The 72089-nt window shown below is 39.4% G+C and overlaps 1 protein-coding gene and 1 non-coding gene across 8 annotated transcripts; both read right to left on the bottom strand.

The window, feature by feature from the left end:
* Positions 1-12271: 12271 nt before the first annotated feature.
* TRNAW-CCA (transfer RNA tryptophan (anticodon CCA)) lies at positions 12272-12343 on the bottom strand. Its single transcript has one exon. It is a non-coding gene; the product is annotated as a tRNA-Trp (tRNA).
* Positions 12344-22205: 9862 nt separating this feature from the next.
* Positions 22206-70866, bottom strand: ZNF624 (zinc finger protein 624). 7 transcript variants are annotated; one of them, XM_036094613.2, is made up of 6 exons: positions 70627-70866; positions 60719-60807; positions 57345-57410; positions 41521-41647; positions 40696-40791; positions 22206-30150 (listed from the first exon to the last, which is right to left on the bottom strand). In XM_036094613.2, exons 2-6 carry the CDS (start codon positions 60803-60805, stop codon positions 27935-27937), a joined length of 2592 nt encoding a protein of 863 aa, XP_035950506.2. In that variant the 5' UTR covers positions 60806-60807; positions 70627-70866; the 3' UTR covers positions 22206-27934. The 7 variants fall into 7 exon arrangements, with proteins under 7 accessions (XP_035950506.2, XP_035950507.1, XP_035950508.1 ...); XM_036094614.2 differs by lacking the exon at positions 70627-70866 and adding an exon at positions 64155-64310; XM_036094615.2 differs by lacking the exons at positions 60719-60807; positions 70627-70866 and having other exon boundaries at positions 57331-57410.
* Positions 70867-72089: the final 1223 nt, after the last annotated feature.

Genomic DNA, 72089 nt, shown 5'->3' with positions numbered 1-72089 from the left:
ATACACAAAGGGGGATTGCTGAGTTTTATGGGAGTTTTATTTTTAATTTTTAAAGGAAACTCCATACTGTTTTCCGCAGGGACTGCACCATTTTACATTCTCACCAAGAGTGTATGAGAGTTCCTGTTTCTCCACATCCTTGCCAACACATGTTATCTCTTGTGTTTTGGCCTTTTTTGGGTCAATATCCAACCTGGCAGGTGTGAGGTGATATTGAGGTTTGATTTGCATTTTCCTGATGATTTGTGATGTTGAGCACCTTTTTGTATACCTGGTGGCCATTTGTATGTCTTTTTTTTTTTTTTTTTAAGGATTTTTAAAATCTATTTATTTGACAGAGAGAGAGACAGTGAGAGAGGGAACACAAGCAGGAGGAGTGGGAGAGGGAGAAGCAGGCTTCCTGCTGAGCAGGGAGCCCGACTCGGGACTTGATCCCAGGACCCTGAGATCATGACCTGAGCATAAGGAAGATGCTTAACCATCTGAGCCACCCAGGTGCCCCTCTTCTTTTTTTATTTTTAAGTAAGCTCTATGTGGGGCTCGAACTCATGACCCCAAGATCAAGAGTCACGTGCTCTACCAAATGAGCCAGCCAGGTGCCCTGTATGTCTTTTTTTTTTTTTGAGAAATGTCTATTCAAATCATTTTCCCTTTTTAAATTGGGTCATTTGGTTTCCTTATGCTTTTTTTTTTTTTTTTTTTTTTTTAAGATTTTATTTATTTATTTGAGAGAGAGAGAATGAGAGAGAGCACATGAGAGGGGGGAGGGTCAGAGGGAGAAGCAGACTCCCCGCCGAGCAGGGAGCCCGACGCGGGACTCGATCCAGGGACTCCAGGATCATGACCTGAGCTGAAGGCAGCCGCCCAACCAACTGAGCCACCCAGGCGCCCGTGGTTTCCTTATGCTTTTGAGTTGTAGGAGTTTATTAAATATTTTGGATATTAATCTCTTATCAGATAAATGGTTTGCAAATATTTTCTCCATTCTGTAGGTTGCCTTGTCACTCTTGTGATGGTTTCCTTTGCTGTGCAGATGTTTTGTAGTTCGATATAGTCCCACTTGCTTATTCACAATATCCCAGATATGGAAACAACTCAAATGTCCATTAATGGATTAATGTATAAAGAGCATGCGGTATATACACACAAGGGAATATTATTCAGTCTTGAAAAAGAAGGAAATCCTATCATTTGTGACAACATGGATGAAACTTGAAAACATTATACTAAGTGAAATGAGCCAGTTTCAAAAAAACAAATACTGTATGAGTCCCCTCATATGGAGTATCTAAAATTTTTTAGAGTATATCTAACTCTGTGAATATGCATGGAAGGCAGATGCCAGGTCAGGAGAAAAGGATTTGACTAGAAGCCCAAACACAGATGGAAACTCCCCTTGCAAAGTAAGGAAACTGGACCCTTATCTTACACCATATACAACAATCAACACAACATGGATCGAAGACTTGAACATAAGACTGGAAACCATGAAACTCCTAGAAGAAAATATAGGGGGTAATCTCCTTGACATTGGTCTTGGCGATGATTTTTTGGATTTGACCCCAAAGGCAAAAGCAACAGAAACAAAAATACATAAGCTGGACTACATTAAACTAAAAAGCTTCTGCACGGCAAAGGAAACCACCAACAAAATGAAGAGGCAATCTATAGAATGGGAGAAAATGTTTGCAAACCATATATCCAAGAAGGGGCTAATACCCCAACTATATAAGGAACTCATACAACTCAACTCAGCAGAAAAACAAATAACTCAAAAAAATGGGAAAGACATCTTTTCATGTGTCTGTTGACCATCTGTATGTCTTCTTTGGAAAAATGTCTATTCAGATCCTCTGCCCTTTTTTTATTTTTATTTTTTTAAAGATTTTATTTATTTATTCAACAGAGAGAGCGAGAGAGCACAAGCAGGGGGAACAGTAGAGGGAGAGGGAGAAGCAGACTCCCCACCAAGCAGGGAGCCCGATGTGGGGCTCGATCCCAGGACTCTGGGATCATGACCCGAGCTGAAGGCAGACACTTAACCAACTGAGCCACCCAGTTGCCCCTCCTCTGCCCATTTTTAATCAGATTATTATTTTGGGGGGTGGTGGTGGGTGCTGAGTTATGTAAGTACTTTACATGTTTTGGATATTAACCCCTTATTGGATGTATCATTTGCAAACATCTTCTCCTGTTCAGCAGGTTGGCTTTTGGTTTTCTTGATGGTTTCCTTTGCTGTGCAAAAGCTTTTTATTTTGATGTAGTCCCAATAGTTGATTTTTGTTTTCATGTCCTTTGCCTTAGGAGACATAGCTAGGGAAATGTTGCTACGGCTGCTGTCAGAGAAATTATTGCCCGTCGAATCACTATGTCTTACACCTGAAACTAATGCAACATTGTGCGCCAACTATAACAAAAATAAAATGGCAAAAGGATCTGAACAGACATTTTTCCAAAGAAGACATACAAATGGCCAACAGGGTCATGAAAAGGTGCTCAGAGTCATCAGGGAAACACAAATCAAAACCACAATGAGATATCGCTTTACATCCATTAGGATGTCCATTACCAAAAAAGACAAAGGATAGCAAATCCTGGTGGCAGTGTTGCAAAGAGAGAAAGTAAATCGGTTCAGCCACTCTGGAAAACAGTATGGAGGTTCCTTAAAAAGTTAAAAATACAACTATCATAAGATCCAGCAATCCCACTTCTGGGTATATATCCAAAGGAAACAAAATCACTATATCGATGATGTATCTGCATTTGCATGTTCATTACAACATTATCTGCAGTAGCCAGGGTACAGAGACAGCCATGTGTCCACACATGGATGAATGGAGAAAAAAAAATGTGGTATATATACATAAATGGAATATTATTCAGCCTTAAAAAAGAAGGGAATCCAGGGGCGCCTGGGTGGCTCAGTCGTTAAGCGTCTGCCTTCAGCTCAGGTCATGATCCCAGGGTCCTGGGATCGAGCCCCGCATCGGGCTCCCTGCTCAGCTGGGAGTCTGCTTCTCCCTCTCCCTCTCTCCCTGCTTGTGTTCCCTCTTTCGCTGTGTCTCTCTCTGTCAAATAAATAAATAAAAATTAAAAAAAAAAAAAAAAAAAAAAGAAGGGAATCCTGCCATTTGCAAAAGACACTAAGTGTCTTTTGTTTTCTTTAGTCTGGAGTATTTCGGTAGCTTTTTGGTGTCAGTTATGACATGGACATATTTTAATAATACACACCTCTCTCCCCATTTTTTAAAAGAAGATTGCATGATTTAGATTTATCTTATGTCACTCATAATTTGATTCAGTTTATTCACTCTTAGTTGAAAGGCTACGTGGGTGATCCTGAGCCTTTGTCAGGGTTTGACAATTGGAAGTGAAGGGTAGCATCCAAAATATGCTGCTTTGGCATATTTTGAGCTAAAGACACCTAAAGAAACAGCAGGTAAAAGATTGACACCTCCCCCCTCCTTTTCTCCCTGGAATTAAGCGTTAAAACCCCTGTGAAAGATATCCTCCTTGTGCCAGGAGGAAAGAAACATTTTTATCACCAGAGACTGGGAGTCAAGGCTGAGAGAATTCTGTGCAAAGAGACCTTGTTACAATAATTCTTATCTTTCCTTAGCTGCCCAGTGTATTTTAGCTACTTTTCCACAATTGCTTTTCTTTGTCCAACCTAGTTAAACAGGCCTTAGGTTTTGCCACTTCTTTGGGTCTTCATTTCCTTATGAGAACTCCGAGACCATGCAAAACCTACATTGCATGAATCTATGGGGTTTTTTCCTTGTTAATCTGTCTCATGTAAATTTAATTCTCAGGCCCATCCAAAGACCCTAAGAGGGTAAAATTTTGCCTCCCCTACAGAGGCTCACAATATCCATCTGTCCTTCACAGTAGTTGGTAAAAAGAAAAAAAATCTTTGGTAATAATTTTGATTGCCCAGTGAAGTGTTTTATCCCCTATCTATAAGATATAACGTCTTTTCACCCACAACTAATAAGAAGTGTGTGGCGGAGATACTTCAAGACAAGAGAAACATCCTGCTCCTCAGTATAATTTCCCCCTAGTTCCCGATGTTTAAGATTCATGGATGATTCTTGCATGATCCGTGTTTACCATGATGATGGCAGAATGATAATTTTCCAACACTAGCAATCTTTTCAATTTTACAAGTTGGCCCTTGGTATTGTCCTTTATGTGGGAGTCACTCCACATCTCCTGTCTATCTATCAAACTATTATCTATCTATCTACCTATCTGTCATCTATCATTTTATAATCATCAGTATTATTTTTATGTTCAAATTGTTCCAGCTGTAATTACTACATGTCCCTTTAAGCTGGATGGCTTCCTTGTGACATACCAAATAGTGTTTTTTTTCCTTATAGTTTTTCACTTTTTCCCTGAAGAAAACGTTCCAGGGCTGTCTAGTACCTACTGTGATCTAGTCCCGAAATGAGCCCCACTCTGCGTTACTGAGCTGTGTCCCCCCCAATTCACGGTTGAAGCCCTAACCCCAGTGAGACTATATTTAAGGAGGTAATGAAGGTTAAGTGAGGTCATAAGGGTGACCTTGCAGTGTCCTTGTAAGAAGAGGAAGAGACAGCCGATCTTTCTCTCTCTCTTTGTGCATGCACAGAGGAAAGGCCACGTGAGGACACAACAAGAAGGCAGTTGTCAGAAAGCCAGGAAGACAGTCTGCACCAGAAGACTCGATCCTGCTGGCCTCTTGAGCGAAGAGTCTTGACTTATTTGTGGGGAGTATTAGAGACCACAATCTGGTCATTAGGTGCGCTCATTGCCACTGGGGTGTGTTTGCGTGTCTTCCTTTAGAGTGGGCAGAACTAGGAAGTACATATGCATGTTCACACACATGTACACAAATATTCATGCATCTAAGCATGCATGTATTTGTGTAGATGGTTTGTACAGCGGTACATGCATATACACGTATGTATACCTTTTTAACATAAGAGTCATACAAATTTTTTTTTTTTTGAAGATTTTATCTATGTACTTGAGAGAGAGTGAGAGAGCAAGAGTGGGAGGGGGCAGAGGGAGAGGGAGAAGCAGGCTTCCCGCTGAGCCGGAAGCCGGACGGTTGCAGGGCTCAATCCCAGGATCCTGAGATCATGACCTGAGCCGAATGCAGCCACTTAACCGACTGAACCAGCCAGGCGCCCCTGGCCTGGTGTTTCTGATCTACAGACCCAGGCACTGATCTACAGACCCAGAGTTGGTAGTTAACATACCAGGATCTAGAATCATCGGGACCACAGTGAACTTACTGCATGCAAGGTACAAACTCAGTTACATGGTACTGCCCATCTCAAGCACCCTATTGCTATAGCAGATGCCTCCAGATACCCCAAGAGAAATCTGGGGTGCAGAGGGGTTGATTACACCTTGCAAAGCCAAATTGAAAGGAATACAGATACTTTAAAAAAGTAAAGAGGGGCGCCTGGGTGGCTCAGTCGTTAAGCATCTGCCTTCGACTCAGGTCATGATCCCAGGGTCCTGGGATCGAGCCCCGCATCGGGCTCCTTGCTCTGCGGGAAGCCTGCTTCTCCCTCTCCCACTCCCCCTGCTTGTGTTCCCTCTCTCACCGTCTTTCTCCCTGTCAAAAAAATAAATACAATCTTTAAAAAAAAAAGTAAAGAAACCAAGCCTTAGTAAAGTGTTGATTTATTAAATGCCATTGCAAATTTTATTATTTTATTTTATTTTTTTAAAAGATTTTATTTATTTGACAGAGAGGGAGACAACACAAGCAGGGGGAGTGGGAAAGGGAGAAGCAGGCTTCCTGCCGAGCCGGGAGCCCGATGTGGGACTCGATCCCGGGACTCCAGGATCATGACCTGAGCCAAAGGCAGTCGCTTAACCAACTGAGCCACCCAGGGGCCCCTGCCATTGCAAATTTTAAAACCCTTATAAACCAAGGAAAATGAAACCAAACAGTGATGGAAACACCGCTACAGGCATATTTCATTGCATTGCACTTTGTGGATATTGTGTTTTTTTTTTAAATATATTTTTTTTATTTATTTGACAGAGAGATAGAGAGCACAGGTAGGCAGAGAGGCAGGCAGAGGGAGAGGGAGAAGCAGGCTCCCTGCCGAGCAGGGAGCCTGATGCGGGGCTCGATCCCAGGACCCTGGGATCATGACCTGAGCTGAAGGCAGCCGCTTAACCAGCTGAGCCACCCAGGTGCCCCGGATATTGTGTTTTTTACACATTAAAGGTTTGTGGCAACTTTGCATCAAAGCAAATCTAAGGACACCGTTTTTCCAACAGCATTTGCTCACTTCGGGGCTCAGCGTCACATTTTGCTAATTCTTGCAATATTTCAAACCTTTTCATTATTCTATGTGTTATGGTGATCTGAAATCTGTGGTTATGACTTGGTTGGAAGCTCAGATGATGGTTAGTATTCTCTGGCAATAAAGTATTTTTAAATTAAGGTATGTACCTTGTTTTTTATGACATAATGCTATTGCACACTTAATAGGCTATTTTTTAAAAAGATTTTATTTATTTATTTGACAGAGAGAGACAGCTAGAGAGGGAACACAAGCAGGGGGAGTGGGAGAGGGAGAAGCAGGCTTCCCGCCGAGCAGGGAGCCCGATGCGGGGCTCGATCCCAGGACCCTGGGATCATGACCTGAGCCGAAGGCAGATGCTTAACGACTGAGCCACCCAGGCGCCCCTTAATAAGCCATTGTATAACATGAACATAACTTTTATATGCACTGGGAAACCAAAAAAATTCATTTGACTCACTTACTGCTGTGGTCTGGAACGGAACTTACAATATCTCCAAGGTATGCCTGTGTATGTTCATTTTATTTCAATGCTATGATTATTCACAACCGTGAAATTGCTGAATCACATTGCCAAGCATTTAACTAAAATTGCTGTTAAAACCCTGGCTAAATGATTTGTCAGTGATACCTCAACGAAGCAGGGGGAAAACACAATTTTAAATTAAGAACTTTAAGTGTACCGCTAACGTCTATATTAAGGTGTGACAAAATCATACATTTCAAAATAATCATCTGGCGATGGATGAATATCAAGGTGTTTCTCTTCTATGCACTTGCCCGCTTGAGCAAATAAGCCCGTGTCCTGAATATGATCCACATAGATGAGGGTGAAGACTTGAATCTCCTCTTCGCCTGTGTTGGCTGGTATCAGCCTCCCCGAGTTAGGGTTCCTGAAGCGCCTCTTTCCGCCCTAGCTGGCCTCCTGGATAAAGAAGGGTGCAGGCTGCCAGGGTCCAGCAACATGCTTCGCAAAACTCCCTCTTACAGAATCTCCCCCTGGGGCCCCGCACAGCGCCGCGGCTTGCACCTCTCGGAGTCTCCCGCTGGAGCGCCACCTGGCGGTGGTTGGAGCTGCCGGCGCCTCCCGGGCACGACCTTGGCCGGGCCACCTGAGAGCCCGACGCACGCTCCTCTAGGACACCGTCTCCAAACCCTTTTTTCTCGACCACGACCCCGTCTCCCTCTTGGTCCCGCACCGATCGCTGGCTGATGCTAACTAAGGAGGTGCGAGGTGCCTGGGCTACTGCAACGCGGGGGAGGGGGGTTTGCAGGGGCAGCCAGGGAGAGGGGAGCTGGTGAGTACCGGGGGGCTCGGTAGTGGCCACCAGCGCCCCCGCTGGCTTCCCACAGGCCCTTCCTTTCTGAATTGGCCGCTGCCTCTAGGAGCTGTCCCGGTCTTCTTCGTGCTCCCCAACATCACTGCCGTCCAGATTCTGCAAAACTTCCCAGGACAGCTTGTCATCGACACCTCAAGGACCAGAGTCTGGATCCAGAGCTGCTCTGCCCTTCATTGAGGACGCCTGAATGCAGCTCCCTACCTGGATTTGGGGGTAAGGGGTGGGAACGTCCATGCAGCTGGGAGTTCCTCGGACTAGAGGGGGAGGGGTCTTTACTGCTTGGAAGGTGCTTGCGAGGAAGTTAGGAATTTTCTTGAGGCCTTTGGGAAGGGTTGAGTCCCTAGAAAGTGGGAGGTGCTCCCTTAGGCCCAGGCCTCTCTCACAGCTAGTAGAAAGGTCTGAGGTTGGCGAAGATGCCCTTCCTGCCTGATCTGTTCTAGGAAGTGGACTGGGGATTGCCTCCATTTCTCACCTGAGAGTCTCTCACTGAGCCATTGGCTCTCTCTGGGCCTCCTCGGGGAAGATCGACCTCCGGAGGAAATTCTGGTTCAAAGGCCCTGTGGTCAGAAGTGCTGGGGCAGCAGAGGATCACTGTGGGTAATTGGGCCCGTGTGGTTCAGGTCTGGATTGAAGACTGGGCCAGCAGAGGCTACACTTCCTTCAAGGGTGGAGAGAACCCAGATGTCTCAGCACTGAGCACCCGAAAAGGAGGTGTCCTCACCCCGTCTACCAGAGTTTGGGTCTGGGAGGCGAGGTCCAGGGTCGCGGAGGGCCTCCTGCTGTGCTGGATGGTGGACAAGGTCTGACCCTCTTAGAGCCATCCTGGAGTCGCTCGCCAGGCCTGGACCCTTTGGGGGAACCCCACTGCTGTGCAGAGAAAAGAGCTGTCCCCGCCTCCACCTCAATCCTTCCCTTTCACTGCTTCTGGAATGGAAGTTTGTGCTAAGGATCCAACAAGAGATAACAGATAGCTAAAGGGAAGCAAGCCACCACAGAAGTGACAATAATAATAATAATAAATAAAAAATAATGGGGCGCCTGGGTGGCTCAGTTGGTTAAGCGACTGCCTTCGGCTCAGGTCATGATCCCGGAGTCCTGGGATCGAGTCCCACATCGGGCTCCCTGCTCAGCAGGGAGTCTGCTTCTCCCTCTGACCCTCCCCCCTCTCATGTGCTCTTGGTCTCTCTCTCTCTCAAATAAATAAATAAAATCTTTTTAAAAAATTAAAAAAATAAAAAATAAAGTAGTGGCTGAGAAACTGTTAGCTGATTAAGGTCCTCACCCATTCTGAGAATATCAGAGGGTTCTGAGAAAACATGGCTTCTGCACTTTTGGGGAGAGCTTCACAAAGGAAAGGGGTGGAGGCTGCTTGCCCCGTAGTCCAGACCTAGTGAGAGAGGATTTAGCAGGCCACCCGGACAGCTTAATACTTGTCCATAGGAGTTGGGAGGCTCAGTGGCTTGATGCATATTTTTCTTTAAGGAACCTAAGGGGCAAGAGATGGTCAAGTGGAAAGAAGGCACCTGCATACAATTGGGGGGGGGTTTGGGGGGCAAGGGATGCATGAGTTCTTCCCTTGGTCTAGACATGATCTGTGTGTGGGGGTTCTTTAAGAAGCTATCCACAGGGCTACCTGGAGGGCTGACCAGATCTCCTAGAGGACAATCCTAGATGTTGATTCAACAAAGAGCAACCAGCTGAAATAAGAATACAATAAGCTGGGCTAAGTGAAATGCAGGAGAGGGATCCTCAGCACTGAGGGGGTCTCTCAAAATTCCAGGAGTCCGCAAGAGTAGGATCCCTGCTGATGACACTACCTAGCACGTAGACTTTCCCTACCCTTGTTTCTTCTACTCCCTTGCCCTGACTCTGAAGGGATCGGAGACACAGCTAGCAAGCTGTGGGCAGAGAGATAGAAATACAGGAGCAGGAGGAAAGAAAAGCCCTCGCGGGAAACCATGTTCAGAGACTTGACTACTGCACAGGATGGACGCTGTAATCACAGTGACCCAAATAGTCACGGGAACTGTCCCTCCCTCTCTCCCCTCCCCTCCCCTGTCCCCTTTTGCTCCGACCTCCCTGAGAAGGAGAACTAGCGAACGGTAGGTATTTTAAGGAATGATAAGAAACAGAGTCACTTTACGATTTCATCTCACACTTGTACTGGCTTAGAATGCCCTCCAAAGCAAACACTGGGGTCCGTTTGTTTCCAATCCAAATTCCTTGGAGATAAACAGCAGTTGGCTCAGGTTCTGTCTGGAGAACATCTCTTGGGCTAGAGAAGCAGCTCCCGAGGCTCAGGCTGGCTGGAGCTAAGGAAGCACCCTCACTGGGAGGGACAATGGGGTGACAAAATGTATCAAATGCTGTGTGTGCAAGGCTCTGCCATCTTTAATGTTTACTTTCCTTTTACTTATTTTTTATTTTTTTTTAAGGTTTTATTTATTCGACAGGGAGAGAGCAAGCACAAGGGGGGTGTGCGGCAGAGGGAGAGGGAGAAGCAGGCTCTTCACTGAGCAGGGACCCCAAGGTAGGACTCGATCCCAGGACCCTGAGATCATGACCTGAGCCAAAGGCAGATGCTTAACCAACTGAGCCACCCAGGCATCCCACAAGTAGACCTTTTAAAATCTGGTTTATAAATATACGAAAAGAGAATTTTATTAATTCACATAAGAAACTCGAGGGACATTATTAAAATTTTAAAACTAATAAAGTTTGCACGGAACTAATTCTTAGGCTGTAATACCTATTGTGTAGGTATTTTTTTACATTCTTTGAATGTAAAATTCTTTTTAAAATTTATTTTTAATTTTTAATTTATTTAATTAATTTTTTTGAGAGTTTTAAAATTTTTTTTTATTTTTTAGGATTTTTTTTATTATGTTATGTTAATCACCATACTGAATGTAAAGTTCTTGAAAGGTGGAAGAATCTAAGGGATTTCCAAGTGTTTGTTTGACATCACATTAAAATGTTAATTATAGGAGATTTAAGTGAATAGAAAGGTGTTTTCTGTCCTAGCCATGCAGGTAAGATCCATTTCAGACGTTCAAGTTGAAACTCACACTGAAATGTGGGATCTCTAGTGTTTAGTACTTGGTTTCATGGTTGTTCACTGGTTCAAAACAACAAGGGAACCACACAGGAAAGGGGGAGAAAGATGTCACTGCTTCTAAACTCTGGAAATGGGGTTGAGAGCTATGCCCCCAACCTGTCCTCCAGGTAATCAATCTGAAAAAGGATTTGCCCACCAGTGACTCGTGAGAGCAGGACGAAGCTGACTCACTGAGTCTAATTTCAGAGGATAAAGAGGTAAAAGCAGGTTTCCTTTCCTTTTGCTTTTGTTTTGTTTTAAATTCTGCAGAGCCAGGAAAAGAGAATCATTCCCGCAGAAGAAAAACATACCACTGAAAATGTTGAAAGCATTCAGAATTTTTTTTTTTTTTCAGAAAAATAATATGAGGCGTCCTCTAGGATCTGGCCTCTTGGAAAGGAGGCGTGAAAAGCTTTATGGAGCAAGCAGCTGACTTTAAAAGAGAGGAGAATACAACAGGAACTCAAAATGACAAGTGGCAGGATTATGATGCCCTCTATTTAAAGAGTTTTATTTATTTATTTGAGAGAGAGCGTGAGCAAGAGAACACAAGCAGGGGGAGCAGCAGAGGGAAAGGGAGAAGCTGACGGGAGCCTGATGAGGGGCTCCATCCCAGGACTCTGAGATCATGACCTGAGCCAAAGGCGGACGCTTAACTGAACCACCCAGGCGCCGTACAATGCCCTCTATTCAAAGAGCAGGACTGAAATTGTAGAAAATGGAATCCCAGATGATGGACAAAGATACCCCCAAATTCAGGGAAAATGGGAGAGCACAGGAAACAATTTGAAAGATTATAGATGCAAGCACAGAGAAGCCTAATTATCCGTCCATTTGGTGGTAATTATCCACCATATGGGAGGGTAAATGACATTCCCAGAAAAAGTCTAGAACAAAAAGAACAGAAGCAAGATTTTTCTTGCTTTTCTAAAATGGCCGAGTGAAAAATATTCTTTTAGAACTCTTTCAGCTTCCTCCATTCCTGGGCTTATGTCCTGTTTTTCATGGCTTTAAGGCTGTGAGCAATGCAATTTCCTATCGGGTTTTGGATCATAGGCTAACCAATCTCATAGGTGAAAAACAGCTCATTGACGTTGTAATTTGCATTGCTTTAATTATGAGAGTTGTTTCTTTTCATATGTTTCAAAACAATGTACGTTTCTTTCCTGTACCTGTTTTCTATTGTGTGGTTGGTCTTTTTAAAAAATTGCCCTTCTGGTGGCAAGTTTTGTGACTGGGGTGGGGTGGGCGGGCGGTACGGGGCAGGTGGCAGGGTCCCCTGTCGGGAGGGGAGTCCCCACCGAGGTGCCCAAGCTCCAGGCAGCGCCTTCTGGTGTTGCCCAAATCAGCGCCCCCGGCCAGGAAAACAACACCGCCCGTCCCCTGATGGGCTTTTTTTCTCTAGCTTCTTTGCTGCAAGGGAGTTAGGAGCAGGAGGGCCCTTGGCGTCCTTGCAGGAACGAAATTACAAATGACCCAAACCTCCTATTTCCTTGCGTGGGAGGGAAAACGGGTGGCCGTGACCCCGACGTGACTTGAACACGCAACCTTCTGATCTGGAGTCAGACGCGCTACCATTGCGCCACGAGGTCTCCGAACAAGAATGACTTTTGATCTTTTAAGGCTCTTCCATCCTACACCCCTCCTCCCCCCGGCGCGTCCCTGCGTCGCTCCTGCGCTTTCCCAGTGAGCCGCAGGGCGGACGGCTGCACCCCGCGAGGGCCGGGGCTCCCCGCCGCAGGGCCGGTGCCCGGGCGCCGCCGCCACCACCACTGCCTCCGCGGGGGACGGTCGGGCTCCAAGCCGGGCGCGGCGGCCCCGGGGGCTCTGGAGCCTCCCGGGCTGCTGTCTCCGGGGGCCACCGGCGATGGGGACCCGGCGGGGACCCTGTCCCCGGGAGGCCGGCGGCTGGGAGGAAGAGGCCGCGAAACCCGCAAGCCGCTCAGCGCCAGGAAGTGAGGGTTGGGAGGACGCTCGTCCCCACGGACAGGAGTCAAGGGAAAAAAACCCAAGTGACTTTGGAACTTAGCATAAAAACAGAATGATCGTGAGCCCCTCCCCCTCGACCCACCCCCAGTTATAAAACTAAAACTCATTTTTGAAAATTTGGATATTATAGAAGAGTGTAACAAAACTTGAAATCAGTGAGTTCTTTGATTGCATTTTGATGTATTTCCACATTTTCTTCTTCCCAGGTATTCACAAGTGTCCCAACTAAAGCTTGGGGACTGTTAAAAACAGCACGGTTTCAGAAAAACTGCACAAAACGCACAGGTGTTGCTTAATGAGCCAAGGGAACACCCAGGCCACCGCCAGCCAGGTCAAGAAACAGAACCTGCCCACCACTCACCCCCAAAGCCTCCGCGAGTCCACAGCCGCCCCCCTCCCCGCAGCAGCAACCACTCTCCACCTTCATGGTAATCACTTCCCTGCTTTTCTTTTCTTTTCCTCTTTTTTTTTTTTTAAAGTAGGCTCCGCCCAGCGTGTAGCCCAATGCGGGGCTTGAACCCGGGGCTCTGAAATCAACACCTGAGCTGAGATCAAGAGTGGATCGCTCAACAGACTGAGCCACCCAGGCGCCCCCCACTGCTTTTCTTTATAGTTTTATCACTCAAACGTGCATCCGTGAACACTGTAGTTTGCTTTTGTAAAAGTCACTTTTCACGTGCGGGTGGTTCCTTATCCCTCCCTTTTTCCTTCGCAGCGTGGCCCCAACCCCAAAGAAATGATGTTGTGACCTTCCCAGTACGTCACGCTTGGAGGTTCGTGTTGTCAGCGTGTCTTACGACCGCTGATGTTAACTTAGATCGTTTAGTTAACATGGTTTCTGCTGTTTCTCCGATGTAATGCTGTTTCCTGCTTTGTAATTAATAAATACTTGGGGGTAAATGCTTTGAAACCATGCAAATACCCTGTTTCTCCTCACACTTGCACCTACTAATTTTAGCATCCACCTTGCCTGCAACAACTATTACTGTGGTAATAGTAATGGTGATTTCCTTTTTCCTTCTACGTTTATCATCATAATCCTTCTATAACAAAGAGCTGGCTCTTCCTTTCCATTTATTTATATATTATATATTCAGTTACTCATTTGCATCAATACAGACTCAGGTATTTTTAGATTTAATCCATAGAATATCGTTTCTTTTTTTCTTTTTTTTAGATTATTTTATTTTATTTTTTTAAAGATTTTATTTATTTATTTGACACAGAGAGAGAAAGCACAAGTAGGCAGAGAGGCAGGCAGAGAGAGAGGGAGAAGCAGGTTCTCCACTGAGCAGGGAGCCGGACGTGGGGCTTGATCCCAGGACCCAGGGATCATGACCTGAGCCAAAGGTAGCCACTTAACTGACGAGCAAATAAATAAAATCTTTAAAAAAAAAAGTCTGTATGAAAAACTGCATCACTCCCTTGTCATCCTTACTACCCAGACCCATTGTCCCCCTTCCTTTCACTCCCTCAGCAACCACCCCTGTTGATACTAATCTTTTCTTTTCTGATTGATCCTTTCTGCATCCTTTTACGCAAATGGGCAGAGAGATGTCTATTTTCTTACATCTCCTTACGTAAAGGATGGCATACTGTAATTATTTTGCACTCTGTGTTGCTTTTGGAAATCACTGGAATTCACTGGATTCCTGGAAATCACTCCATATCAGTCTATTGAGATCTTCCTCAATTCTTTTTCCACGGCTATGTAGTACTTCATGCTGGGAATGTGAGCCTAGTTTATTCAACTACTTCCCTGCAGTTTTTACATAATATTTTCAAAGTTCATCCATGTCACAGCATGTATTAATACTTCATTCCCTTTTGTTGCCAAATAATATTCCACTATATGGATAAACTGTGGTTTGTTTATCAATTTGGTAGAATTAACAACTACCAAAAAGTCAGGTAGAGATTTTTTATTTTTTATTTTTATTTTTATTTTTTTAAAGATTTTATTTGTTTGACAGAGAGAGACACAGCAAGAGAGGGAACACAAGCAGGGGGAGTGGGAGAGGGAGAAGCAGGCTTCCCGCCGAGCAGGGAGCCTGATGCGGGGCTCGATCCCAGGACCCCGGGATCATGACCCGAGCCGAAGGCAGACACTTAACGACTGAGCCACCCAGGCGCCCCAGGTAGAGATTTTTAAAAATCAAGTGGAAATCAGATTCTCCCCCTTCACAGGGTTTGCTGTTTTTTAATTGTTGAAGGTTGTAGTAGTTGGTTTGTTCAGTGACTTTTCCAAATTATTTTTGGCAAAGGCTGTGTTCCTTGTTGTGTGTAGTTACTGAAGTGTCTCTCTTCTTTAGCTTGTTTTTAGCTACTGTTTTGACAGAGATTTCCTCGAATTCTATTTTTTAAAAACATATGAATCATAACAATTTTGAAGCTCTTGACTGCCAACTCCACTATGTGGATCATTCCTGGATTTATTGCTATTCTCTTTATTATCACTCACCTATTTTTTCTCTTTTCTGCATTTTGATTAATTTTTTTTCCTAGGCAATGTGGGTGATAAAGATAAATTGTACATGCTTTAAATGTTATCTTCCTCTAAAGACTTATTCTGGCAGACAATTCAATTACCAGTGGATCCTCTAAATCTGGCCAAAGGTTGGTTTTAGATTTTATTAAGCTATGTCTATTTTAGTTTTGTCTTTATCACTTGGGCATGGCCCTTATTCTAATAGTGTGGTCCTTACTCATTGAGTGTGGACTTTCTGGGGTCTCAATGCCCTGAGTGTTCACCAACGTCTATTCATTTTGATTGGGCCCAAATTGCATCATGTTTCCTCATGTATGTCCACCCACTTCTCAGGCTCCCAACAACTACTCTCCACCAGGCCTCTTGGAGTCTAGTCTCTTACACATGCAGTGCAGGAATTGCCATGGACCCAAGGGCAATTTTCCATGCATATTTCCAAAGTGGCCTCTCTCTAGTTCTCCCTTCTCTGTCACTGTGCCTCTTAAATCCACATCACAATTCCTAAACTTCGGTCTTTGCTTTCCCTCCCCAGTGAGATGCTGTTCCCTTTTGGGCTTCAACTTTCTCTACTGGTTCAAGAAATGTTACCAGTGTGAAAGCCAGGAAAGATGTGGGCTCAACTCGTATGCTTTCCTTTTACCAAGGATCACAGCCCAAAGTGGTTGTGGGGGGTGGATGGGTGGAGGAAATAGGAAGAGGGTGGTAAAAGGATACAAACTTTCAGTTCTAAGATGAATAAGATTGAGGATTTAATGTATAACATGGTGACTATAGTTGATAACACTGTACTGTATGATTTGCTTAGAGGGTAGAACTTAAATGTTCTCACCAAAAAAAAAAAAAAAGTTAAATATGTGAGGTGATGGATGTGTTCATTAACTCGAAGAATCTTTTCATGATGTATACATTATACACTTTAAATATCTTACAATTTTAGGGACGCTTGGGTGGCTCAGTCAGTCAAGCCTCCAACTCTTGATTTCAGCTCAGGTCATGATTTCAGGGTCATGAGACCGAGCCCTGAATTGGGCTCTGTGCTGAGCATGGAGTCTGTTTAGGATTCTTTCCCTCCCTCTCTCTCTGCCCCTTCTCATGCATGCTCTTTCTCTAAAATATAAATAAATAAATATCTTACAATTTTGTCAACTATACCTCAATAAAGCAAAAAAAAAAAAAAAAAAAAAAAAGGGTGGGGGTGATCACAGCCCTGAATTAATTGTTGTCTAGTGCCTTATTATATTTTGTATGGGTGTAGTTGATTCCAGCTACTCCATGTTGCTAGCACCAAAAACCCATAGCTTTACTTTTTCCAATATCTTATTAGGAAAAATTTCTAACATACATCCAAGTTGAAATATTTGCAGTAGACTCCTATATACGTGCCTAAATTGTACTATTAACATTTTGCTATACTTACTTTATCACATATTTATTCATTTATCCATCAGTCCATCTTAGTTTTTGATGGACTTCAAAGTAAATTGCAGACATCAGTACACTTGCTCCTAAATATTTCAGTATATACACTGTGAAAATTAATAAAAGGAAACCTCATTTAGAATGAAATGGGAGGGGCGAGACCAGGAGGAAGGAAGATTTCTCCCTGCTCCACCTCTTGGCAACAGCCCAGCCAATGAGATACAGTCACAGATCAGCCAATGAGAAGTCCCTATACTTTGGCTTCCAAGTTTACTCCAATGGACTTTTAATTTATAACAGCCCTTCCCAGCCCCGCCCCCTTCCTCTATAAAAGAGGGTCTTGGGTTGCAATTCTTAGCTCTTCCTGAATAAACCCATCTTTTGCTGGTAAAATAACTGGCAGTTTTATTTGTAAGGTTAACAATACATTACCTAGAGCTTAACATTTTAAACTTTTCTTCCCTGTTAGGTTAAATTTTTAACATAAAATTCGCAAATCTGAAGTGTATATTGGTTGAATTTTACCAAATGTATATCCTTGTGCAACCCAAGCCCTATCAAGCTATAGAGCATTGCATTACTCTAGAACGTTCCCTCATGGTTCTTTCCAGTGAATTCCCAAACCCAATCCTAGGGAGAATGACTATTCTTATTTTTTTCCCACCATAGATTATTTTTTTTTAAAGATTTATTTATTTTGGAGAGAGAGCATGAGCATGTATGCCAGCAGGGAAGGAGCAGAGGGAGAGGGAAAGAAGCAGACTCCCTGCTGAGTGGAGAGCCTGATGCAGGGCTTGATCCCAAGACCCCAAGATCATGACTTGAGTTGAAATCAAGAGTCTGACGCTTAAGCCTGAGCTACCCAGGTGTCCCCCACCATAGATTATTTTTGCCTGTTCTAGAATTTCAAACAAATGAAATCATACAGTTTGTGTCCTTTTTTTTGTAAGGTTTCTTTCACACAGTATGTTTTCATCCATGTTAGTGGTTTGTTCCTTTTTATTGCTGAGTAGAGTTTTTTTTTTTCACGTTTTTTTTATTATGTTATGTTAACCACCATACATTACATCATTAGTTTTTGATGTAGTGTTCCATGATTCATTATTTGCGTATAACACCCAGTGCGCCCCAATAGTCAGGGATTTTAAAGTAAACATTTTCAATAGATTTAAGAAATTTGAGAAAAGAATGGAGAATTTCAGCAGATACCTAGAATCCATCTAAAGACAGAAAAAAATTCCAGAAACAAAAAATCTGACTAAAATTAAGAATTTAAGAGATGGGTTTAGGGGCGCCTGGGTGGCTCAGTCATTAAGCATCTGCCTTCGGCTCAGGTCATGATCCCAGGGTCCTGGGATCGAGCCCCGCATCTGGTTCCCTGCTCTGTGGGAAGCCTGCTTCTCCCTCTCCCACTCCCCCTGCTTGTGTTCCCTCTCTCTCTGTGTCTCTCTCTGTCAAATAAATAAATAAAATCTCAAAAAAAAAAAAAAAAAAAGAGATGGGTTTAATGGAAGATTAAAAACAGCAGAATAATACAATGGAATATTACCCAGCCATCAAAAAATTGAAATCTTACCATTTGTGATCATGTGGATGGAACTAGAGGGTATTATGCTAAGGGAAATAAGTCAATCAGGGAAAGACAATTATCATGTGATTTCACTCATATGTGGAATTTAAGAAAAAAAACAGAGGATGATATGGGAAGGGAGAGAAAAATATAAGATGAAATCAGAGATGGAGACAAACCATAAGAGACTTTTTTTTTTTTAAGATTTTTAAAATTTATTTATTTACTTGAGAGAGAGAATGAGAGAGAGAGAGAGACCACATGAGACGGGGGAGGGTCAGAGGGAGACGCAGACTCCCTGGTGAGCAGGGAGCCTGATGCGGGACTCGATCCAGGGACTCCAGGATCATGACCTGAGCCAAAGGCAGTCGCTTAACCAACTGAGCCACCCAGGCGCCCAAGAGACTTTTAACTATAGGAAACAAACTGAGGGATTACTATACACATTAGACTCAGTAAAGAATGACAATGCCCCAAGTTGGCAAGACTAGGGGTAACTGAAACACACATACATTGTTGGTGGCTTGCAAAATGCGACCAAGTACTTGGGAAAACAACTTGGCAGTTTCTTATAAAGATATACTTATATTTACCATATGACCCAGCAATTCCAAACCTAGGTATTTATATAATAAAAATGGAAATAGGTTGGAAATGGAAATATGTATGGAAAACATAAAAACTTATGCATGGATGTTCATAGCAGGTTTATTCATAATAGTCTCAAAGTGGAAACAATCCAAATGTTCATCAATGGGTACATAAATAAATAGTGATATATTAATACAATGGGATGCAACATAATACACAACATAAATAAATCTCAAAATTTAAGCTGAGCAAAAGAAGGTAGGCACAGAACGGTATATACAATGTAATTCCACTGGTATAAAATCCTAGAAAAGATAATTCTCATATATAGTGACAGAAAGCAGATTAATGGTTTCTTGGAGTCAGAGGTGGGGAGAATTATCTGGGAAGGGATACAGGACATTTCTGGGGTGATGAAAATGTTATACTTCTTGATTCAAGTGTATATTTACCCAAACTCATCAAAAATGTAAAGTTAAATTTAGTGCAACTTATCATATGTAAATTATGTCTCAGTAAAGGTGATAAAAACCTCCCCTGGATGCAGTGAGATGGGTTCTTATGAGAAATTTAGACTGTTAAATGAAAATACTAGCCAAAAAGAAAGGTTGAAAAAAATCAGTTATCTAAGATTTAATTTCAAGAAGCTAGAAAAAAACCCCAGTGGATGAAATTCAAATAAAGTAGATAGAGTCTTTCATGTGTCTAATGGTCATTTATTACTCTTTCGTGAAATATTTGTTTAAAAATTTTGCTCATTTAAATTAGGTTGCTGTTGGGGTACCTGGGTGGCTCAGTTGTTAAGCGTCTGCCTTCGGCTCAGGTCGTGATCCCAGGGTCCTGGGATTGAGCCCCGCATCGGGCTCCCTGCTCAGTGGGAAGCCTGCTTCTCCCTCTCCCACTCCCGCTGCTTCTGTTCCCTCTCTCGCTGTGTCTCTCTGTCAAATAAATAAATAAAATCTTTTTTTTTTTTTTTTAAAGATTTTATTTATTTATTTGAGAGAGAGAATGAGAGACAGAGAGCATGAGAGGGAGGAGGGTCAGAGGGAGAAGCAGACTCCCTGCCGAGCAGGGAGCCCGATGCGGGACTCGATCCCGGGACTCCAGGATCATGACCTGAGCCGAAGGCAGTCGCTTAACCAACTGAGCCACCCAAGCGCCCAATAAATAAAATCTTTTAAAAAAATTATATAAGTTAGGTTGATGTTATTAAAAAAGAGCATGAACCAGTGAAAAAGAAATTAGCTATACAGTAGTCAAGAGGTGTCCTTTTGAAAAGATTAATCAAGTGTTAAATCCCTAGAATGCCTAATCAAGAAAACAAGAGACTACACAAGTTACAATACCAAGACAGAAAAGAGAACATTGCTATAGATTCTCCAGATATTAAAAATACAACAAACAGATACAAATTATTTAAATGTAATAATTAGATATTTCAATGAAATGATACGGATAAATGAAAAAATACCAGACTGACACAAGAGATAGAAAATATCAATAGTCCTATGTCTATTTGTAGTAATTGAATCTATAATTTAAAATTTTCCTACACAGAAAACTCCTGACTTAGATAGTTTTACTGGTGATTTTTATAGGAAACACTTATAGAAGAATAATACCAATACCAATAATGCACAGTTTTACACAAACTCTTCTGGGGGACAAAAAAAAGGGATGTGAATCTCAATTAATTTTATAAGACCAGCATTATTCTGATAATAATCCCTGAAAAAGCTACCACAAGAAAGGAAACATACAAAACAACATGGACATAGACATAAAGTCCTATATAAAAATTTAAAAATGTAAGTCAATAATATATTAGAAAGATAATATACAAGGGCCAAATGGAATCTGTTCCAGGAGTGGAAGATTGCCTTAACTTTCAAAAATCAATCCTTTGGATGAATTTTGGGAACATATGCTACGTAAAATAAGCCAGTCACAAAAGAACAAATATTTATATGAGGTACCTAACATAGTCAAATTCACAAATAAAGAAAACAGAATCACAGTTTCCAGGGGCTGAGGGGAGGAGGGATGGGAAGTTATTGTTTAATGGGTATTGAGTTTCAGCTTAGAAAGATGAAAAGAGTTTTGGATATGGATGGTGGTGATGGTTGCATGACAATATCAATGTACTTAATTTCACTGAACTGCACACTTAAAAATGGTTGAGAGGGTAAATTTTATGTTATGTGCATTTTTATGACAATTTTTTAAATGAAAAAAAAATCAATCCATATAATTCAACCACATTAACAGAATGAGAAAAGCTATATGGTAATCTCAACAGATGCAAAATATGTATTTGATGAGGGGCGCCTGGGTGGCTCAGTCATTAAGCATCTGCCTTCGGCTCAGGTCATGATCCCGGGGTCCTGGGATCGAGCCCCTCATCAGGCTTCCTCCTCAGGAAGCCTGCTTCTCCCTCTCCCACTCCCCCTGCTTGTGTTCCCTCTCTCGCTGTGTCTCTCTCTGTCAGATAAATAAATAAAATCTTAAAAAAAAAATGTATTTGGTGAAATTCAATACCTGTTCATGATGACAAGTCTCAGCAAACTAGGATTTGAGGAAAACTTTCTTAATCTGATAGAGATTACCTACAAACAAATTTATACCTCATATCACACTTAATGGTAAAATATTTAGAGTTTTCTTTTAAATTCTGGGAAAAAGGCAAGGATGTCCACAATCACTACTTCTGATGGTAACTGCTAGTGCAAAAAAGCAAGAAAAAATGGTATAAAAATAGGAAAGGATGAAGTAAAAAAACTTTATTGCAGATGACATTTTGTATACAAAGTCCAATAAAATAAACAATTAAAATTAACAAGTGAATTTATCAAGGCCACTGGATAGGCTAGTTTGTATTATGAAGTTTGTTCATTCCTTTGGGTATGATATATATCCATTATATGTTATATATAATAGTATACTATAATACATATAATATACTGTAATATATAAGATATGTGTATCATTTATACAGTTGGCCCTTGAACAATGTGGATATTAGGGGTATTGACGCCCCCCAGTAAAAAACCCACATATAACTTTTGACTCTCCAAGAACTTAACTAGTAATAGCCTCTTATTGATCAACAGCCTTGCTGATAACACTAAACAGTCAATTAACACGTATTTTGTGTATTATATGCATTACATACTATATTCTTATAATAAACTACAGAAAATAAAGTGTTAATAAAATCATAAGGAAAAGAAAATACATTTACAGAACTGCACTATAATTATTGATGCTGTAATTTTCCATGATCTGTTTACAAGGTGAATCATCTGTCAGTACCTACATCAATATTGTCTTATGATACAAAACACTGTGGTGTTATATGTATTATTTAACAGCAGACCTCAGAAATGAAAAGATAATGTGCAAAAAATGTACATTTATTTACAGGTATTACACATCACGCATTAAAAACAAAAAGCAGCAATATGATTGCTTTATGGTAGCCCAGTACAATAAGATTGTGTCATGGTAGCCTCGCCTGTATACTAATGAATAAATTGCTATAAAATTTTTATGGCGTACCATATTACAGTCATAGTCATAATACAGTACTGGAAACCTTGTTACATTTTTTGAAAACTTACTTACCTGTGATGATAAGCTGATGTGCAGTTTCTCCAGCAGGGATCTGTTTCAGGATTGATGGCTTGCACAGCTTTTTCTATAACAACAATGGCATCTTCAGTGGTGTAATCCTTCCAGATTTTTTTGATATTCTATCAGGGCTCTCCCAAGGTCCTTATGAACCCGTGGTCTAGGGGCTGAATTAGAGATGTGTTTGGGGGCAAACAGACTACTTTGACACATTCAGTGTTGAACTCATGAGGTTCTGGGTGGCCAAGGACATTGACCAGTACCAAAAGAACTTTAAAAGGCAGTTCCTTACTTGCAAGGTATTTCCTGACTTCAGGGACAAAGCACTGTTGGAACCAATGGAAACAAAGTTCCTAAAAAAAAAAAGGGGGGGGGTGGCAGTTCTTGCTGTCCAGGCCTTCTTGTTGTCCAACCCAAAGACTGGTAGCTGCAAGGGTTAGCAGCTTTACAGACAAGGGCAGTCCTGAGCATAAACCCAACTACATTTGCGCAGAACAGTAGCTAACCTATCCCTCGATGCCTTAAATCTTGGTATTTGCTTCTCTTCCTAATGTCTTTTGTGGCATTTTTTTTTTTTTCTTCTCCAGAATGGTGCACTTTTGTCTGCATTAAAAACCTTTTCAGATTGATATTCCTTCTCAGTGATTTCCTTAATGGTGTCTGGGAACTAATCTGCTGCCTCGTGGTAAGAAGAAGCTGCTTCTCTTGTTGACATTTTAAAAGCCAAACCTCTAGAATTATCAAACCAGCCATTGTGGCATTAAATTCTCCAGCTTTAGATCCTTCATCTTCCTTTTTCTTTTGAAGTTGCCATATAGGCTTCGCTTTTTCTCAAATCGTATGAGTCTATAGTCTATGCTTTACTTATAACAGTTCTGCACCTACATAAAAGCTGCATTTTCAGTATGATAAAAAGGTATTTCACAAAAAGTGCAAAGTTTTCACACCTGCTGGCTTAGCTGCAGTGATGGCTTCATGAATTTTTTTTTTTTTTATAGTGATCCTTATACTGGATTCATTTATCTTGAAATGGCAGGCAACTGCAGCTGTGGACTTCGATCTACGGTACCTATCAAGCAATTCAACTTTTTCTTATAATGTCATGACTTCTCTGCTTTTAGGGAGCACTTCCAGCATCATTAGGGGCTCTTCATATGGGTCCCATGGTGTTATTTGTGGGTTTACAGTATTTCACTAAACATGATGAAAAATACGTGAACTGTGAGAGATGACTTTTTACTGTAATATACAATTTATCAGATATGAACTGCTCAGTGACAGTGTCACACAGCATTTTAAGTGTATACAACACTTGAGCTTAAGGCAATAGCAGCAGGTGGATACAAAATTATTACAGAAGTCCAGATGGACTACAGTTAATTTTATACAGCTATCACTGCTGCATCTTTTTGTTTACATTTGTCTCAAGTGCAAATGGCGTCATGTATGGTCTGCTTGTGTGTGTAAGTTTTGACAAATTTTAACTTTGCACAATAGATTTGTGTATATTTTATGGTAGTGATAAAAGACTATTTTCCACATATGTTTTGTGCATATTTTGCTTAAATTTTCAATATTTCTAGCTTACATGGTCCATCTGTGAGTTTTTCAAATTGTCCCAAATCTTCAAAAAATTTTCCAATATATTTATTGAAAAAAAAATCCGTGCACAGCTCAAACCCGTGTTGTTCAAGGATAATTGTATATATTTGATATAAATTGGCAGAAATCTGTAAGCTAAATTAAGATAATAGCATTTATAACATCAAAACACTGAATACATAAGACCAAATAAAAATGTTCAAAATTTCTACACTGAAAAAATACAAAAATTGCTGATTAAAAGATGTGTATAAATGAAAAGGTATAACATGCCCATAGACTGGATGTCTCAATATTGTTAAAGTGTCCATTCTTCTGAAATTATATATTTGATGTAATGCCCATTAAAATCTCAACTTTTTGGTGTGGAACAACTGAAAAAATAAATCATTCAAAGATGTATATGAAAATGCCAAGGATCTAGAATTGCAGTGACAATTTTGAACAAGAACAAAATTAGAAGACATATACCGCAAGACGTCAAGACTTACTATAAATCTGTTTACCCTAAGAACATTTGGTGTTCAATGGAATAAAAGAACAGAATAGATAATTTAGAAATAGACTCCCATATACGATCATCAGATTTATCATAATACCACTACAACACAAGGGGGAAAGGAGAAGGTGGCCTTTTCAATTAAATGATGTCAAATAAATTGTATATTTGTACGGAAAATATTAATTTGACCTTTACCCCACACCACACATAAAAATTAATTTCAGATGGACTGTAGACCTAAAAGTGAAAAGTGCAGAAGAGAATGTAGGAAAATATCTTTATGACTTTGGATTAGGAAAAAATTTCTTACACTGGGCACAAAAAACACTAATCATAAAAGACTGATTAGTTGTTCACTAAAATTAAAGTCTTCTATTCATCAAAGGACATCAAGGCAAGCTGGAGATGAAGAGATGATGTTTGTAACACAAGTGTCTAAAAAGTACCTTGCACCCAGGATATAGAAAGAATCCTACAAATGAACAAAGAGTTCCCAATTAAAAAACATGGGCTAAAGTCTTGAAAAGGCACTTCTCAAAAGAGGATATTCAAAAAGCCAATAAGCACCTAAAAGGAGATTCAATATCATTAGCCACAAAGGAAATACAAATTAAACCTATAATGAGATACTGCCGCACACTAGAATCAGGCTTTGTCGCCTTTCCTCTCCATTGAAATTGCTCTAGTAAAGGTGGCCTGTGTCATCTCCATCCCTTATGTCATTTGAACCTGACCATGCTCCTCTTCTTGAAATGCTTCGCTCTAAGGCAGGGAAGAGGGTTTTATGTGTGGTAAGGGTTAGGAGGTAGAAAGGAGCAGCCAACAGACTAGGCATCAAGTTATGTCAACTCTTTAAAGGCAGGGTCTTTTAGGGGTAATATTTAAAGGTTTAACTCTCAAACTTTCCAATCAGAAACTGGTATATTACATCCAAAGGAGGTATGTTTCTTGGTAACAGTTTGTAAGTTCCACTATTAAAATTCAATCAGAAATGGTCATTTTAAAGTGTCAAATTATTCACTTGTAATGGGAGGGAGCTCATATCATTTGTCCAATATCCACTTCCCAATATTAAATAGATACATATTCTAACATTGTGGGAGGGGTATTGGATTCTCTTTTCTTCAGCCTCCACTGAAGCATAGCTCATCATGTCCATGGTCTGTTAGGGTCTTCTGGTATCAGGGCTGCAGCCTCTAGGTTCTCATTTTTGTTCCAGGACTCTTAGTATTTCCAGAACTTCCAAGAGTTCATTTATGGACTTGGGTATCGTTGGCTGTTTCCTCTCTCTATAATCCATCATGGAATGTTCTGTGAGGCTATACATGGAACTTTTCACCATTGTGACATTTTCTTCAGTGTCATGTTGAAGGTGGAACTTCTCTTGAGGCTTGCAGACCTCTAGTCTATAGCCTGGACGCAAGTTCCAGATACTCTTGGATATGTTTTCTATTTGTCTGAAATTACTACCTCCTCCAAATGAAACCAAGAGGGTAGAGGGAATGAAGTGCTGGGTAACTTCTTTGGAATCTAGGCAGCATCAGAACCAATTCCCATGCTCTTAGATCCATGACTGCCCCTACCTTGCCAATGTATTAGGGTAATTCTTGGTACATAACAGGTGTCCAGTGAATTACCTCCACAAGTAAAATAGGTTTTTCCTGCTTATGTTAATATTACATGCTCATTGAAAAGAAAAACTTATGAATTACAGAAAAGTGCAGAAGTCAGACAAACAAAAAATACTGGATACTCCACCACTCTAAAACAATCATTAACTTTTTGGAGACCATCCTTTCATTCATGGTTCTCAAAAGTTCACACAAATACAGTTTTACATTGAGTTTTAAGCCATACATGCTGCATTTAAATTAAAAAAAAAATTCCAGTCCTTCCCCCCATTTATCCCCCTACTTTTCTCCCTCCCTTCAAGCTAACCAATAATAACAGCCTGGTATATATTCTTCTGGTATATATACTTGTTTCCATGCTCAACGCATACACACATATATACATAAATGGGTATAATCATTAACAAAAATAAAATCCTGTACACATAAAGCTCTGTAATAAAGCAATTAGTTATTAAAATTTGTGGAAATACCTTGAGATCAACTAATGTAGAAATAACTAATTTTAAAAATTACTCTCATGCTGTTCCATAGAATGGTTATATCACAATCCCCCCATCAATGGGCATTCACTTTGTCTCCACTTGGTTTTCTACTTTGTCTCTACAAACGATACTTCGATGGAACTCCTTATTTGTGTGTATTTTTATGCATTGATGATGTTATTTCTGTGGGGGCAGATTCCCAAAGTGAGACTGCTAGGTCAAAGGATTTTTATTTTAAAATTTTATTTAAAAACTTTTAAATATATATTGCTGAATTGCTGGTGGAAATATAAGTTGATAAAACCTTTTTGTAAAAGTAGATGGTTCCCCAAAACCCACTAGCAAAAGATCTCTTAATTTTTGTCAGCTCCACGAAGTGGAAGTGACATCTCATTGGTTGTCTTAATTTGCATTTCCCTGAGTACTCCTTAGGTTCATAACATTTTCAGAGATTAATGGCCATTTACTCTTCTATGACTAGCCATCTAGTCCAGACGGATTAAAGACTTCAATGTAAAAAATAACCAAAATCTTAGAAACAAATTTAGGAGACTATTGTATAACCTACGGATTAAGGAAACCCTTTTAACTAAAAGAGTAAATTAACAATCTAAAAAGTAAAATGTATAAATATCTTACTATGAAAAATTAAAATGTTAAACTCTTTTACTATATAAAAAAGCATAAAGACAATCACTAGATTAAAAAAATTTGCAACACACATGAAAAAGGATTAATATTTCAAATATATAAAGAGCACCTCCAGATTTATAAGAAAGACAAACCAATAGAAAAATAGGCAAAAAATATATAGGCAATTCATTGAAGATGATTTGTTAAGTGAATAAAGTATAAAATATGGATGAATACTTTCATTTGTCCATTATTTTTCTCTATTGTGAATTTTCTTAGAACTTCTAAGATTTAATATGACTGTATGCTTTACCACATTCTTATGTTTCTAAAGTCTCTCTCTCTTTTTAAAAGATTTTATTTATTTGAGAGAGAGCAAGAGCAGGGGGAGGGGCAGAGGGAGAAGCAGACTCTCCACTGAGCAGGGAGCCCGATGTGGGGCTTGAACCCAGGACCCTGGAATCACGACCTGAGCTGAAGGTAGATGCTTAACCGACTGAGCCACCCAGGCGCCCCCTCTAAAGTATCTCTTAAGTGTGTATTTTCTGGTGAACTGCTCCTGGAAGTTTTCCCACATTCATAAAAGACACAGTTTATGATTCTTCTTGTGGAGTTGGCATCTGGATGAATGATTTATTAATCTTTATATGAGCTGAGTTTCTCTTTGATGTATTCTTTGATGTACAGTAAGGCTTGAGCTACTCCTAAAGGCTTTTCCACATTCATTACATTTATAGGGTTTTTCTCCAGTATGCATCCTCAGATGTACAGTAAAGTCTGAGTTGGTTCTGAAGGCTTTTCCACATTCTTCACATTTATAGGGCCTTTCCCCAGTATGAATTCTCTGATGTAGAGTTAGCTGCGATAGGGTGATACAACCTTTTCCACATTCCTTGCATGTATAGGGTTTTTCTCCAGTATGTGTTCTCCAATGCACTGTTAGGTATGAACCCCTCCTAAAGGCTTTTCCACAGACATCACATTTATAGGGTTTCTCTCCACTGTGGATTTTCTGATGTTCTGTGACATGTACCATCTGGCTAAATGCTTTCCCACAGTCATTACACTTAAATGGTTTCTCTCCGGTATGCGTTCTCTGATGGGTATTAAAGCCTGAGTTACTTGTGAAAACCTTCCCACACTCATTACATTTATAGGGTTTTTCTCCAGTATGCCTTCTTTGATGTACAGTAAGTTGTGATGTATTAGTGAAAGCTTTCTCACATTCATTACACTTATATGGTTTTTCTCCAGTATGTGTCCTTTGATGTACAATAAGGTATGACTTAGTCCTGAAAGATTTTTCACAATCATAGCATTTATAAGGTTTCACTCCAGTATGAATTTTCTGATGCTCTTTGAGATTTACCATTTTGGTAAATGCCCTCTCACATTCATTACATTTGTATGGTTTCTCTCCAGTATGAATCCTCTGATGTACAGTTAAGTGTGATTTTATTCTGAAAGATTCCCCACATTCATTACATAGATAAGGTTTCTCTTCAGTATGAATTCGCTGATGTATAATTAGGGATGAAGAACGCATGAAGGCCTTTCCACACTCATTACATTTGTAAGGTTTCTCTCCTGTATGCATTCTGTGGTGTACAGTAAGGCATGAATAATTAATGAATGCTTTCCCACATTCATTACATTTATAAGGTTTTTCTCCTGTATGAATTCTTTGATGTTCTGTGAAATTTGCTATACGATTGAATGCTTTCCCACATTCATTACATTCATAGGGTTTTTCCCCAGTATGAGTTCTTATATGTACAATAAGGCTTGAATTACTTCTGTAGGCTTTCCCACATTCATTACATCTAAAGGGTTTCTCTCCAGTATGAATTCTCTGATGGACATTAAAAATTGTGGTATTCTTGAAAGATTTCCCGCATTCATTGCATTTATATGGTTTCTCTTCAGTATGGGTCTTCTGATGTACACTAAGATATGACTTATTCCTAAAGGCTTTCCCACAATCATTACATTTGTAGGGCTTCTCTCCATTGTGAGTTTCCTGATGTCTTGCAAGTTTTGATTTATCACTGAAAGCTTTCCCACATTCACTACATTTATAGGGTTTCTCTCCGGTTTGAATTCTCTGGTGTTGATTAAGGCGAGCACACTGGCTAAAAGATTTTCCACAGACATTGCATTGATAAGGTTTCTCCTTAGTATGAATTCTCTGATGTACCATAAGTGATGAAGAGGCAATGAAGGCCTTTCCACATTCATTACATTTATAGGGTTTTTCTCCCGTGTGAATTTTTTTATGTTGACTGAGATATGAAGGCTGGCTGAACATTTTCCCACATTCATTACATTCGTAAGGTTTTTCTTTAGTGTGAGTTCTCTGATGTTGAATGAGTAGTGACCTATAACGAAAGGACTTTTCACATGTACTACATTTATAGGGCTTTTCTTTATTATTGTATTTTTTCCCTAACGTAGGTTCTGAAGTAGGCCTTATGGCTTTGCTGCCTTCTGTATCCTTGCAAATTTTCTTCCCCATATGTGTATTTGTAATCAAATCTAAATTCTCAGTGAAATTTTCACGTGTTTGGCATTTGCTGTGGGGTTCTTCTCTGATAACTCCTGCTTCAGGAAAAAGAATAGATCCAAATCTAAAGCCTCTTTGACCGGAGGGAATTTTCTTGTGAGTAACTATTTTTTGGTTCAAATGATTTTCCTGACTATTTTGCAATCTCAATATCCTTTCATTCCATTTCCATAATCCTCCCATTCTGGAGTTCCATAGACCATTCTCTGTGAGTTTATCTATTATGGTCTCTTGAGATGCATCTTCAGAAATATCCGCGGTTGATACATTCTTGGTTGCAGCTTTGGTCTCCAACTCTGGGGGAAAAAAAGAAATAAATCAAATCAAATGACTCCCATTTCCTAAGCTAGGAAGATCTCAGTAAACAGGATAATAAAAGGGAAACCTCAGCTGATAATGAATATGAAGTTTTTTTTTTTTTTTTAAAGATTTTATTTATTTATTTGAGAGAGAGAATGAGAGACAGAGAGCACGAGAGGGAAGAGGGTCAGAGGGAGAAGCAGACTCCCCGCTGAGCAGGGAGCCCGATGTGGGACTCGATCCCGGGACTCCAGGATCATGACCTGAGCCGAAGGCAGTCGCTTAACCAACTGAGCCACCCAGGCGCCCAATGAATATGAAGTTTTAACTGCTTGCAAATTGGCCTTGTTTTCTAAGAAGAAAGAGGTAGGTTTGAGGGAGGCTGGTTGAACCAAGAACCAAAGTAGTAAACTCAGTTTTTCCCCTACTAAAAAAATTCATTTATGGTAACCCTCCTAGAATCTAAGGATCTCAAATACTTCTTTTCTCATTCCCTTTACAGTGAACTTTTTTTTCCCCAGATCATTCTTAATAAGTTGTGACTACTTTCTTGCTTCCCATTTACTCTACAAACCAGGCATTTGTTTGTTCCCAACCATACTTTCTATTTGTCCTCATTCTTTGCTTGCTGGCTTTTTGTATGAGGCCTTTCTCAAATGAGGGCATTTGTTCCCAACCATACTTTCTTTTTGTTCTCATTCTTTGCTTGCTGGCTTTTTGTATGAGGGCTTTCTCAAATTTCCTAGGGTAGTTTATTCAAGTCTTTGTATGTACTTTTTAATCAGATGTTTATGGAAAAAAACACTACGATTTTTCAGAAAGTAGTTGAACAGCAAATTAGTCAAAATTAATATTTATAGTTATTAATGTTTTGAATAGTAATAATAATCATCAAGGGTAGTTTTGCAACCTTTTTATGTCTTAAGAACATTCCTGAAAGTCTGTCAAAAAAATTGGATAAAAACTACTTAAACCTTGATTTTTAAAGTCATGAAACATTCCACTATCCACAAAAGGTTTTGATCCAATTTTTATTTTTTTTTTTTAAAGATTTTATTTATTTGACAGAGAGACACAGCGAGAGAGGGAACACAAGCAGAGGGGGTGGGAGAGAGAGAAGCAGGCTTCCCGCCGAGCAGGGAGCCCGATGCGGGGCTTGATCCCAGGACCCGGGGATCATGAACTGAGCCGAAGGCAGACGCTTAACGACTGAGCCACCCAGGTGCCCCAATCCAATTTGTTTTTAAACATTTAGAAATAATTGCCTGAAAGTTAATTAGAAATTTAAAAGAAGTATAAAAATGCAGGGGCACCTGGTGGGTCAGTTAAACATCTGCCTTTTGCTCAGGTCATGATCCCAGGGTCCTGGGATTGAGCCCCACATCTGGCTCCCTGCTCCGTGGGGAGCCTGCTTCTCCCTCTCCCTCTCCCTCTGCTCCTGCTTGTGCGTGTGCTTGCTATCTCTGTCAAATAAATAAAAAATCTTAAAAAAAAAAAAAAACAAGTATAAAAGTGTGGAGCGCCTGACTGGCTCAGTCAGTTGAACATCTGACTCTTGATCTCAGCTTGGGTTTTGATCTCAGGGTTGTGAGTTCAAACCTCATGTTGGACTCCACGGGGAGCCTACTTAAAAAAAAAAGTATAAAAGTGTTCTAAAAAGTAAAATATTGGGGTGCCTGGGTGGCAGAGTCAGTTAAGTGTCCAGCTCTTAGTTTCAGCTCAGGTTGTGATCTCAGAGTTGTGAGATTGAGCCCCGAGTTGGGCTCTGTGCTGTGTGGAGTTTGCTTGAGATTCTCTCTCCCTCTCCCACTCCTGCTTGTGTTTGGTCTCAAATAAATAAATAAATCTTTTAAAAAAAAAGTAAAATATTGGGGAACCTAGGTGGCTCAGTTGGTGAGCGTCCGACTCCTGGGTTTTGGCTCAGGTCATGATCTCATGGGTCGTGAGATCGAGCCCTCCATTGGACTCCACACTCAGTGGAGGGTTTGCTTGAGGATTCTCTCCCTCCGCCTCTCCCCCTACCTGTGCATGCATGCATGCTCACTCTCTCTCAAATAAATTTTTTCTGAAAAGAGTAAAATATCAAATTGTATATACAAGCAAGTTTTAAGACCACCACCCCACAGTGTAATCTTTTTTAAAAAGACCAAGATTTGAGGGTCACCTGGCTGGCACAGTGGGTAGACCATGCAACTCTTGATCTCAGGGTTGTAAGTTCGAGCCCCACGTTTGGTGTATAGATTATTTAAAAATAAAACCTTTAAAAAAAAAAAGGATAAAGATTTGGATTCAGGGACACCAAAGAGGGCACCCCTAGAACCCAGTTCACTTAAATGTTTAATTGAATTAAGGTAACTGGGGACGGTTACAGCCTTTATCCTAGCAGCCCACCAAGGCAAATAATTCTCTATGGAAAAAGATTACACAATCCAGAACCTCAAGTTCTCATATCAATGCTTGACAATGAAAACTAATAGGCATACAAGAAGACAAAAGACTCATTAGAAAAAAGTCAAGAGAGGGGCATGTGGGTGGTGCAGTTGGTGAGTGTCCACTCTTGGTTTCAGCTCAGGTCATGTTCTCAGGGTCATGAAATTGAGCCCTGCATTGGGCTCCATGCTGAGTCCAGAGTCTGCTTAAGTTTCTCTCTTCCTCCCCCAACGCCCCCACCCTGCTCTCTTTCTCTCTCAAATAAATAAATCTTAAAAAAAAAAAAGAGAGGAAAAAAAAGAAAAAAGAAAAAAGAAAAAATTCAAGAGAAAAAATAGATAATAGAAACAGATCTAAAAGGTATCCAGACCGTTGAGGTCTTAAATTAATGCTGATTAGTACATTCAAGAAAATAAGACAAGACCAATAATTCCACCAAATAATTGGAAAGTATAAAATAAGAATCAAATGCCAATTCTAGAACTGGAAAATAAGAACTCAAAGACTAAAAGCACAGTAGATATGACACATGAGAGTGTTAAAATGGAAATTAAGTCAGTAGAAAATATGCATATTGAAGTACAGAATGATGAAAAACTTGAAAAAATTATTTTAAAAAACATTACAGAGACATATAGGATAGAGTGAAAAGGTCTATCACAGATGTAAGAGTCCCAGAAGACTAGAAAGAGAAGTGAGACAGAATGAGATGAAATCAAGTTCAAAGACATTAACACCAAAACATTTTCCAAAACAGATAAAAAATATCAAGCCACAGATATTAGAAGCCAAATTAATCCCAAGTAGGAAAAATACAACGGAAATATAAAATAAACTGAAAGACAGATTTCTGTCAAGGGGAAACAATCAGATCACAGGTTGCAAACTACAGCCAAATCTGTTCCACTATATGTTTTTGTATGGCTAGTGAGATAAGAATAGATAGTTTTAAATGGCTGAAAAATATATTAAAAGGATAATATATTGTGACACATTAAAATCATATGAATTTCAAATTTCAGTGTCCATAAATAAGGTTTTAGTGGAAATTTAACCACATTCTTTGGTTAACATTTTGTCTTTGGATGCTTCTGTGCTTACAATTGCTAAATGGAGTGGTTGCAACAGAGTTATTATGTTTCCACAATGCCTAAAATATCTACTGTCTTACCTCTTACAGAAAAGGTTTGCTGACTCCTGAATTAAACAGATGGTTGACTTGTCAACAGATTTGATGTAAGACAGAAAACAAGGAATGATGTTTTCACAATGCTGAAAGAATGTGATGCCAACCTAGAAGTCTAAACTTACCAAAAATATTATCCAAAAAGAAGATTAAAAATATTTTTAGATAAAAAGAAAAATGGAGGGAGGGCGCCTGGGTGGCTCAGTTGGTTAGGCGACTGCCTTCGGCTCAGGTCATGATCCTGGAGTCCCGGGATCGGGTCCTGCATCGGGCTCCCTGCTCAGCAGGGAGTCTGCTTCTCCCTCTGACCCTCCACCCTCTCATGCTCTCTCTCTGTCATTCTCTCTCTCAATAAATAAATATCTTAAAAAATAAAAAATAATTTTCAAAAAAAAAAAAAAGAAAAATGGAGGGAATAGGATACTGGCAGGTGTGAATAAAATTAAATATTGGAGAGTATTCTTTAAGCAGAAGAAAAATAACCCTAGGTAGAAGCTTAGAAATGAAGAAAAAAATGAAGAGAAAGTATAGGCAAAAATACAGATAAATCTAAATGAATACTGACTGCATAGAACATAGTCTTATGAGATTTGACATATAAATAGAATTAAAATACATAATTTCAACAACATATAAATTAGGTTAAATAAGTTGTTCTAAGATACTTGTGTTGTGTGGGAAGAGAGAAAATCTAAGACTGCTGAATCAATGATGCATGCTTTAATCTCAAAGTTAACCATTAAGCAAATAATTTTAGAAATTTATAATTATCAAGTTATTAGAGGGGGAAACAGAAAAATAAGAGATAATAAATCTAAAGGCATGAATGGGGAAAAGAGAATATAGAACAGGCAAGATACTTTCACAGTTAGATGACAGATTTAAACACTATGTAATTGTATTATGTAAATATGAACTAAATACTCCAAAAGATACAGAGTGTCCCTCAGGTTATTTAGAAGTAATTCTGTACCATCTGGGTTACAAACAAAATCTGGTTAAGATAAAAATCTAACAATTGGTTAAAACAAAAATCCAACAATATGCTACTTATAAGAGAAACAAAATACAAGGATTTATAAAAGATAACAGAATTAAAATGAGGTACTATATAAACAATAACCAAAAGAAAGATGCTATAGTGATATTAGTACAAGGCAAAAACCATTGCGGAGATAAAGAAGACACTTCAGAAGAATAAAAGGTCCAATTTAACAGAAAGGTATAACAGTTATAACTTTGTATTTATCTAATAATACAGCCTCAAAATACATAAAGAAAAAATTAAAGTAACTAATAAGAAACAGACAAATCTACAGTCTTACTGGGAAACATTAAAATCTTTCTTAATAACTCACAGAATAAGCTGACAATCAATAAATACTTAGATTTTAGCAAAACAAAAAACCTGATATATCTGGGGTGTCTGAGTGGCTCAGTCAGCTAAGCCTCTGACTCTTGGTTTTGGTTCAGGTCATGATCTCAGGGTCGTGAGACTGAGCCCTGCACTGGGCTCTGCACTTGATTGCAGAGTCTGTTTGAGATTCTTTCCCCCTCTCTCGCCCCCCTCTGCTCCTCCCCTGGTTTGTGTGCTCTCTCTCAAACAAATAAAATCTTAAAACAAAAACTTGATATATCTAAAACTGCACTCAATACCTATAGGCTACACATTTTCCAAGTGCACACAAAATGTTTTCAAAATTGTCCACGTGGTGAAGCAAATTTTAAGAAATTTGTAAAGACTGAAATCATACACAGCATCTCTGACCACAGGAAAAATTAAGGTAGCAAGATTACTAGAAAATCCCCAGATGGTACAAAATTAAGAAAAATATTTCTAAATAACCTGAGGGACAAAGACATCACAACGGAAATTACCAAATGCTTTGAACTCAATAATTATGAAGTTGCTACATAAAAAAAGGGTGTAATGTAGGGTTTTTCTCGTTTGTTGTTGTTAAAATTTTTTTTGGTCTTTTATGGGGTGTGATGAAGTCTAGATAGCCTTAAATAAGTTATAAAAAAAGTATGGCTGAAAATCAATGATATAAATATCCAACTCAGGAAGTTAAAAAAGATCAGCAAATTAAATGTTAAAAAGGTTAAAAACAATAAAATAAAGAGAAGAAAGTAATGATACAGAAATCAAACATACAAAAAAGATTCTTTAAAAGCCAAATAAGATTGATAAACCCTAGGCAAGACTGATAAGCTAAAAGAGAGAAGACAAAAAAAAAAAAAAAAGTCAATGTCAGGAATGAAAAGGGAGACATCAAAAACAAATAAATAAATAAATAAAAAAAGAAAAGAAAAGAGAGACATCACCTCAGATCCATACAGACATTTAAAAGAGAGGATAATATGCCAATAAATTTAAATTTTAGATAAAATGGATCAATTGCCAGATAAACACAATTTACTAAACTGAAACAAGAAGAAATAAGAAATATTAATAGTCCTATAACTACAGAAGGAATAGAAACTATAAACACTTTCCATAATAAAAGCATCAGGCCAACATGGCTTCCCCAATGAAATCTATGTATCTTAAAATATGTATCTTTCCTGGGCGCCTGGGTGGCTCAGTCGTTAAGCGTCTGCCTTCGGCTCAGGTCATGATCCCAGGGTCCTGGAATTGAGTCCCACATCGGGCTCCCTGCTCAGCGGGAAGCCCTGCTTCTCCCTCACCCACTCCCCCTGCTTGTGTTCCCTCTCTCGCTGTCTTGCTCTCTCTGTTGAAAAAATAAATAAAATCTTAAAAAAAATATGTATCTTTCCCTCTCTCACAACTCTTTCTTCACCTTACTATAAGCTGATGGCCTTGCTTCATATTTTACTTTCAGTTCAAAAGCTATTATAATAGAATGTCTTGATCTTCCCATTACTGCTTGACCTATTATCTGCATCCACCTTCTTCAACTTTCCTAGTGTGATAGCAGAAGAGGTGGCCTCTCTGCCTATCAGTGGTAAATCCCTCCTTTTCCTTTCTTGAGTTTATTCCCTTTAACCTTCTCACACAGTTTAGTTTTAGTTCTTCACTGATCCCATCTTGGTCTTGCAACGTTAATTTCGCCCTCTCCATTATGGCATCATTGTTATCAGCACGCAAATATGCCATAAAAACTCCCATCTCAAATATAAAACAAAAGATTTTTGTTCTTTATTCCATATTTTCCTGTAGCTATTGCTCCATTTCTCTTTCCCTCTTCATGGTGGGGAGGGGGGAGTCTTCTCTAAAGAGTCATCTAAAACTATCTCTAATGTCTACTTTTCATTCATCCTTTCAAAAATATATAATATTTTCAACATTCAATGTTAATGAAAAGGACTGAAGATGACAGAAACAAATGGAAAGATATTCCATGCTTATGGATTGGAAAAACCAATATTGTTAAAATGTCCATACTACTCAAAGCAATCTACAGATTCAATGTAATTCCTATCAAAATACCAACAACATATTTCATAGAATTAGAACAAATAATCCTAAAATTTGCATGGAACCACAGAAGACCCCAAATAGCCAAAGCAATCTTAAAAAGAAGAACAGGGGCGCCTGGGTGGCTCAGTCAGTTAAGCATCTGACTCTTGATTTTGGCTCAGGTCATGATCTCCACCCCCTTTCCAAAAAAAAAAAAAAAAAAAGGGAGAGAGAGAAGAACAAAGCTGGGGTTTCACAATCTCAGATTTCATGACATTACAATGTGGCAGTAATCAAAACAGTATAGTACTGGCACAAAACCAGACACAGATCAATGGAATAGAACAGAATAGAGAATCGAGAAATAAACCCATGTTTATATGGTCAATTAATTTATAACAAAGGAGGCAAGAATACAGAATGGGGAAAAGACCATGTCTTCAACAAACAGTGCTGGGAAAACTGGACAGCTACATGCAAAAGAATGAAACTGGACCACTTTCTTACATCATGCAGAAAAATAAACTCAAAATGGATTTAACACCTAAATGTAAGAGCTGAAACCATAAAATTCCTAGAAGAGAACATACACAGTGATTTCTTTGACATTGGGCATAGAAACATTTTTCTAGATATACCTCCTCAGGCAAGGAAATCAAAGGTAAAATTAAACTATTAAATACACCAACCTAAAAAGCTTTTTGCATAGTGAAGGAAATCACCAACAAAACAAAAAGACAACCTACTGAATGGGAGAAGATAACTGCAAATGATACATCTGATAAGGGCTTAATATCCAAAATATACAAAGAACTTAAACAACTCAACACCCAAAAAACAAATAATCCAATTGAAAATGGGCAGAAGACACAAAAAGACATTTTTCTGAAGAAATACAGAATGGCTGATGGAGACATGGTAAGATGCTCAACATCACTACTCAACAGGAAAATGCAAATTAAGACCACAATGAGATACCACCTCACACCTGTCAGAAAGGCTGAAATAAAAAACACAAAAAATAAAAAATGTTGGTGAGGATGTGATGAAAAAGGAACCCTCACATTCACTGTTGGGCGTGTAAATTGGTGCAGCCACTGTGGAAAACAGTATGGAGGTTCCTCAAAAAATTAAAAACAGAATTATCATAAGATCCAGTAATTCCACCACTGGGTATTTACCCAAATAAAACAAAAACACTAATTTGAAAAGATATATATACCCCTATGTTTATTGCAGCATTATTTACAATAGCCAAGATATGGAAGCCACCCAAGTGTCCACTGACAGATGAATGGATAAAGGACATGTGGTATGGATATACAATGGAATATTACTTGGCCACAATAAAGAATGAAATCTTGCCATTTGTAACAACATGGATGGACCTAGAGGGTATTATGCTAAGTGAAATAAGTCAGTCAGAGTGTAATGTAGGAAACAAAACAAATGAACAACGAAGAAAAGAGATTAACCCCCCCCCGCCAGACTCTTAAATACAGAGAACAAACTGGTGGTCACCAGAGGGGAGGTGGGGGGGATGGGTGAAATAGGTGAAATAGGTGAAGGGGATTAAGGAGCACACTTATCTTTTTTTTTTTTTAGTTTTTTTTTTTAAATTTAATTTAATTTTATTATGTTATGTTAGTCACCACACAATACATCATTAGTTTTTGATGTGGTGATCCACGATCCATTGTTTTCATATAACACCCAGTGCTCCATGCAGTATGTGCCCTCCTTAATACCCATCACCGGGCTAACCCATCCCCCTACCCACCTCCCCTCTAAAACCCTGTTTGTTTCTCAGAGTCCATAGTCTCTCATGGTTCATCTCTCCCTCCGATTTCCCCCCCTTCATTTTTCCCTTCCTTCTCCTAATGTCCTCCAGGCTATTCCTTATGTTCCACAAATAAGTGAAACCATACAATAATTGACTTTCTCTGCTTGACTTATTTCACTTAGCATAATCTCCTCCAGTCCCATCCATGTTGATGTAAAAGTTGGGTATTCATCCTTTCTGATGCCTGAGTAATATTCCATTGTATATATGGACCACAACTTCTTTATCCATTCATCTGTTGAAGGGCATCTCGAGGAGCACACTTATCTTGATGAACACTGAGTGATGAATAGTATTATTGAATCATTATATTGTACATCTGAAACTCATATAAAACTATGTTAATTATACTTGAATAAAAAATCTATAATATTGATACATGAAAAGAATATATGTAAAACATACTGAGTTACGGATGGCATCGTGATAACATGCTCAAGTGAACTAGAATCTATTTCTTTAATTCCATCTCCACTATCAGTTTAACGAAAGTTATCATCTCTGCCTAGACTATTGTAACACCCTCATTACCTGGTTTAATGCCCTCAAGTTCAATTTCCACACACAGAGTTATTTCCTAAAAATCCTTGATTAAAGTCTGTCAATGCCTGCACACTCACTTTGATTAAAATCCAAATAGTTACTATCACCTACAAAGCTCTGAGTAGGCAGGCTGTTGTCTAACTCTGATACCAGTCTCCTGCTCGCTGAGGCTTCAGTCATAGCAGCCTCCTTTTCATTTCTAGGACACATTTCATTCTTTTCTGTGTCTGGTCCTTTGCCTGGAATGCTTCTCCTTTCCTCTTCCCTTGGCTGGTTGCTTCTGGGGGCTCAGCTTTAATGTCCCCCCCTCAGAAGCCTTCCCTGACCATACTCTCTGAAGGAGGCACCTTTATCTCCATCCCAGTTACTCTTTCATATCCCCCAATTGATCTCATAACTGAAGGTTGTTACAACCATTATTTAGCTTCTTTTTATTTATATACTTGTTAATTCTCAAAATTTAATCTTCGTGATGGCAGGGACCTGGTCCATCTTACTCATTGCTGTAGACCTAGTGCCTAACCCAGGACACAGAATACAGATGTCTGATAAACATCAATTAAATACATAAATAAGTACTGTATTTTGATTCTCAACTGATTCCTTGTTTGTATTTTCAATTAGCGAAGAACCTGGAGGAGAAGAGGAGGGTTCCCCCCAAATTTCAGCAGGCTTGCAAGTGAAGAAAGTTAAATAATGAGTCAATAGGTTTGGCTTAAAAGGAACCAGTGGTGACCCTTAGGAAAGCGTTTTCAGGAAAATTAATGAAGGAAGAGATGTCAGAAAATGGTTAAACAAATGAGAAAAATGTAAAGTTAACTGGAGAGGACAGAACTGAAAGGAGTGCTTCATGCATGTTTGAATGAAGGACTAAGTATGAAGATCATGTCCTCAAGAAAGCAAAGTAAGATGGGATTGGGAATCAAAAGTAGAGAACAGAGAGAGAAGAAGAAGCAATAGGAGAGGAAAAAGGAGAGAGAGAGCAAGGGAGGGAGAGAATCTCTTCTTCTGAGATAGTTTTGAGCAAGGATACTCCCCAAAATATTTCAGATGTTCTGCTCCATCCATAACCTATAAACTTGAAATAAATCCAGTCCTCCTCGTTCTTATTAACTCACCTGGATAGGGGGTTCTTGCAATTTCTCTCACTACAACCCATGGTCCTTTTCCATCCTCCAAATGAGATATCATGTCTGGTTTGGAAACTGCGAGCCCTGTTCAGAAAAAAATGAATAGGACTTGACTGTGTCTATGAGTAAGAACTATTGCCAAATTCAGTCTCAGCTCTTAATCTTCAGTGCAGAGTGGCTATTAGGGGAAGTTCTAGAGATGCACTGCCCAATAGAGTTGTCAACAGCCACATGTGGCTATTTAAATTAGTTAAAACTATGTAAAATTTAAAATTCCTTTCTTCAGTTGGACTAGCCAGATTTCAAGTTCTCAGTAGCCTCAAGGGGCTAGCGCCTGCCATATTGTACAGCACAGATACAGAGCATTCCCAGCACAGCAGAACATCCTATCGTACGGTGGTGTGGTGTTACAGATGATTACAAAGGAGCTCAACACCATGATCCCAGCTTTTCTGGGATAATAGAACATGGGAATAATCTGAGTTTAGAAAGAAAATGAACACATTTTTTCCTTTCTTTCTGGAGGTACTGATAACTCCCATTTATAAAAGTGATCAGAAAAAACTTTAGTTCTAAATCTGGGCTACTGTCAACAATCTCCAAGATTCCAATGAAATATGTATTCCTCACTCTACAATGGGGGGGCCACTTAATTAAGAGCAAGGGATAGCATGACTCCCAACAACATCCCCCTAATATGAGATCTTAATGCCTAAACTCTAACCCCAAGTTCAGTTAAGTACTTTAGAGGCTCTATATCTTCAGCAAACCTGATCAAGTGGGTAGATACGGGAACACAGAAGTTATTCTTACCCAGGGAGACAAGATTCCTATAATTCTCTAGCATCACATCCTTGTGTAGGTTCCTCTGTGAAGGGTCCATCAACCTCCACTCTTCTAATGTGAAGTCTATAGCCACATCTTTAAATGTCACGGAATCCTAAAATAAATACACTGTGATCACCCAGGGACTACACAATGAGAACTGCTGGGCAGAATAGTACATATAAAACTGGAGGAATACTCCAGAAATCAGAATCACCAAATGACCCCTGAAGTCAACTAGTTCAACCCTTAAAGGATGAGTGAATCTCTCCACTGATAAGAACTTAAAACTACAAGAGGAAGCCCATTCCATTTCCTGAGTTCTACTTGAAGCAGGATTTTCTTTTCAGACTAATTCAAATCTGGCTTTCTCTAACTTTGAAATATTGGTCTTACTATATTATCTGGAGCCAAACAGTATGGTTTCCTCCTTCCCTAGAAAGTCTTAACATTTGATAACAGCTAGTAGTTTCTACCCAAATCATCCTTTCTCCCTCAAAACCCTGGCCTATCTATACTATCTACTCTTCCTCAGTTCCAAATCTACAGAATATGACTTAATAAAAGACAGTTTATCATTCAGATTGTAGATACAGAATATTGTAAGCTCTGTCTTTGAGCAAGAAAAGTTAGAAATCCTGGGGACTTTGGAGAACTTCTTTGGTCAGGATATGAATTATATATGTGCTTATATAAAAAAATGTAAGAATGAGCCATAACATTTTTTTAGTGGTTACCTGTTAGAGGAAGGAGGAAATAGAGAGAGTGGAGAGGACTGAAATTAGAAGCTAGACTCTTTTGAATATTTCTCGTTCTGTAGATTTTACTTTTGAACCATGTAAATGTATTACGAGGAAAATTAAAATTTAAAAAAGTCATCCCTAAAAATTAAAAGAAAAATGAAACCAGTTTGAAGCACAGACATCCATCAAAGATGAAATATTTTAAGTGACTTTAAAACATAACAATTTTCTGTATATCCTTTGTGAAATATACCCCAAGAAGAAAAAGAATGGCAAAAAACAAAAGCTGTGTTTTCAATAAATAATCAAACTGTTGGTGGTAGTGATGAAAATGCTATTTTGTAACTGCTGTGTGTGTAGTGTTTGATAAAGCAAATTAGTGGCAAATTACTGATGCCCCTGAGAACAAATAAATTTGCCATGACAGAAAGAAGATATAAATGTAATATTGATGAGATTATGCAATAACTCCATAGATCCAAATTTGAATTGGAAGTATCAGTATAAACTCATGAATTATTTCAGTTTTAAGGAAAAAAATAAAATATATTTCCTAGCTTCAACCACGGAAAAGCCCTAAAAATAAAAACAATAACTAATGAGGTAACATTATGCAAGCTACACTGTGGCTTTTAAGTATTACTTTTCACTAAAAGGAACCAAGGCCTGGAACATTCTGTGACACCAAAAGGCAGGGCAGCTACCAAAGATTACTAAGATCATATCTAAGACACAGGAGATAACTTGAAGAGGCTCCCACTAGTTAATAATAATGGGACAATTTGAACAACAGTGAGGATAATAAATACAATGGGTTTCAAAAACGCACATTTAAATTCATGATTTCATAATACTACTCTAAAAATATTCATTGATTATTTTTGGAGGATGCCTGGAAACCGGTAAATGAATAGAAAGAATTAACCGTTTGTCCTTTTCCTATGGAAAATATATATAGCTTGTATAGTAATCAAGTGTGATCACACAGTTGATGAGGAGAGATTTCTCTTTATGGAAGGATTCCAGTTAATACATGATAAGGAACAAAAAAAAATTAGAACATCATCATTTTGCAACCTCTAATGAATTAAAGGGTCATCAGTGGCTGTTAATATACCAAAGAGGCCTCAACAAGGCATTATGTGCCTTCTGGTAGTATACACGGGATATATGAGATACTGTTGCCAAAAACATTTTGGAAAGCATCAAATCAGGGGCGCCTGGGTGGCTCAGTCGTTAAGCGTCTGCCTTTGGCTCAGGTCATGATCCCAGGGTCCTGGGATCGAGCCCCACATCGGGCTCCCTGCTCTGCGGGAAGCCTGCTTCTCCCTCTCCCACTCCCCCTGCTTGTGTTCCCTCTCTCGCTGTGTGTGTCTCTCTCTGTCAAATAAATAAATAAAATCTTTAAAAAAAAAAAAAAGAAAGCATCAAATCAGAATCTGATTAAGCCTCTAGATCTAAAGAACAATATACTGGAAATACAGGGGAAAGAGAAACATCTTAAATAACCCTTATTTAACAATCAATAAAATCCATGTTGTATGAAATTCTAAATCAGCACTGTCCAGTAGAAGTATATTGCAAGTCACGTATGTAATTTAAGGTTTTCTAGCAGCCCCATTAAAAATAAAAGGAAACAAGTGAAATTATTTTTAATATTATTTAGCCCAATATATATGCAATATTATAATCTCAACATGCAATCAATGTAAAAATTATTAATGAGACACTCTCTTTTGTATGAAGTCTTTGAGGTATGACGTGCATTTTAAATTTACAGGGCATCTCAGTTTGGACTAGTTACGTTTCAGGTGCTCAACAGCTACCTGGGCTAGTGGCTACTCTCCTGGGCAACACAGCTAGAAAGTACAAATAACGTGGGTTTCTTCAATGAATTATTACAAGGAGAAAAAAAGACGGAGGGGGAAAACTCTAGCCTAAAAGTAACCTAAGAGACAACAGTAACCAATCATAACATATAAATCAACTAGGGCAACAAATACCAAGCCAATATTTGATGATATTAAGGCTTTCTGCTGATTTTTAGCTGAAACCATGGTAATATACTTAACATTAAAAAACATGTTATAGATATGTAACAAGATGTTTTTTTTTAAATTAAAATATTTTATTTATTTATTAGAGAGAGAGAGAGTGAGCACAAGAGGGAGTAGGGTCAGAGGGAGAAGCAGACTCCCTCTGACTCAATTCCAGGACTCCGGGATCATGACCTGAGCTGAAGGCAGTCACTTAACCAACTGAGCCACCCAGGCACCCTGATATGTAACAAGATATTTGTAAATGAAATTATATGTCTTGTATATGCTTCAAAATAATTAATGAGAGAGGGTAAGATTACAAATGAAATATGATTATCCAGGGGCTGATACTTGTTGAACATAGGCATCAGGTACAAAGGGATTCATGAAACCACTCTCTCTTCCTTTGCATACATACAGTGCATAATATTTGTCAGGTGCTGATCTAAGGCCTTGTTATGTAATGACTGAATCCTCACAGTAAGGAAGGTGCTAATAAGAAAAGTGAGGCATGAAAAGGTTCCATGTCTTGCCCAAGTTCTCAGAAAAGGTAAAGTCTAGATTCAAATTCAGGCATTTTGACTCCAGAATTCAAACTTATAATCACTAACTCTATGATCTAATAAGCTAAAAATCCCGATTAGCTGATCAGTCAGACCAAGGTCTCAAGTTATATTTGGCTAAGATTTGCTCTATATCAGAAGAAACAGATTTCTACTGGGGTGTTTTCCTGCCATACAGATATGTATACTTGTCAACTATTTAAACTTCTGTATTTATTTGTACCTGAAAGTCCTTGAAGCAAACTTTTCATTCTGCTAATAATAAAATATGGCTAACATGGGAGATAATGACAGTACATAAACTTTATTGTTAATCACGTCACATGTCACTCAAATTATAATGAACTTACTGGGTTTTATTTTCTTTCCCCACCAAGAGCGAAACCCCAGGAAAAACGTAAGAAGGCCCTCAGCTCTCAGCTCTCACCTTTGGCTTACCTTGAGGGTCTGTGCAAGCAAGAGTTGTAAACTGCCTACTTAAGACTACTAAGAGAAGGTATGCCCACCACACACAAAAACCTTTTGGCAAATGCTAGAAAACTTGCTGGCTTAAGGCATTTAAGAAAATCTGTGCCCAGTCATTAACTAATTACTATGTTGACCAAGCAGAGATTTCAGAGATTGCACATGACGAAGAATACAAACTTTACTGAATTAGTCCAGAAAAGTCACTAAACAAACAAAACAGTGCAGCAGCAGCAACAACAAACCCTGGGGAATGAAGAATTGGATTTCTAGAGTTGCTGCATCATTTTATTTAAAATACGTGTTTTGCAATGGATCGTGGATCACCACATCAAAAACCAATGATGTATTGTATGGTGACTAACATAACATAATAAAATTTAAAAAAATAAAATATGTGTTTTGAAGAAAAGTTACAAAATACACAAAGAAACAAGAAAGCATGGGCCAGGGTTAAAAAAAAGTCAATGGAAAGTATCCTTAAGGAAGCCAAGAAGTTGTACTTACTAAATGAGGACATTAAATGAGTATTATAAGTATATTCAAAGACCTAAAGAAAAGCAGATCTAAAGAATTAAAGGAAATTATGAAAATGGTATCTCACTAAATAGAAATTCTGTAGTTGAAAAATACAGTAACTGAAATAAAAAATTCGCTAGAGAGGTTCAGTGAAAGGAAACAGCAAACTGAACAGCAGTAGAGTGTGAATGTTTGTCTCCTTCTCCTTCCCCCTATTCATATGTTGAAATCATAATGCCCAATGTGATGACATTAGGAAGTGGGGCCTCTGGGAGATGCTTAAGTCATGAGGGTGGAGCAATGCCTTATAAAAATGGCTCCAGAGAGATCCCTAGCTCCTTCTGCCATGTGAGATTACAATGAGAAATCTGTGACCCAGAAGAAAGCCTTCATCTGACCATACTGGCCCTGATTTCAGATATCCAGTCTCCAGAACTGTGATAAATAAATTTCCATTCTTTACAAGCCACCCGGTCTATTGTATTTGTCTATAGAAGCCCAAACAGACTAAAATAAGCAGGCGCAAAAAAAAAAAAAAAAAAAAAAAAGAATTGGTGAACTTGAAAATAGATAAAATGACATTATCTAGACTAAGGAACAGAGCAAAAAAGAATGAAAAAAGTGAACAGAACTTCAGAGACCTCTGGGACAATGAGCACACCAATATATGCATGATGGGAGTCCATGAAGGAGAGGGGGAAAAAGTGGCAGAAAAAATATTTAAATAAATAATTGCTGGGGCACCTGGGTGGCTCAGTAGGTTGAGCATCTGCCTTCTGCTCAGATCATGATCCCAGAGTCCTGGGATAGAGCCCTGCACTGGACTTCCTGCTCAGTGGGGAGCCTGCTTCTCCCCCTCCCTCTGCCCCTGCCTCCCCACTCATGCTCTCTCTCTCAAATAAATAAATTAAATAAATAATTTTAAAAAATAATGGTCAAAAAACTCCCCAAATTTGATGAACATTAATTTCCACATACAAGAAGCTCAATGAACAACAAGTAGGATAAAATCAGAGACCCATGCCTACATATGTCATAGTCAAACTGATGAAAGACAAAGACAGAATCTTGAAAGAAGCAAAACACAAGGGACTCCTTATGTACAAGGGATCCTCAGTAAAGATGTCAGTTGATTTCTAATCATAAATCAATGAAGGTAGAAGGTTGTGTTATGACATATTCAGAATGCTGGAAGAAAAAAAAGTCAACAAAGTATTCTACAGCCAGCAGAATTATCCTTCAAAAATGATATACAAAAAACGAGAGGGGTGCCTGGGTGGCTCAGTCATTAAGCATCTGCCTTCGGCTCAGGTCCTGGGATTGAGCCCCGCATTGGGTTCCCTGTTCCGCAGGAAGCCTGCTTCTCTCTCTCCCACTCCCCCTGCTTGTGTTCACTCTCTCACTGTGTCTCTCTCTGCCAAATAAATAAATAAAATCTTAAAAAAAAAATACAAAAAATGAGAGAATTCATTGCAAGAACATCTGGCCTACAGTAAATTCTAAACAGTATCTTTCAAGTAAAATTAAAGGACACTAGACAGTAACACAAGTCCACATAAAGAAATAATAAACACCAGTAAACATAACTCTACAAATAACAATAATAACATTTTTTTTTTTTTAAAGATTTTATTTATTTGACAGAGAGAGACACAGTGAGAGAGGGAACACAAGCAGGGGGAGTGGGAGAAGGAGAAGCAGGCTTCCCGCGGAGCAGGGAGCCCGATGCGGGGCTCGATCCCAGGACGCTGGGATCATGACCTGAGCCGAAGGCAGACGCTTAACGACTGAGCCACCCAGGTGCCCCAATAATAACATATTTTTGTTTGTAACTTTTTCTTTTCTTATTTTCTTTTATTTTTTAAAGATTTATTTATTTATTTGAGAGAGAGCATGGGTGTGGGGGTGGGACAGGCAGAAGGAGGGAGAGAGAGAATCTCAAGCAGACTCCCCACTGAGAACATGATTTCACAACCCTGAGATCATGACCTAAGTCAAAATCAAGAGATGGCTGCTTAACCAACTGAGCCACCCAGGCGCCCCCTTTTAAATCTAATTTTAAAAGACAACTGCATAAAACAATAATCATAACACTGTGTTGATGGGCTCATAATGTATAAAAGGTATAACTTGTTTTTGATTTAAGATTTATTTATTTATTTTAGAGAGAGAGCGTGGTGGGGGAGGGGCAGAGGGAGAGAGAAACTCAAGCAGAATCCATGCTGAGCATCGAGCTCAACACTGGTCTCGATCACACGACCCTGAGATCACTATCTGAGCAGAAACCAAGAGTAAGATGCTTAATTGACCACACCGCTCAGGCACCCCTAATTTTTTTTTTAAAAGATTTTATATATAAGTAATCTCTACACACAACATGGGGCCCAAACTCAAAACCCCGAGATCAAGAGTCACATGCTCTACCAACTAAGCCAGACAGGTACCCCTAAAAGGTATAATTTGTATGACAATAAGAATACACAGGAGATTGAGGGAATGGAGCTATCTATATTGGAGCAAAGATTTATACACTATTAAAGTTAAATTGGCATTAATCTGAAATACATCATTTTATGTCAAGATGTTAACTGTAATCCCCAGGGAAAGAACTAAGATAAAAACTCAAAAAAGTACTGAAAAAGAAATAAGGGAATCAAATGAGGGATGCTAGAAAATACCTAACACAAAACAAAGCAGTAAAGGAGAAGGAAACAAAAAAAAGCCATAAGACATAAAGAAGACAAATAGCAAAAAGGAGGACATAAATTCTACCTTATTTGTCATTAAATTAAAAGTAATAAGTTGAACACTCCAATCAAAAGGCAGAGATCAGCAGAAGGGAGTTTTCTTAAAATGATACAAATATATGGGGTCTACAGAAGACACACTTTATTTTTTTTTTAAGATTTTATTTATTTGAGAGAGAGAACATAAGCAGGAGGAGGAGCAGAGGGAGAAGCAGACTCTCCACTGAGTAGGGAGCCCAATGCGGGGCTCATGACCTGAGCTGAAGGCAGACACTTAACTGACTGAGCCACCCAGGTGCCCCAGAGGACACACTTTAAATTCAAAGACACATATAGGTTGAATATAAAAGGATAGAAAAAACATACTGTGTAAACAGTACACAAAAGAGAGCTAAAGTAGCAATATTAGTATCAGACAAAATAGACAAAAATTGTTCTTAGAAGCAAAGAAAGGTATTTTGTAATGATAAACTAGTTAATTTATTAGTAAGACATAAAAAATTTAAACATATATTCCCTTAAAGGAATCTCAAAATACAAGAAACAAAATTCATAGAATTGAAGAAACAAAGAGATAATCCAACAATAGACTTCAATGCCCCATTTTCAATAATGGATAGTACAAGGCAGAAGATCACCAAGGAAACAGATGACTTGAACAGAAATCTGTAGAACACTGAGGCACCCAATAATAGCAGAACATACATTCTCAAGTGTACATGGAATATCCTCCAAGACTGACCATATGTTAGGCCACAAAGCAAGTCTTAAAATTTTAAAAGACTGAAATCATACAAAGTATCACTTCTGATTACAATGAAATGAAACTACAAATCAACAATAAAAAAAATAGAAAATTCAAAAATATGTAAGAATTAACAGACTCTTAAAAAACTAATGAATTAAAGAAGAAATCACAAGGGAATTTAGAAAGTACTTTGACACAAATGAAAATGAATCACTCTATATCAAAACTTGTGGGAGACAGTGAAAGCAGTGCTCAGTCGGAAATGTATAGCTGTGAATGCCTACATATAAAAAAAGAGAAAGATATAAAATCACCAATCTAAATTCATACCTTATGGAACTAGGTACTGTACAGACCTGTACTCTGAAAACTAAAACAATGATGAAAGAAACTGAAGACAACACAAAGAAACAGAAAGGTATTCCATGTTCATGGGTTTTAAGAACAAACATTGTTAAAATGTCTATACTACCCAAAGCAATGTACAGATTTAAGGCAACCCCTATCAAAATACCAACAGCATTTTTAACAGAACTAGAACAAACAATCCTAAAATTTGTATGGAACCACAAAAGACCCCAAATAGCCAAAACAATCTTGAAAAAGAAAAACAAAACAAGGCATCACAATTCCAGACTTCAAGTTATGTTACAAAGCTGTAGTAACCAAAACAGTATGGTACTGGCACAAATACAGACACATAGATCAACAGAATAGAATAGAAAACCTAGAAATAAACCCATAATTATATGGTCAACTAATCTTCGACAAAAGAGGAAAGAATATACAATGGAAAAAAGACAATGTCCTCAACAAAGTGTGTTGGGAAAACTGGACAGCTACCTGCAAATGAATGAAACTGGATGACTTTCTTACACCATACAGAAAAAATAAACTCAAAATGGATTAAAGGCCTAAATGGATTAAAGACCTGAAACCATAAAAATCCTAGAAGACCCCACAGGTGGTCATTTCTCTGACATCAGCCACAGCAACATTTTTTTTTAGATATGTCTCCTGAGGCAAGAGAAATAAAAGCAAAAATAAACTACTGGGACTACATCAAAATAAAAAGCTTCTGCACAGAGAAGGAAACAACCAACAACTAAAAGACAACCTACTGAATGGGAGAAGATATTTCAAATGACATATCTGATAAAGGGCTAGTATCCAAAATATATAAAGAAATGATACAACTCAACACCCAAAAAACAAATAATCCAATTAAAAAATGAACAGAAGACATGAACAGACATTTCTCTAAAGAAGACAGATGGCCAACAGACACATGAAAAGATGCTCAACATCAATCATTAGGGAAATGCAAATCAAAACTACAATGAGATACCACCTCGCAACTGTTAGAATGGCTAAAATAAAAAATCCAAAAAGAACTGTTGGTGAAGATGTGAAGAAAAGGAACGCTTGTGCACTGTTGGTGGGAATGCACCCTGGTGCAGCCACTGTGGAAAACAGTATAGAGGTTCCTCAAAAAGTTAAAAATAGAACTACCCTATGATCCAGGAACTGTATTTCTGGTTACTTACCCAAAAAATATGAAAACACTAATTCAAAAAGATATACGCACCCCTATTATTATTGCATTATTTACGATAGGCAAATTATGGAAGCAACTTAAGCGTCCATCAATAGATGAATGGATAAAGAAGATGTGGTATATATAAACATACATACAATGGAATATTATTCAGCCATAAAAAATGAAACTTTGCCACTTGCAACAACATAGATGGATCTAGAGAGTATAATGCTAAGTGAAATAAGCCAGTCAGAGAAGGAAAATACCATATGATTTCACTCATATGTGGAATTTAAGAAACAAAACAAATGATCAAAGGAAAAAAAAAGAGAGAGACACAAACCAAGAAACAGATTATTAACTATAGAGAACAAACTGATGGTTACCAGAGGGGAGCTGGGTGGGGGGATGAGGGAAATCGGTGATGGGGATTAAGAGTACACTTATCATGATGAACACTGAGTAATGTACAGAATTGATGAATTACTATATTGTACACCTGAAACAAATACAACACTGTATATAACTATCCTGGAATTAAAATTAAAAATTAATACAAAATAAATTTATACCTTAAGGAACTAGAAAAGGAAGAGTGAACTAAATTTTTTTATAAAGCAGAAGAAAATAATGAATATTAAAATGGAGATAAACGAAATAGAGAATAAAAAAACAAAAGAGAAAATCAACAAAGGCAAAGTTGGCTCTTTGAAAAGATTACAAAAATTACAAACCCTTAGCTAGACTGACTAAAGAGAGAAGACTCAAATTGCTAAAATCAGGAATGAAAAAGGAGACATTACTACTGACCTTACAGAAATAAAAGGATTATAAGAGAATACTAGGAACAACTGTATGCCAACAAAGTAGAAAATCTAGATAAAATGGGCAGATTCCTAAAAAGACACAAACTACCAAAACTGATTCAAGATGACATAGAAAATATGAATAGATCTATAATAAATAAACTTCCCACAATAAAAGTCCAGGTTCAAGTGGCTTCACTGAATTCCACCAAACATTTCAAGAAGATTAATACCAATCTTTCACTAATTCTTCCAAAAAATTGAAGGAAACAATTCTCAACTCATTCTATGAGGCCAGTATTACTAAAACAAGACAGATGTAAAATTTAAGGTAGAGCCAGATAGAATTAATTCAGTCTGATTCAGTTTGAATCCCACAACAAAGAAAACATAATATATGCACAGCCAAAAGGAATTTATCCCAGGAATACAAAGTTCCTTTACTATCTTAAAATCAACCAAGGTAACACACCATATTAACAGAATAAAGAACAAAACCCACACAATTATCTTACAGACTCAAAAAATTATGTGACAAAACCCAACAAGCCAGAAATAGAAGCAAACTTCATCAACATGATAAAGACCATCTATGAAAACACAAATCTAACATCATACTTAATGGTGAATGGCCATATGCATTCTCCCTGTGATCACAAATCTCACAAAGATGTCCTCTCTCCTTACTTCTATTCAACACTGTACTTTAAGTTTTAGCAAGAAAAACTAGAGAAGAAAAAGAAATAGAAGGTATCCAGGGGGCACCTGAGTGGCTCAGTCGTTAAGCATCTGCCTTCGGCTCAGGTCGTGATCCCAGGGTCCTGGGATGGAGCCCCACATCGGGCTCCCTGCTAGGCGCAAAGCCTGCTTCTCCCTCTCCCTCTCCCCCTGCTTGTGTTCTCTCTCTCACTGTGTCTCTCTCTGTCAAATAAATAAATAAAATCTTAAAAAAAAAAAAAAGAAGGTATCCAGACTCGAAAGGAAAAAGTAAATTTCTATTTGGAAATGACATAATCTTGACTTACAGATGATATTATCTTGCATATAGAAAACGCTAAAGAATCCACACACATGCACATGCAAACAAACAAACAAAAAACCCTTCTATAAATAAACTAGATCAGCAAGGTTCAGGACACAAGATCAATATACATAAGTTAACTATGTCTATACATTACCAACGAACATTCCAAATAAGAAATTAAGAAAAAAATCCATTTAAAATAGCAAAAAGAATAAAACACTTAGGAATGAATTTAACAAAAGATGTGTAAGACACATAAACTGCAAATGACACAACATCATTGAAAGAAACTGAAGAACACCTAAATAAATAAGAAGACATTCCATATTCTTCCTACTAGAAAACTTAATAGTAACACAGCAATACTTCCCAAATTGATCAACAGTTTCAACACAAGCCCTAAGAAAAGTATATCTGCCTTTTTCGTAGATAGAAATGTTAAAAATTATCATTAAAACATTGGTTCTACTCAAGTTAAGATTATTTTTTTTATTTTTTACTTTATTTCAAATTAAGATTAAACAAAACTAGGGCACAGTTAAGTGTCTGACCTTTTTTTTTTTTTAAATATTTTATTTATTTATTTGACAGAGAGAGAGACAGTGAGAGAGAGAGCACAAGCAGGGGGAGTGGGAGAGGGAGAAGCAGGCTTCCCATGGAGCAGGGAGCCCGATGTGAGGCTCGATCCCAGGACCCTGGGATCACGACCTGAGCCGAAGGCAGATGCTTAACGACTGAGCCACCCAGGCGCCCTAAGTGTGTGACTCTTGATCTCAGCTCAGGTCTTGATCTCAGGGTCATGAGTTTAAGCCCTGCATTGGGCTCCTAGGCATGGAGCCTACTTAAAAAAAAATTAAAACTAAGCTCAGTACTTATAAACAGGATGCAGACTTTAAGAAAGAGCCAGACAGAATCTTCTGCCAAGGACTCCCTGTCAGAACAAAAATAAACCACATGAATTATTCACCATGTCAAAAATAATGGTATTTTCCTACAGTTCATGATTCAAAGTCTGAAACTATTAATATTTTCACCTTAAAATTTTTAAGTCTGAACTGTTATATCTTAAAGGACAATTTTAAGAATGATTGGCCCAGTATTAAATTTAAAAAAGGCTATATAAAAATTATGTGTAAGAGTCTCAGAATGTATTTTCTCATAGAAGCAAAAAGAAAAGCCCCCTTTCACATAAAATATTCTTGGAATAAAACCAACTTCCAAAGTGTAATTTTAAAAAACTTAAAAACATGATTCTAAAAAAAAGGAGCTGAACTTCAGCATAATCTTTTTTTATTTTTTATTTTTAAAGATTTTATTTATTCATTTGAGACACAGAGATACAGAGAGAAAGAGCATGAGCAGGGGGAGAGGCAGAGGGAGAGGGAGAAGCAGGCTCCCCGCTGAGCCAGGAGCCTGATGTGAGGCTCGATCCCAGGACCCTAGGATCATGACCTGAGCCAAAGGCAAATGCTTAACCATCTGAGCCACCCAGGGGCCCCAACATAATCTTTTTTTAAACCATAATTATCTACAAGAGAGGAGGCAAGAATATAAATGGGGAAAAGACAGTCTCTTCAACAAATGGTGTTGGAAAAGCTTGGCAGCTACATGCAAAAGAATGAAACAGGACCACTTTCTTATACCCCACACAAAAATAAAGTAACAATGAATTAAAGACCTAAATGTGAGACCTAAAACCATAAAACAACTAAAAGAAAACAAAGGCAGTAAACTCTTGGACACTGGCCTTAGCAACAGTTTTCTGGATCTGTCTCCTCAGGCAAGAGAAACAAAAGCAAAAGTAAATAATTGGGACTATATCAAACTTAAAAGCTTTTGCATAGCAAAAGAAACCACCAACACAAAAATGGGAGAAGGTGTTTGCAAATGATGTATCTGATAAGGGGTTAATATCCAAAATATAAAAAGAACGCATACAACTCAACAAAACCCCCAAATAATCCAATTAAAAATGGTCAGGGGACCTGAACAGACATTTTTCCAAAAAGGACATGTATTTTCAGATACATGAAAGGATGCTTAACATCACTAATTATCAAAGAAATGCAAATCAAAACTACAATGAGAAAATACAGCCATCAGAATGGCTAAAATAAAAAAGACAAGAAATAACAAGAATTGGCAAGGGTGTGGAGAAAGGGGGACACTTGGGCACTGTTGGTGGGAAAGCAAGCAGGTGCAGCCGCTATGGAAAACAGTATGGAGGTTCTTCAAAAAATTAAAAATAGAATACCATATGATCCAGTAATTCCACTGCTGGCTATTTACCCAAAGAAAGTGAAAACACTAATTCAAAAAGATATGCACCTCTATGATTATTTTTTTTTTAAGATTTTATTTATTTATTTGAGAGAGAGAGTGAGAGAGAGCATGAGAGGGGAGAGGGTCAGAGGGAGAAGCAGACTCCCTGCTGAGCAGGGAGCCCGATGTGGGACTCGATTCCGGGACTCCGGGACCATGACCTGAGCCAAAGGCAGTCGCTTAACCAACTGAGCCACCCAGGCGCCCGCACCTCTATGATTATTGCAGCATTATTTACAATAGCTAAGATCTAGAAGCAATCTAAGTGTCTACCAATAGATGAATGGATAAAGAAGATGTTATATGTAACACACAGATACATAAGTTAAATACTACTCAGCCATAAAAAAGAAAAAAATCTTGTCATTTGTCGTAACATTGGTGGACCTAGAGGGTATTATGCTAAGTGAAATAAATCAAAGACAAATACCATATGATTTCACTTATACAAACAAAAAAATGAACAAACAAAAAACAGAAACAAACTCCTAAATACAGAGAACAAACCGGTGGTTGCTAGGAGGGGAGGAGGATGAGTGAAACAGGTGAAGGGGATTAGGAGGTACAAACTTCCAGTTATAAAATAAATAAGTCACGGGGCACCTGGGTGGCTCTCAGTCGTTAAGTGTCTGGGATCGAGCCCCGCATCGGGCTCCCTGCTCCGCAGGAAGCCTGCTTCTCCCTCTCCCACTCCCCCTGCTTGTGTTCCCTCTCTCGCTGTGTCTCTCTCTGTCAAATAAATAAATAAAATCTTTAAAAAAAATGATAAAATAAAATAAGTAAGTCACAGAGAAGAAAAGTATAGCATAGAGAGCATAGTCACTAATATTGTAATAACTTTGTTCGGTAACAGATGGTAACTACACTTATCGTGGTGAGCACTGTCTAACGTATAGAGTTGTCTAATCACTATGCTACACACCTGAAACTAATATAACATTGTACGTCAACTATACTTCAACAAAAAATTTAAAAAAAAGTAAACCCCATAATTCTAAAAGTATCATCAACTATCATCAAAAGATTGACTTAAGTCATTAATGAGAGATCAGCTGCTTGATGAAGCTGGTTCAAAGAAGACACAAAAACAGTTGTCTATTGATAGCAGAAAAAAGAATACCAGAATAGACATGCCTAACATGACACTGAAAGGGTATACATTTACCTTTTACCTTATTTCTTATTTCTAAGTTTTAGATAATTTTTCTTAACATAATTCATAAATTTCTGACTTTGATATTTTTTGGAAAATCCGGTGGATTCTGTACTCACGAATAAGAAAGCTTAACAAATGATAATTAAATAAAAAAAAAATCTAAACTAATTTAAACACATCTTAAGAATGTTTCCACTCGGGGGCGCCTGGGTGGCTCAGTTGGTTAAGCGACTGCCTTCGGCTCAGGTCATGATCCTGGAGTCCCTGGATCGACTCCCGCATTGGGCTCCCTGCTCGGCAGAGAGTCTGCTTCTCCCTCTGGCCCTCCCCCCTCTCATGTACTCGCTCTCTCTCATTGTCTCTCTCAAATAAATAAATAAAATCTTTAAAAAAAAAAAAAAAAAAAAAAAGAATGTTTCCACTCGAGGTGCCTGGGTGGCTCAGTCGGTTAAGCAGCTGCCTTCGGCTCGGGTCATGATCCCAGGGTCCTGGGATCGAGCCCCGCATCGGGCTCCCTGCTCATTGGGGAGCCTGCTTCTCCCTCTCCCTCTGCCTACTTGTTCTCTCTCTCTCTCTGTCAAATAAATAAATAAAATCTTTAAAAAAAAAAAAAAAGGAATGTTTCCACTCAAGTTGATGCATTCTTGGTGTATTTTTAAAAAAATATTTTATTTATTTATTGAGAGAGGGCGTGAGAGAGAGGATGAGCAGGGGAGAGGGGCAGCGGGAGAGGGAGAAACAGACTCCCGGCTGAGCAGGGAGCCAGATTCGAGGCTTGATCCCAGGACCTTGGGATCACGACCTGAGCCAAAGGCAGACGCTTAACCGACTGAGCCACCCAGGCTCCCCATTCTTGGTATTTTTAATGGTATTGAGTCTCACAATGCAAAGCAAGAATCAGAGGATGTGATACAGGATACTTTATCAATTAGCAATGACGATGGGACAATCTGCCACGTTAGGGCTGCCACTGCTGAGAGAAATGAAATCTGCCTAATTGATGGTACCAGTCCTGGGGTTACTACACCTATCAAGCAAGATGGTGTTCATTGTCAACCTGCCATGAACTAGGAACATTAAGAACCAGGGGGCAGTAAAAGAGACCCTTCTCTTTCCCCTTACATACATGTTAAGTATTACCTTTACCAGTTCTGGCTCTTCTGCCTGAAGGTGAAGTTCTTCATCTGGCTGGGAATCTTCTGGATTCTGAGGGGATACAGGATAAGATCTTTCAGTGATAGGCTGCCTATGACCTACAGCAGAGCCTCAACAAGCAACATCAGTCCACCGTGGATGTGGCATATATGGGATAACCTCTTCTATTGTTTTATTTAGGGCTGAAATTAATGTCCCATAGTAACATCTATTTATAATCTTCTTTGACTTTGTTTAAGACAAGGACAAACACAAGACCGAGAAAGATATAACTGCATAGTTTCTAAAGGAGGCTTCCAACAAAGAACCTATCACAACAAAAATAAATTTATAATAAGAGGCCTTCAGATGCTACATAATTTTCCCTCTCCATGTAAGGTTGAAATGTATTTCTTCAGAAAGTATCTGCCTTGCTCAAGAAAAGTACTCAAAACCTACTAACACTATGTATTTTCCACAGTAGAAAATCAGTAGTGCTTTGGGGGTCAGGGGGAACAGATATCTCACAGTCATTCAGGAGGCATTTCAGGGACTTCTCACTATATTGTTTTCTTCCAAACCTTATAAACTGTATCCCCATGAGGGCCTGATTTTATAGATGAAATAGTCTTTTATTCTATCTTTCTATTAGTACTTAACAATTTTAGGTTTTGTGTGTGCCATTTTAAAAACTATGGGTAATACAACTGTTTAAAGTCCATTGAGAAAAAATGTTATCTTAGTTCTTCCCTCCCAAGTTCTTATCTAAAAACTATAAATATTCAGCTTCCAGAAAATGTGAACCTCAACCTCTGGTAATTAGGGATGGGTTTGACCATGTCAATACCAGACAAATACTTTGGGTCTACTGATCAAGGGCAACATTTTGGTTTTTATTCATCTTTTATTTCTCTCTCTTTTTTTAAGTAGGTTCCACGTAGAGCCTAACACAGGGCCCGAACCTTTTTAAATAAATTTTTTTAAAATTTTTTATTGTTATGTTAATCCCCATACATTACATCATTAGTTTTAGATATAGTGTTCCATGATTCATTGTTCGTGCATAACACCCAGTGCTCCATGCAGAATGTGCCCTCCTCAATACCCATCACCAGGCTAACCCATCCTCCCACCCCCCTCCCCTCTAGAACCCTCAGTTTGTTTTTCAGAGTCCATCGTCTCTCATGGTTCTTCTACCCCTCCGATTTCCCCCCCTTCATTCTTCCCCTCCTGCTACGTTCTTCTTCTTCTTTTTTTCTTTCTTAACATATATTGCATTATTTGTTTCAGAGGTACAGATCTGAGATTCAACAGTCTTGCACAATTCACAGCGCTTACCAGAACACATACCCTCCCCAGTGTCCATCACCCAGTCACCCCATCCCTCCCACCCCACCCCCCACTCCAGCAACCCTCAGTTTGTTTCCTGAGATTAAGAATTCCTCATATCAGTGAGGTCATATGATACATGTCTTTCTCTGTTTGACTTATTTCGCTCAGCATAATACCCTCCAGTTCCATCCACGTCATTGCAAATACAGGGCCCGAACCTAAGACCCTAAGATCAAGATTTGAGTTGAGATCAAGAGTCAGACGCTCAACCAACTGAACCACCCAGGTGCCCCTTATTTATTTTTTTTTTAAATTTTTTTTTAAAAGATTTTATTTATTTATTTGACAGAGACACAGTGCGAGAGAGGGAACACAAGCAGGGGGAGTGGGAGAGGGAGAAGCAGGCTTCCTGCTGAGCAGGGAGCCCGATGTGGGGCTCGATCCCAGGAACCAGAGATCATGACCCAAGCCGAAGGCAGACGCTTAACGACTGAGCCACCCAGGCACCCCCCCTTATTTATTTTTCAAGGGTATGTTTTAAGGACTATTTTCATTGTACATCCCAGCTACAAAGAATAAAAGATCACTACTGCAGGTTACTACAGATTATTAATAGAACAAATTATATTTGTTGGTATCCTCTTTCTTTGGGATCTCCTATTTCAGAAAGTCACTGCTAAAATACAGCTTTTATCACATTAACACCCATCTCAAACACACTCTCACACACATACATATGTATACTTAAATGTCTTCAGGGAAACATTAAAAGATTCAGCTTAAATATCTAATTCAGTCCTGTCTTTCATAACTTTCCAACTGGAATCACTAGCGCACCCCACTGTTCTCTGCCACAGGGCCTTGCCCTTGAACTCCCTTCTCACTTGAACCACCCTCACAAATTCTTGATGACAATTTAAATCCCACTTGTAACTGGGTACCACCTTAAGTCTAACTGTCCTCAGGAGGTTTCTCATGGACCAATTTTGCCCATAGTCATGTTCCATTTCTTTTATTTCACACCACTCATCTTCTTTATCATATGGCTAAGCAACTATCATTCACCTAAATAAATTATGTAACTCTTTCTTTTGTATGCCTTACCTCAATGAGACTGTAAGCTCCCTACAGCCAAGCTCCGTGTCTTAAACATCTTCTTTCTCTCCATGTCATCTATTAAGCTTGGTCACTTTTTTTTTAATTAACATATAATGCATTATTTGTTTCAGGGGTACAGGTCTGTGATTCATCAGTCTTACACCATTCAAAGCACTCATCATAGCACATACGCTTCCTAATGTCCATCACCCAGCCACCCTATCCATCTCACCCCCCTCCACTCCAGCAACCCTCAGTTTGTTTCCTGAGATTAAGAGTCTCTTATAGTTTGTCTCCCTCTCTGATTTCATCTTGTTTCATTTTTCCCTCCCTTCCCCTAGGATCCTCTGTCTTGTTTCTCAAATTCCTCATATCAGTGAGATCATATGATACTTGTCTTTCTCTGACTGACTTATTTCGCTTAGCATAATACCCTCTAGTTCCATCCACGTCGTTGCAAATGGCAAGCTTGGTCACTTCTTAATGGGTAGAAAAGAGGAGATCACTGACAGTGGGCACAAGGGGAATGGTCCCTCTTAATTAAGAGGGTGTGTGGGTGTGTCTGTGTGTATATATATTTTTCCCAAAATTTCCTAAACAAAATTTCCAATTTAAAATATTCCATTCTTCTACCCCATAAATAACTGAAATTTCCTGGGGACAATACAAATTTAACATCAAAAGTAAATTTCCTAGGCTGCCTATCTATCAAAAACAGCAAAAAGTATTTTTTGAAAGATCATGTGTCTTGATATTTGCTTCAATATGTATAATGCATCTTTTTATAGATTATAAGCTTTACTATGATGAACCCAATTTTCATGGATGAAACAATTTGATTCAGTTACCAGAAGGGGTGTGGGTAAGGTAGGGAAGTCATGGGCTTCAGGAAAAATAGACATGCTCTGAAACCAAGAGGCAGGTCAGGACCAGAGGAAACCCCAACTTACCAGAGGTCCAACTGAAAAAACCACAGCAGCCATAATCTCTTCCTCCGGGTTCCTCTCTCTGGCAAGAGTGGAGTCTTGCAATGGCATATCTGAGTAAGAGAAAGAAATAAGCTGTGAACACCCATCCTGCCTTGGAAATCTCAGACTTATCTAGTTGGAATCCTGACATTACAAGTAAGCATGACTTCCCTAAAGAACACAAGATTAACTCCCAAGATCAGTGAGGAAAAAAGATCCTTGCTCCTGGAGATCTTGACATTTTAATACCATTAAATGTAGTCATGGCTAGCAGGCCAGACATTGTACAAGGTGCTTTTAATTTGAACTTCACATCAATCCAATGGGAATTATATTCCCCTTCCACTGATCAGGAAAATGAAGCTTAGAGAAATTACACTATTTACCCAAGGCCATGCACGACCCCAAATCGGTCTAATTCCAATGCCCACAACTTTTCCATTAAATCAACTTGCTATATGATGTGAAAGGAAATAATTCAATCGTTCTTTGCCACAAGCACCCACTCATCTAAAAATGAAACATTCTAAGAATCTCTTCCTCTTGTCTTTCATGTGATGATCAATTTGCTAACATTTTCAGAGATTTCAGCTTCATGTAAAGAGAACACCACAACTTCCAAACTTAAAAGAAGTCCTGACATGCCTCTCTCAATCTCATATTCAAATAGATCTTTATCTACTCATTCCGTATCAGGCAAACCCAAATAAAAGGAAGCAGGGAAAAAAAAAAAAAAGAGCCTGACGTTTGTAAACATTCTCTTAATAAGTGCATAGTTGCAGAATGATGCTGCAAGACATAAAAGAGCAATGGCGCAGTAAGAATTAAGCTTCCCAGATTTTGTGAAATTCTTTTAAATGACAGTTTCCTAGGAAGTTTGATGCTCTCACCATGCAGTAGGGCTTTTGGGGCCCAAAAGAATCTACGCAGGATTATGCTGAATCTGTCCCTGCCTTACATAGACAATTTGTCTCCATTAAGAATTCACATCCAAGAGCTTTGTATTCAAAAGTGTAGTCTGAAGAACAACAGCATAAACATTACTGGAGAGCTTGTGAAAAATGCAAAATTTGAGGTCCAACTCCAGAACCTATTGAATCAGAATCAGCTTTTTATTTTTATTTTATTTATTTATTTATTTATTTTTAAAAAGATTTTATTTATTTATTTGACAGAGAGAGCGAGAGAGCACAAGCAGGGGGAACAGTAGAGGGAGAGGGAGAAGCAGGCTCCCTGCCGGGAGCCCGATGCGGGGCTCAATCCCAGGACCCTGAGATCATGACCTGAGCCGAAGGCAGACACTTAACCATCTGAGCCACCCAGGCACCCCCAGAATCAGCTTTTTAATAAGATCCCTAGCTGATTCATATGCACACATTAAAGTGTAAGACAATATGGGTCTAAAAAGATCATGCCAACAAATGGACAACCTAGAAGAAATGAGTAAATTCCTAAAACATACAACCTACCAAGACTGAATCATGAAGAAAGAGAAAAATCTAACACACTGATTACTAGTAAGGAGATTGACTCAATAATAAAAAGTCTCTCAAAAAACAAAGTCCAGGACTAGGTAGTTTCATTGGTGAATTCCATCAAACATTTAAGAAGAATCAATACAAAACCTTCTCAAACTCTTCCAAAAAACATAGAGGAAGGAACGCTTCCAAACTCATTTTACGAGGCCAGCATTATTGCGATATCAAAACCAGGCAAAGACACCATAAGAAAAGAAATTAGAAGTCAATAACCCTCTTGAACATAGATGCAAAATTCCTCAATAAAATATTAGTATACTGAATTCAACAATACATCAAAAGGATCATACACAATGATCAAGTGAAATTTATTCCAGGGATGCAAGAATGATTCAACATCTGCAAGTCAATCAATGTGATACATCACATTAACAAAATGAAGAATAAAAATCATATGATCATCTCAATAGATGCAGAAAAAGCACCTGGCAAAATCATCATCCATTTACGATAAAAACTCTCAACAAAGGCCATATACAACAAGACCAGTTAACATACTCAATGTGAAATGATAAAAACTTTTTTACTAAAATCAGGAACAGAACAAGACAAGGATGCCCTTTCTCATCATTTATAGTCAGCATAATACTGGAAGTCCTAGCCAGAGCAATTAGGCAAGAAAAAGAAATAAAAGGCATCCAAATTGGAAAACAACTGTTACTATTTGCAGATGACATACTATTATATGTAGAAACCCCTAAAGACTCTGCCAAAAAACTGTTAGGATAAACAAATTCAGTAAAGTTGCAGGATACAAAATCAACTTATAAAAATCAGTTGTGTTTCTATATACTAACAATGAACTGTAAGAAAGAGAAATTAAGAAAATAATCCCATTTACAATTGCATCAAAAAGAATAAAATACCTAGGGATAAATTTAACCAAGGAGGTGAAAGACCTGTACATTGAAACCAGAAGACATTAAATGGAGAGATATTCTGTGCTCATGGATTGGAAGAACCATATTGTTAAAATGTCCATACTACCCAAAGCAATTTACAGATTTAATACAATCCCTATAAAGTACCAACAACATTTTTCACAAAACTAGAACAAATCATACTAAAATATCCTCAAAGTTTCCTCAAAAAATTAAAAATAGTACTACATTTTCCAGCAATTCCACTTCTGGGCATTTATCTGATGGAAACAAAAGCACTAACTCAAAAAGATATCCACACCCATATGTTCACTGTAACATTAATTACAATAGCCAAGAAATGGAAGTGTTTGTTGACAGATGAATAGATAACGTGACACACACACAGGAATATTATTCAGACATAAAAAAGAAGGAAATCTTGCCATTTGTGAAAACATGGATGGAACAAGAGGGCATTATGCTAGGTGAAACAAGTCAGACAGATATAGACAAGTATCATCTCACTGTTATGTGGAATCTAAAAAAATAAACCAAACAACCCCCCCCAGCCCCAAACTTGAACTCATAGATACAGAGAACAGATTGCCAGAGATGGGGTGAGCAGTGGACAAGATGGGCAAAGGTGGTCAAAAGCTATAAACTTTCAGTTATAAAATAAATAAGTCCTGGAGATGTAATGTACAGAATGGTGACTATAGTTAATGATACTGTATTATATTTTTAAGTTGATAAGCATAAATCCTAGAAGTTCTCATCACAAGAAAAAAATTTGTAACTATGTGTGGTGCTGGATATTAACTAGATTTGTGATGATCACTTTGCAATATATATAGAATCATTATGATGTATGCCTGAAACTAATATAATGTTATATGTCAATTATATTTCAATTAAAAAATGCAGTAGTATCTCTGTGGATGAAAAAAAGAAAGCTCTTACTATAACACACATACACACACTAAAATAAATCATCATGCCAGGGGATGGGGAGGGCACCTGGGTGGCTCAGTTGGTTAAGTGTCCAACTCTTGATTTTGGCTCAGGTCATGATCTCAGGGTGATGGGACTGAGCCCCATGTGGGGCTTTGTGCTCAGTGGGGAGTCTGCTTGAGGTTCTCTCTCTTCCTCTCCTTCTGTCCTTCCCCTGACTCTCATGTGCTCTCTCTCTAAAATAAAATAAATAAAATCTTAAAAAAAAAAAGAAACTGAATACATGACACTCTAACCATGATGTAGATTTACAAATGTTAAGTCTGGAGTGAAGGGGGAAAACCCAGTCACCAGGGAATTAAAATAGACCCTCCTGAGTACCTATTAAGTCAAAGAGAGAACTTTAATTGCCAGTGAATTAGAAAATAAAAACTCATGGGTCGCCAAAACTTTTAAAAAAAGATAAAATTTATATCCCTAAATGCATGCAACTAACATTTTTTAAAAGAATAAAAATATTAAACATTCAACTAAATAAGAAAAATAATTAACAAGCAAACCATAAAGAGAAATAATAAAGAAACTAGTAAATAACAAAGCAGTTGACATAGGCAGGAGCTGATTCTCTAAATAATGAAATATATATGCCACTGGCCAAAGAAGAAAATATACCAATAAACTAAAAATAGAAACAAGAAAGGGGCTATAACAGGGTGGTTGGGTGATGGACACTGGAGAGGGTATGTGCTATGGTGAGTGCGGTGAATTGTGTAAGACTGATAAAATCACAGACCTGTACCCCTGAAACAAATAATACATTATATGTTAATAAAAATAATTAATTAAAAAAGGAAAGGGGCGGGGCACCTGGGTGGCTCAGTGGGTTAAGCGGCTGCCTTCGGCTCAGGTCATCATCCCAGGGTCCTGGGATCGAGCCCTGCATTGGGCTCCCAGCTCTGCGGTAAGCCTGCCTCTCCCTCTCCCACTCCCCCTGCTTGTGTTCCCTCTCTCACTATCTCTCTGTCAAATAAATAAATAAAATCTTAAAAAAAAAAAAAAAAGAAAGAAAGGGGCTATAACATATAAATCATCTTAAAACTGTATGCCAATAAAAATAAAGTTTCCCGAAGAACAATTTTTGTTCAAAAATTTTCTAAGACTGACTCAAGCAGCAGGAAACTTAGTAGGCCAATGTAGCAGAGACTGCTAATTGCCTTCCAACATCCAGTCTCCCCTTCTGTATTGACAAAGGCTTGAAATCTCAGCTGGACATAAGGTCACCCAGCTAGAGACATTTCCCAGCCACCATGTAGGCAGGTGTGCCCATGTGACTAAATTACAGCAAATGGGATTTGAATAATAGAGCTGATGTCACATCTTTAAAAGGGAGCTGCTTAGGGCGCCTGGGTGGCTCAGTCGTTAAGCGTCTGCCCTCAGCTCAGGTCATGATCCCAGGGTCCTGGGATCGAGTCCCACATCGGGCTCCCTGCTCGGCGGGAAGCCTGCTTCTCCCTCTCCCACTCCCCCTGCTTGTGTTCCTGCTCTCGCTATGTCTCTCTCTGTCAAAAATAAATAAATAAAATCTTTAAAAAAATAAAAAAATAAAAAAATAAAAGGGAGCTGCTTGGCCTCCAGTTCTTCGTTTCCCCTTCCAAAGGCCTGGAATGCAACGGGATGAGAGTGAGTCAGCTGCTACCATAGGAAAGATAATGCCCCCAGGAGGTGGTGAAGCAAAAAGATGACTGGAACCTGGGTTTCCAGATGACCTAATGGATGAGAGCTGCCTACTCTTATCACTGCCTGCCACCTAACAACTCAGACTTTTATATGAGAAAGAAATAGGCTTTCTTTTTTTTTTTTTTAAGATTTTATTTATTTATTTGAGAGAGAGAGAATGAGAGAGAGAGAACACATGAGAGGGGATAGGGTCAGAGGACAAAGCAGACTCCCTGCCAAGCAGGGAGCCCGATGCGGGACTCGATCCAGGGACTCCAGGATCATGACCTGAGCCGAAGGCAGTCGCTTAACCAACTGAGCCACCCAGGCGCCCCAAGAAATAGGCTTTCTTGTTCAAACCACATAGACTTGGTTAAAGCTGAAAAATTAATTTCCTAATTAGTAGAATGAATGGTCATGAAAGAAAAATGTAAAGTTCTCGGGTAAGCCTGGGAGAGTAGGGTTTAGTTAAATCAAGAAAACATGTGCTTGTCGGGGCACCTGGGTGGCTCAGTAGGTTAAGCATCTAACTCTTGGTTTCAGCTCAGGTCATGATCTCAGGGTCATGAGATCGAGCCCCGGAGTAGGGCTCTGCACTCAGGGCGGAGTCTACTTCAGATTCTCTCTCCCTCCCCTTCTTCCTCTGCTCCCCCCTTCCCCGCTCATGCTCTCTCAAATAAATAAAATCTTTTTAAAAAAAGAAAAAGAAAATGTGATTCTCTTAAGACTGTAGTGTAGAGGTTGCTTTTGGGCAACCAACTTGAACAATGGAATCTTGAGTGAGGTAGAAGGGCCCACAGTGACCACCAGGCTGAATACAAACACACCCATTAGGCGACCCACCTCAAAACATCCATAAGCCCTGGCTGACCAATGGGTTACTTACACCTGGATACAGGCACCAAAAAGGGAAAATTCCATATGCTCCCATACCTGCTCACCTTCCCCCTTAACTCCAGCCCCCCACCACTGCCTCCTTGCGGACAGTCTCTCCCTTGCTGTCCCGCCTGCCATTCCTTTGTAGTGTGTTTAGTAAACTCCTTTGTTCTGCCTTGGGTGAATTTTACCACCCTTGCCACCAAACTCTACCTGATCAGGTCACCCCACATTTGGTGGCCCCCCCCATCTGATCAGAATATCCCTACATGCAGTTTGTTCCATGACCCTGCGGCTTCGCTATGCCCAATGAAAAGATTTTGGTGAAAGAGAAGTAAGAAGTTGAGGGAGGAAAAACACAGTGGAGTGTGAAGATAAGACTTGGATAAAGAATGAATAATCTGGGGACGCCTGGGTGGCTCAGTTGGTTAAGCGGCTGCCTTCGGCCCGGGTTATGATCCCAGGGTCCTGGGATCGAGTCCCACATCGGGCTCCTTGTTCAGCAGGGAGCCTGCTTCTCCCTCTCTCTCCTTCTGCTTGTGCTCTGTCAAATAAATAAAATCTTTAAAAACAAAAAAAGAATGAATAATATGAGAGGATTCTTATACTGAAGTCTCAAAAGTTACTAATAAAAGTGCTTTTCCCATACACCAGTATTTCTCTACCTTGTTTTAGGTCATGGATTCCTCTGCAAATCTAATGAAAATGACTCTTCCCCCAGAAAACTCCTAAGTATAATTAGAAAACTCCCACATCTGGGATGCCTGGGTGGCTCAGTCGGTTAAGCGTCTGCCTTCCACTCAGGTCATGATCTCAAGGTCCTGGGATCAAGTCCTGCATTGGGCTCCTTGCTTCTCCCTGTGCCTGCCACTCCCCCTTCTTGTACTCTCTCTGACAAATAAAATCTTTAAAAAAATAGAAAAATAAAAAGAAAACTCCCACATCTTAAAACAAGATGCAAAAAGCTCACTAGGCATGATTTTCATTTATTTTATTTTATTATTTTTTTTAGAGAGGGAAAGAGGGCATATGAGTGGCAGGAGTAGCGGGGATGGAGGCGGGAGGGGGAGAGGGAGAGAATTTTTTTTTAAAGATTTTATTTATTTATTTATTTGATAGAGAGAGAGTGCAAGCAGGGGCAACAGCAGAGGGAGAGGGAGAAGCAGGCTCCCCGCTGAGCAGAGAGCCTGATGTGGGGCTGGGCTCGATCCCAGGACCCTGAGATCATGACCTGAGCTGAAGGCAGTCACTTAACCGACTGAGCCACCCAGGCACCCTGAGGGAGAGAATCTTAAGCAGGCTCCACGCCCAGTGCAGAGCCCAAGGCAGGGCTTCATCTCATAACCCTGAGATCATGACTTGAGCGGAAATCAAAGGTCAGCCGCTTAACCAACTGAGCCATGGAGGCACCCCCTAGGCATGCGTTTTAGAAAGGAAATTCTTTGGCTCCTTCCAAGATCTAAATCAGAATCTCTAAGTCTACATTGTCAACAAGTACCTCAAGTTCACACCTTAGAAATATTGTTCTAAAGCTAACTCCTAAACCCCAAATTAAAGACTCTTCTTTTCACATGCGAAAATCCAATTGAAATACGTTTTACCAAGATCATTCTAGAGCCTGAGTTTCTGCTTCAAGCCTGGTGCTTCTTCAATCACTCTTCATTTCAGTTTAGAAACAACACTCGTGGCAAGTTCAAACACAACTTAAGACAAAAACTGAAACTGTTCTGGGGAGCCTGGGTGGCTTAGTTGGTTAAGCGTCTGACTCTTAATTTTGGCTCAGGTTATGATCTCAGGGTCGTGAGATCAAGTCCTGCCTCGGGCTCTGCACTGGGCGTGGAGCCTGCTTAAAATTCTCTCTCTCCCTCTCATCCCACCGCCCCACCTCTTAAAAAAAAAAAAAAGGAAGAAAAAAAGAAACTATTCTAACAAATAGTAACAAGACTCCATGTGGATGCCAGTAGGAGTTACAGATCTATTTCAGAATCTGACCTTGTCCACAGAATAATGCACATGCATATGATGTTGCATATTATTTCAGGGAGTTTGAAGATTGACTTCAACTCCCCCCCAACCCATATACTCACCCTCAATTCAAGAAATCCAGTTTTACAAGGTTTGAAAGAAAAAAAAATGGGCTAAAAGAATAAATAAAACCATTTTTTCCAAACACAAAAGTGGACCTACAAAGAGTGACTTAAGACATTTTCAATTCCAAAGAACTACAGTAATGGTTTTCTGCATCTTTAAAAACTTATTAAGAATGACATGGGGGGGGGGGCGCCTGGGTGGCTCAGTCGGTTAAGCGTCTGCCTTCGGCTCAGGTCATGGTCCCAGGGTCCTGGGATCGAGCCCCGCATCAGGCTTCCTGCTCAGCGGGAAGCCTGCTTCTCCCTCTCCCACTCCCCCTGCTGGTGTTCCCTCTCTCGCTGTGTCTCTCTCTGTCAAATAAATAAATAAAATCTTTAAAAAAAAAAAAAAAAGAATGACATGAGGGGCGCTTGGGTGACTCAGTGGGTTGAGCATCTGCCTTCTGCTCAGGTCATGATTCTGGGATCCTGGGAAAGAGCCTAGGTCGCACTCCCTGCTCAGCGGGGAATCTGCTTCTCCCTCTCCCTGTACCTTTCAGCCCTGCTTGTGTTTTCTCTCTAGCCCTGTTCTCTCTCAAATAAATAAAATCTTAAAAAAAAAAAAAAAAAAAAGGAATGACCTGAGTTATCATTTCTTTTTAAATTTGTAAAGATTAATAAACTCCTCCCTGGCAATATGCCATATAGATAATGCTAGCCAAATATGTTTAATACCAAACTGTGCCATAAACATCTTTTAAAATTTTATAATCAGAATAACCAACACTATTTAAAATTCAAGATATTCAGCTTGATCTCAGTTATGTAAAAATAATGCAGAGAGACAAAGACAGCAAGTGAATAAGCCAAAACTCCCCTGTGACCTCTGAGCGCCGGACCTGTGATGTTTTACACTTCCTTCTACTTTTCTACACTTTCCAAGTAGACAATACGAAGGACCTCTACATACACAGGAGTTTGGGGTATGGATAAAATCCCACAGTGGCTGTCCACACCCCCAGGTTCTAACTTTGGTTTGGCTACTGTGGAAATACGTCCACAGGCAAAATCACGTGATCAGTTTCTCCTTTCACCTCTGACATCACACAGAAGATTATCTAGGCCAATACTTCTCCAAAGTCGTAACTTCCTAGATATTTTTTTCTGGATATTGTGACTTCACCCAAGCCCTGTCTTCCCAAGCACTGCGGAAGTACCAAGGACTCGCGGACTTTCTCTTGCTGTGGATCCTAAGCCAGCTTTGTTATTTTAAAATAAGGAAGGGGACCATGTTCTTCTTGAGAACTTCAGCGCCACGGACGAGTCCAGCGACTCCCAACCAAAGCAATGATGCCATTACCACGTCAGGGAGAGACAAGTGATTTAAAGTGATTAACTGGAAAAACTGCCTCGGGTACCGAAAGACAGGAGTTCATCCACCTGTCAGGTCGCCAGGTGTGAAACCGTTCCCTCCGCGCCGGTTCAGAAGCCGGGAGGGAGCCTCTCCTTCCTCCAGTCTCGCCCCCTTTCCCTAAGAGCGCATCGGGGGTCCCCCTCCTCCCTCCGTCAAAGGCGCGGGACTGGGAAGAGGCGGCCCGCCCCAGTCGAACCCTAGTAGCCGGGGCCCCGCGCCCGGCGCTCCCCGACCCCAGCGCCGCGCCCGCCGCCGACGGCACCGACGGCCCCCCAGCCAGACCAGGGGGAGACCGAGCCAACAGCCAGGGAGGAGGCCCCGCCGCAGTCCCCTCTCGGGTGGGCGTGTCCGCTCAGGGACCCGGGCTCTGGAGGGACCGGCCACGCCCCGGACGCCGCCAGGAGCCAAGCGCCGAGGGAGGGGCGGCGGGGAACCGCGGCCTGGCGCCGGGGGCAACGAGTACCTGGCAGCCGAACTGAGGACAACTGAGGGCACTCGCAGAGCAGGGCGGGAACGCTTCCAGCAATGGCGCCGGCTTGGCGGGGCCGGCCTCCAGGCAAGCCAGTGCGCCTGCGCAGCCGGGGCTCCCGAACTACAGTGCCCAGAATCCTCAGCGCGGAGCTTTTTTTTTTTTTTCTTTTTCTTCTTCCAGTCTTTTGTCTGCATTTAAGAGGGAATTGGCTGTGTTTATCGACAATTTGGGTGACCTAAAGAATCCAATTAAATTCAACAAACTTGTATTGAGAGGCCACAACTATATGTGAAGCATTAGCATGAGCGACGCAAAAAAGAATGACACCACCCCTTGACACTGAACATTTCAGTGGGACTAAAGAAATAAAGTCAATGCCAGAAGATACAGGGCTTCTGTAAATTAGCTAAAACCTCGGATGCCGGTAGAGTTGGTAAGTGCGTGTGAACACTTTTGCCTGTCTTTCAAGTTCTTGACTGAAAAATCGATAATGCCTTCATTATAATTTCTGGGCTTTTGAACTAGAGCTTCCTTCTCAGCTCATCCAAACAAAAAATAATAATATTTATATTGATTTATATCGATATGTATTTTTATATCTTATTTATATTGATATTTATTATCTTATTATATATTATAAAGCATGTTTTCCTTTGCCTCAGTTTCATGGTTTAAATACCCAGAGGCCAAAAAATTAAAAAAAAAAACAACACTGGGCGCCTGGGTGGCTCAGTTGGTTAAGCGACTGCCTTCGGCTCAGGTCATGATCCTGGAGTCCCTGGATCGAGTCCCGCATTGGGCTTCCTGCTCAGCAGGGAGTCTGCTTCTTCCTCTGACCCTCTTCCCTCTCGTGCTCTCATTCTCTCTCAAATAAATAAATAAAATCTTTAAAAAAAAATTAAAAAAAAAAATACCCAGAGGCCATATTTTCCATAGTGAAACAGACTCCGTAAGAGCTCTAAGCAGCTTCCTTCAAAGAAACCCTTTCCTCCCTAACCCACTCCTATTCTGTGTGCCTTGGATTGTCTGCTGCTGTCACTGTGTATGAGGCCCACACAGGGTGAGACCCCTGCATATGGGGATCTGCAGGGAAAGACAAAGCTCAGTGAAACTGAACACTGTAAAACTGGTCTCTTGGGATCTCAAAGAGCCAGTGGATACCTCTGGAGAAAGTATGAAATAACCCAGTGACTCTTGAACTATGAGAGGAAAAAATATAAGTGGGAAATCAAACTACTAGAGATAATAAATATATCTGAAATGAAAAAAAAACCCCACTAGATTAGATGAAGAGCAGATTAGACATCGCAAAAGGGAAGAATCATGAATTCAAAGACACAGAAACTGTCCAAAATGAGACACAGGGAGAAAAAAGAGGGTGAATGAACAGAGCACCAGTGAGTTATAGAACAACATGAAGTAGCCTAACTATGTGTAATTAGAATCCTAGAAGG

This window comes from Halichoerus grypus, chromosome 2 (assembly GCF_964656455.1).
Source record: "Halichoerus grypus chromosome 2, mHalGry1.hap1.1, whole genome shotgun sequence".
In the NCBI taxonomy this organism is placed as follows: Eukaryota; Metazoa; Chordata; class Mammalia; order Carnivora; family Phocidae; genus Halichoerus; species Halichoerus grypus.
Note: the sequence above shows the minus strand (reverse complement) of the source record. Positions and strands in the feature narration are given on the sequence as shown.

Coding starts and splice junctions, on each gene's coding strand:
- ZNF624 (XM_036094613.2), bottom strand. CDS start 60,805: ATGCCATTGCAAGACTCCACTCTTGCCAGAGAGAGGAACCCGGAGGAA. Junction 41,648..57,344: donor AAGAGCCAGAACTGGTAAAG/GTAATACTTAAC, acceptor TATTTATTTTAG/GATTCCGTGACATTTAAAGA. Junction 30,151..40,695: donor TGCAAGAACCCCCTATCCAG/GTGAGTTAATAA, acceptor TTTTTCCCCCAG/AGTTGGAGACCAAAGCTGCA.